This window comes from Cololabis saira, chromosome 14 (genome assembly GCF_033807715.1).
Source record: "Cololabis saira isolate AMF1-May2022 chromosome 14, fColSai1.1, whole genome shotgun sequence".
In the NCBI taxonomy this organism is placed as follows: domain Eukaryota; kingdom Metazoa; phylum Chordata; class Actinopteri; order Beloniformes; family Belonidae; genus Cololabis; species Cololabis saira.
Genome location: NC_084600.1, coordinates 40,633,030 through 40,684,586, shown reverse-complemented (window position 1 = coordinate 40,684,586; position 51,557 = coordinate 40,633,030). Strand labels below are relative to the sequence as shown.

General features: G+C 37.3%; 2 protein-coding genes and 1 non-coding gene across 3 annotated transcripts; all 3 read left to right on the top strand.

The window, feature by feature from the left end:
• Positions 1–297: 297 nt before the first annotated feature.
• LOC133459320 (T-complex protein 1 subunit theta) lies at positions 298–16,709 on the top strand. The gene is made up of 15 exons (XM_061739206.1): positions 298–429; positions 2,945–3,035; positions 4,893–4,972; positions 5,067–5,216; positions 7,700–7,880; positions 7,973–8,034; positions 9,282–9,419; positions 10,504–10,682; positions 10,819–10,885; positions 12,073–12,160; positions 12,255–12,370; positions 12,510–12,581; positions 13,905–14,069; positions 14,170–14,289; positions 16,437–16,709. Exons 1-15 carry the CDS (start codon positions 370–372, stop codon positions 16,506–16,508), a joined length of 1,641 nt encoding a protein of 546 aa, XP_061595190.1. The 5' UTR covers positions 298–369; the 3' UTR covers positions 16,509–16,709.
• On the top strand, positions 5,847–6,031 carry LOC133460354 (small nucleolar RNA SNORA53). The gene has a single exon (XR_009784108.1). It is a non-coding gene; the product is annotated as a small nucleolar RNA SNORA53 (small nucleolar RNA).
• Positions 16,710–18,510: 1,801 nt separating the features above from the next.
• On the top strand, positions 18,511–43,543 carry rskrb (ribosomal protein S6 kinase related b). The gene is made up of 13 exons (XM_061739205.1): positions 18,511–18,628; positions 28,491–28,781; positions 31,287–31,370; positions 32,695–32,763; positions 34,758–34,827; positions 36,973–37,080; positions 38,816–38,856; positions 39,062–39,089; positions 39,358–39,447; positions 39,592–39,680; positions 41,004–41,114; positions 41,195–41,308; positions 43,188–43,543. The coding sequence occupies exons 1-13, from the start codon at positions 18,599–18,601 to the stop codon at positions 43,410–43,412; spliced, it is 1,350 nt and encodes a 449-aa protein (XP_061595189.1). The 5' UTR covers positions 18,511–18,598; the 3' UTR covers positions 43,413–43,543.
• The last annotated feature ends 8,014 nt before the right edge of the window (positions 43,544–51,557 follow it).

Sequence of the window (51,557 nt, the reverse complement as noted above, 5' to 3'; positions counted from 1 at the left end):
TATATATATATATATATATATATATATATATATATATATATATAAAGATAGAGAGAGAGATATATGTATATGTGTATATATAAAGATAGAGAGAGATATATGTATATGTGTATATATATGGATATGTTTATCATTGTTTCTTCAAACTATATTAAAAAAACCCTCAGTATTGTCAGCATTACCACTAAAAGCGTGGACAACAGCGCCCCCGTGTGGTGGAGTCTGGCCGGTGCATGTGAAACGCGCAGCGTTGCCGTTTGTCCCTCTGCGGCCGCCGTCGCCCCGCCTGTCTCTCCTGCTTTGTGCGCAGCTGCTGAAACACGCTGCTGCTGCTTCCCTCTCCGGCTTCTGGAGCTTTCTACAGCACTCATGGCTTTCCACGTACCCAAAGCGCCGGGCTTCGCCCAAATGTTGAAGGATGGCACCAAGGTGAGGCTGAAACGAGCAGGTTTGGGGAGGTTTTAGGGCGGTTTTGGGGCTCTGCGGAGCCGGTTGTGGGGATCCTGCAGGCGGCCGCATGTTCACGCCGAGTCACGGCTGATTTATGGTTCCGCGTAGCCTACGCCATAGGCTCTGCGTGGGTGTAACGCGGGACCATGAATCAGGCTCACGAGGTTGTGAAGCCGCCCAGGCCGCTGGAGGCTGAGACTTGGCTGATGCTCCGGGGTTTAAACTCTTCTTTTTGACACATGTTTCACACATTACCCCCTATAATCTGCCAGGAAGCTGTTTTTTTTATTAAGCTTGAAGTTATCCAAGCCAAAGAAGTTGCAGCTAGCAGATAATGATGCGTTCAGGATCCAGTGCAAGCACTTTATTATTATTAATTTTAATAAAATTTATTATTATTAATATTATTTATTATTATTATTGTTAATTATGTCCCCACCTTCCAAGCTCTGCTGAGGAATTTTATGTTTAAATTCATGTGTCGACTCCATGAGTCAGAAAATTGCCTAATAACTGCACCCACTAACATCAAATGGAGTAATACAAGCAGTACTCGAGTTGTAAAAAAAACAAATCAGGGGGGATGGTGGATTTTATCATATGGGGACAGATAATTTGTGCTGATTACAAATAATATAATATATTACAAATAATAGCACTGACCAAAACACCTGCAGAAATACTGCAGGAATGACATAGCAGCAGTTAAATGCAGCCTTCTGTAAGCTTTAAATATCCACTGGGCATACATCAAATACATCAAAACACAACAATAAAAAACACTTTTCTGAACTTATCAATATGACTCTGTCCTTCACAGGATAAGTAAAATGGATCACTGCAAAAACTCAAAATCTTAACAAGAATATTTGTATTATTTCTAGTTAAAATGTCTCATTTTAGTAAAAAAAATCTCATTACACTTAAACCAAGACTCGTCACTGGAAAAAACAACAATTTTCACCTGTTTCAAGTAGATTTTCACTTGAAATAAGTAGAAAAATCTGCCAGTGGAACAAGATTTTTTTGCTTGTAATGAGAAGATAAATCTTGTTCCACTGGCAGATTTTTCTACTTATTTCAAGTGAGAATTTACTTGAAACAGGTGAAAATTGTCAAATAAGTTATTTTTCTGGTGTTATTTTTCTGGTGATGACTCTAAATGTTGAAATAGCAGTAAAACCACATTCATTGATGAAATGACATAAGGGATGGAAAGGAGGGATGGCAGTTTTACAGGGGGGGGGGGGGGGGGGTGATTTGGACCGTTTTTATTTCAGGGGGGGATGCCGTCCCCCCTCATCCCCCCTCATCTCCAGTACTGGATACAAGATACAAATGTGGACTATGGAAACATTGGAACAGATGTTTGCATGTATTTTAATGTGTGACCTGTAATTTTTAGGTGTTTTATATGGAACCTTTTGAGTCTGTAATAAAGTATTCATATCATTCACATCATTATCCCCCAGGAACTGGTGTCAGATGCTTCCTCTCATCTAAATCTCTGACTTCACGTCTCCTTCCATGTTAAACATTCATAATTACTGCATTTCTGTGAATCAGTAGTTAAACTAGGAAGAATGTATATCTATATACAGATAATGGATCTGAATGAGGTGACATCACCTGTCCTTGAAGGCCCCATGTGTAGTTATTATTTAAATAAGGCTTAAAAACATTACTGTTTACTGAGGCGTACTCCTAAATTAAATACTTACATGCTGTACTCTACTTCCCTTAGTTTTCAGCAACTTGTGCATTTTATTATTTTTACCTTCTTTTCTCATAATTTTATTTCATTTTATTTGTTATTGACTGTCTAATTATGTCTTGCCGCCTTTTTTTTTTTTTTTTTTTTTTTTTTTTTCAATATTTTTATCCCGGTTTTTTCCCATTTTTACCACCCCGTGCTCCCTACCTACTGACAGTCCTGGGCATTGCCATCCTCTACCAACCCCGGGAGGGCCCTGCACTGAGCTCAGGTCTCCTCCTTAACCTGAGGAGTGAGCAGGCCGCATCTTTTCACCAGACAGGGTGGGGCTTCTCCGGCCGGACGTAGCGCGTGGAAGGATCACGTTATTCCCACCGGATCCTCCCCACCCCATCTGGCGCCCCGGTTGGCCAGAGGGGGCATGTGTAGCCCAGGACTGTGTGCATGTTTTTGTGAGGGTAGCTCCCATTAGCTACCAAGGGAACACGGGGAGAACATGCAAACTCCACACAGAAAGATCCTTTCGCCAACCCCACCCATGGTGTGGGCACTGAAGTCATGGGGGAACTAACACGCACTTCAGCACCCACAGCGTCCCCCGGCGGGAATCGAACCCAGGACCTTCTTGCTGTGAGACCGCTGCACTACCAGCTGCGCCACCGTGCCCCCATCTTGCCGCCTTTAATGTTGATGTAAAGCACTTTGAATTACCTTGTGTTGAATTGTGCTTTATAGATAAACTTGCCTTGCCTTATTATGGTGTTTTATTTCCCCATTCAGCACTATTCAGGACTTGAAGAAGCCGTGTTTCGTAACATCAGAGCCTGTAAGGAGCTTTCCCAGACCACACGAACCGCCTACGGACCCAATGGTAAGAACCCCCCCCCCCACACTTAACATACAACACTAACATGACACAGCAGCTGGGTTTAAACACCTGAATCAGTCCACGCCCTGCAGGACCAACCGGTAGAAAACTGCTGCCGTGATGATGGTTTCATCAAATTAGTTAGGTACAATTGCACATTTACATCAAAAAAATCAAATAAGTGCACGGCTAAAACTACTAAAATTGCCTCAAAAGCTGTTTAGATCATCAGTAAAACCTGCAAAGTTGGTGGTCAACCGTCTTAAATGTAGTTTATTCTTTATTTTTTGGACTGGTTGTCGTTGGAGATGGAAATACACAGATACTAAACTCCTGGTAATGTTTAATAATTGGAATAAGAGTGTTTCCACTCAATTTCCAAAGATAACTAAAGGTAGAAGTACATTTTTAGGTTCTAGCAGTAAATCCAATACGGGTCACATCAGACTCAAACGTTGATGCTGATTGATTACCGGAATGACAGCAGATGTCAATCAAACACATTCCAACCATAACCCTTCTTGATTTATCCTGATCAGAATAGAGCCGTGTTATTTTTAACTGATGTGAACAGTTAATGTCGGTTTTGATCTTTTTCTGCAGTTTTTATTGCACATATTTAATTTTAAAAGAACATAAGGAATCAGTCCTGGTTCAGGACGTGTAGATCAGATCAGAAAGGTGTATCGGTGTGTACAGTAATCCCTCGTTATAACGCGGTTCACCTTTCACCGTCTCGCTGCTTCACGGATTTGCATCGTGTTCTGCATTCTGATTGGCTAGACCGTCTCCCCGCTACAGCTCTCAAATATAATCCATGGTGGCATGTCGGTTTATAAGAATCTTTTTGCCCTGAAGAAAAAAGAACGACAACAACGACCCATAACTATGTTCTTCTCTCGAAAAAACACTCCTGCACGGCAGGCTTTAGAGGAAAAAGACGCTACAGAGAGAGTCAGGATGCAGCAGTGAAATACACGCAAGTCACAATTTGTCCTACTGTATTTATTGCATTTTTTTTCCATAATCATTTTTCATTTTCTCCCGTTCAAATCCAATCACTCCGGTCGCGGTGGGGCGGGGCTGATCTCCGCAATTTAAAGCCTTGTATAAGAATTGTAAAAAAATAAAATAAAGGTTGCTACTTCTCGGATTTCATCTGTCACAGGTTTTTTTTAGGAACATAACCCGAGGGATTACTGTATATAGACGGTTTTAGAGAGTAAAGCTTATCAGAATAACACCACAGTGAATGGTTGCTGCTAGGGATGGGCGGTATGGACTAAAAAATGTATCACAATAATTTCTGGCATTTATCCCGATAATGATAAAAATTACGATAAAAAAAAATACCAATTAAACTCCACCTTTTTAACTATAAATCTATCACCACATTCAGTCTTTGGAGCCCCCAAAACACTGTTCTAAAAGATACTAAATACTACTAAACTACACCAATTAAATTGAATTGATAAAATCTTTCTTTCTGGCTCATTTCTTTCCTTCCTTCCTTTCTTCCCTTCCTCCCTCCCTCTCTCACACGTACGTTGTGCGTCGATTTAACGCAGAACCATAATTCAGCTTTACACAAAAACGTCACCAACGGGAATTTATCGTTTTTACCGCGAGATGACAAATTCTTACCGTGGGGAATTTTTTTGACGGTTTATCGTGAACGGTAAAATATCACCCATTTCTAGTTGCTGCAATAAGTTAGTAAGTTAAAGAGGTTCCAACAAAAATTAGAGAAGGTTTTTAACCCTATTATTGTTGTTTTTATAAGAGCTTTGACTTCTTACACTGATAAAGCAAAACAGCAGAAGTTAAACTATAATTGTTGTTATAATTGTTTCCCTTCAGGCATGAACAAGATGGTCATCAACCACCTGGAGAAGCTGTTCGTCACCAACGACGCTGCAACGATCCTCAGAGAGCTCGAGGTGAGCAAATCTTTTAATTTTACACCTTTTTAAAGGAACACGTTGAATATTTAACGATAAGTTTAATTGAATTTAAATGTCTTTTGTTCTGCAGGTGCAACATCCAGCAGCCAAGATGATCGTCATGGCTTCACACATGCAGGAACAGGAGGTCGGAGACGGCACCAACTTTGTGCTGGTGTTTGCCGGCGCGCTGCTGGAGCAGGCGGAGGAGCTGCTGAGGATGGGCCTGTCCGTGTCCGAGGTGACGCTCGTCTCACGCTGTTGAGTCTGCTCCAATTAATAAAGTCAATTAGTGACCATTTTTAATTGGTATCACCCACAATCTCCGTATACAGGACTGTCTCAGAAAATTAGAATATTGTGATTTTCTGTAATGCAATTACAAAAACAAAAATGTCAAACATTCTGGATTCATTACAAATTAACTGAAATATTGCAAGCCTTTTATTATTTTAATATTACTGATCATGGCTTACAGCTTAAGAAAACTCAAATATCCTATCTCAAAAAATTAGAATATTCAGGGAATCTTAATCTTAAACTGTAAGCCATGATCAGCAATATTAAAATAATAAAAGGCTTGCAATATTTCAGTTGATTTGTAATGAATCCAGAATGTATGACATTTTTGTTTTTTTAATTGCATTACAGAAAATAAAGAACTTTATCACAATATTCTAATTTTCTGAGACAGTCCTGTATCTATCTGATGACCAGGCTGGCATGAAGTTGTTCATTTATTTCTAAACAATTTAATCTCATATGGACAAGAAAAAAAACTAAATTGTCAGATTGTGTCTGCCGAAAAAAGGAATCATTTGGAGATGAAACCTGAATTTTAAATATTAAAGATTGAAATGACATTATTTCCTGCACGCTCCTTAGATCCACCTCTGGAGGAGCCCGGCTCCTCGGCAGCTTCCTGCTGTACAGTTGGAGGTGCTTGAGTCATTGGCGTGCCAGAGCAGTCCACCTGTCCCCCAGACCCCCGTGGTACCGGCTACCCCGTCACCTGACGGGGAACTCCCAGTACCGCCAGTCTGGGGGACGGACAACCCTTAGGATAGGAGAAATGTTTGAAAATGAACTTTAATGTCCTCCATGTCTCTGAACTTCAACACACCTGATTCAGACAAGTGTCATCAGCATAAGACTGGTGATTCATGTGTGGGGGGGGGGTGGGGGCGGCCTGGGGGAGAGGGGTTAAAGTGGATGTTGACTAGTTAATAGAAAAGAAAAAAGAAATTACATTATTTACCATTATAGTAATCAGATTACTAGGGCTGCAACGATTCGTCGACGTTGTCGACAAAAATCGATAATCAAAATTGTCGACAATGAATTCCATTGTCGACAATTGTCGCCAGACGTGTTTTTCCAACGGAGTGAGGCGTCTCACTTCAATAGAATCTCTGCCGAGAGTCGCACATGCACGATAGCGTCTCAGCAGCTGCGGGGAATAAAAGTTCAAAAGGTTGGGAGCATTTTAGCCTCGATACGGTGAATAAAAAGATACTTGCAAGGTTTGCAAAGCCAACCTTGCTTTTCATCGGAGCACGTCGGTAATGCGTTTGAAGAGAAAGCACGTTGGAGTGTTGAACGAAACGGACTCGCCTTGGTAAAATATTAAGCCTATTTTGGCTTTAAAAGAGAGCTTTAACGTTATGCCTGACAAAGTATTGAATTAAGTCAGATATTTGGACACTGCGTTTAGTGTCTGTGGCGCATCTTAAGAGAGACGCACGGGACCGCAGTCGGTCAGCATTCTCTCCCTCCACAGCAATGTAATGGGCAAGCGATTCATTTGTTAAATTAATTTGTTTCATTCTAAACTTTGTTTACTTTATGTTATTTATTAGTGTTATTTGAGCCACTCACAGCTACTCTCGTTGCTATAACCTCAATCACATAATTGATGCAGCGCGAAAGGCTTTAGGCTTGTGCGCTGATGACAATGATGGATTTGCATCTAACTTTCTGTCAGGTGTCTATGAACTCTCAATTATCCATCAAACTCCACAATGATCATGTTAACATTAAATCAGATAGATTTGTCTGGACTTTTCTCTTAGGGGACGGGAGAAGACACTAAATCAATGCATCTCTATTATTGTGCGCCGTGCGGGCATGAATTCTCAGTTTTGCGGGAGGGGCGGGAGAAGGATAAAGAAAACAGTCCCGCTATATCAGGGCTCTAGTGCCATCTTTCTTGTGTTTATTATCATTTACCACATAATTAAAGCAACCTCATACTAAATAAAAAAAAAAAAAGTTAGTCGACTAATCGTTTAAATAGTCGGTGACTACTCGACTATTAAAATAGTCATTAGTTGCAGACCTACAGATTACACCGTATATCAGCATCACTGAAATGGACCAGATGCTTAATCAATCGCAACAATGTGCAAATATTATTATATAGTTATAAACACAATTAACTAATGTAATAAAATACAGACACATGCAGATGCACCAAAACATTAAATCAAATGCAAAATACAAATAGTTTACAAAACTGTACATTAATGAGAGGAAGAACTGCTGATTCCAGATTCTGTCACCTTGGTGTGAAACGGCATCTCAGTTATCCAAGACTGAGACCTGGAGAGACCCGAGACAGGAACAAAACCACAAAAAAGTGGTCTGGAGAACTACAAGTCTAGCTAACTTTATCCTGTAAAGGTTTATCTCCTGGAAAGAAGCACAAACATCCTCTTGTTGCAGGTGATCGAAGGCTACGAGATGGCATGTAAGAAAGCCCTGGAGATCCTGCCCGACAGCTCCTGCTCCTCGGCCAAGAACCTCCACGACCTGAAGGAGGCCACGTCTCTGATCCGCACGGCCGTCATGAGCAAACAGTACGGCAACGAGGATTTCCTGGCTGAGCTGATCGCCCAGGCCTGCGGTGAGTCGGGGATCCGGGAAGCTTTCGACCGCAGACGCACGTCCTGGTTGTGATGCTAACGTTTCCCTCGTCCTTCCCTTCTCTCGCTGCAGTTTCCATCTTCCCCGAGTCCGGAAACTTCAACGTGGACAATGTCCGAGTCTGCAAGATCCTGGTGAGCATCGCGGCCGAGGGTTGGTGTGTCATGGAGAGACTCAGGGCTGCAGAGAACGTTGATGTTTTTAAAAAGAGGCTAAAAAGAGACCCAACTTTTTATTTTTTGTTTCAATATTTTTATTAGGGGATGTACACAGTAGAACAGGAATAAAAAAACGATATACAGTCTACCTCCTAGGATTTTTTATTTTTTTTTTATTTAAGAACAGAACATTAAACAATTCAACGAAAATAATGATAAAAAAAAACAGAAGATTTTAAGTAAGACCCATCTTTTTAATCATGCTTTCAACTGACAACTGACTTTCAAATTTTCTATGCTCACCTCTATTTTTATTGGATCTTACGATTCTGTCTTATATTTTTTAGTTTATCCACTTTTATTAGCTCATTGTTTTATCTCAATGTTATATTCAAATGTTTTAGTCGTTATTTATGGTCTATTTTATACATCCTATTGTTTTATTCTCTCATTTCTTATTTCTTGCTTTCTAGACCTACTCTTAGGATTTTACGTTATACTTTTATACTCTTTTTTTTTTTTTTATTTTAACCTCATAGCCTACGATTGTCTCAGAAAATTAGAATATTGTGATAAAGTTCTTTATTTTCTGTAATGCAATTTAAAAAAAAACAAAAATGTCATACATTCTGGATTCATTACAAATCAACTGAAATATTGCAAGCCTTTTATTATTTTAATATTGCTGATTATGGTTTGCAGTTTAAGATTAAGATTCCCAGAATATTCTAATTTTTTAAATAGGATATTTGAGTTTTCTTACGCTGTAAGCCATGATCAGCGATATTAAAATAATAAAAGGCTTGCAATATTTCAGTTGATTTGTAATGAATCCAGAATGTATGACATTTTTGTTTTTGTAATTGCATTGCAGAAAATCACAATATTCTAATTTTCTGAGACAGTCCTGTATATTTAAATGTTTTAGTCGTTATTTATGGTCTATTTTATACATTCTATTGTTTTATTCTCTCAGTTCTAATTTCTTGCTTTCTAGACCTACTCTTAAGATTTTATGTTATACTTTTATATTCTTTTAGTGTGTATTTTAACCTCATAGCCTATTTTTTCCTGCTTGCTTTTAGCTCCAGTGTTTTCCTCCATGCTGGTCATTCCATTAAGTTTTATGTTTGTGTATTGTTTTTATGTAAAGCACTTTGTGCTGCATTTCTTATGCATGAAAGGTGCTCTATAAATAAAGTTCTGTTGGTCTGTGATGTCAGGGTTGTGGAGTGACGGCGTCGTCGGTTCTTCACGGGATGGTTTTCAAGAAGGAGGCGGAAGGAGACGTCACATCGGTTAAAGACGGCAAAATCGCCGTCTTCTCCTGCCCGTTCGACTGCATGGTGACAGAAACCAAGGTAACGACTGCTTATTACCAGTTGTTTTAAGTTTGATCTTCAACATTACAATCTTTTTCTTCTGTTCTCTTTATGAGACTGATTTTAATTACTTTATGATTAAAACAGTAAAAAAGATAAACAGATAAAAACAGTATTTTCTTGTTGCAGGAGAATATGTTTACATGCATCTTTGAGCTTCCAGGCTGTGAAGCTACTAGCTGGTACCAACTAATCAGTGTATAATTAGTTTTTCAAAATAACCCCCCCCCCTCCAAAATGGAAAAAACAAATTTTCTCAGTATTCGTTTCTTGACTAAAATTAAAAAAAACAACTCGTGTTTTTTTCAATTTCATGCTCTAATGAATGATGGAAAAAACGGACAACGACCGTTTCCCGTTTTATTTATTTTTGATCTGAAGCGAGTTCAGTGATCCGGAAGTGACTGTGACCGAGTTAACAGAGACGCCCAGAACACTGTTCTCATTTATAGGATCACATTTGTACACACACATATTTATAGCCAGTTAAGAAGTTATGTGAGGTCATAATCAGTTTTTTTAAATTGCATCATCACAATTATAAATGCCTTTTTGATTTCTTTACATTTTCAGATTCTTCTAAGAGGTTATTCACCTAAATAATCTGCAAAACAAAATACAAATCTTTGGAATTAAATAATTATTAGAAAATCAACATAGAAAAAATTGGTAGCAATCAGTAAAGTGGGGGATTTTTTTTTATTTTATTCATTTGTAAATTTGTATTTTTTGTTCATTTTCTAGTGTGCGATATTTTATATAATAATAATTTAAAAAAAATACAAAAATAAATAAAGAACCCTTATTTTCTCAGTGGTCGTGTCGTCCCTCCATTTTCCAGCTTTGCTAAATAATCTTCTGGTAAAGTTAGATTTTATGCTCAGCAACTTCCGGCTCACTGAAGTTGCTTCAGATAAAAGAAACAGTTGTTATCCGTTTTTTTTTTTTCATTTTAGTTAATGAATAGTGAGAAAATAAGTTGTTTTTTCATTTTCTTACTTTTGGTTTTATTTTGAAAACCGAATGAAACACGGATTCCAACAGTCGTCTCGTCTCTCCGCAGGGCACCGTGTTGATAAATAACGCTCAGGAGCTGATGAACTTCAGTAAGGGGGAGGAGGACCTGATGGAGGCGCAGGTGAAGGCGATCAAGGAGGCCGGAGCCAACGTGGTGGTGACGGGGGGGAAGGTGGCCGACATGGCGCTGCACTACGCCAACAAGTACCAGCTCATGGTGGTCAGGTGAGACCCTGCTGGTCGCCTCGCAGGCTGTTATCTGCAGCGTTGGCGGAACCTTTTTACGTATTTTATCGTCCCAAATCATCAATAATTAAACTGATTGACTGAAGAATCTTTATACCTTTTTAACCTCCTTCAGACTAAACACCAAGTGGGACCTGAGGAGGTTGTGCAAGACCGTGGGAGCCGTGGCTCTGCCCAGGATCGTGAGTTCTGCCTTTTATGGATCAGTTTAGGGCTGCAACTAACGATTATTTTAATAATCGATTAATCTGTCAATTATTTTTTCGATGAATCGATAAAAAAAAAACATAAAAGCATTAAATTCCAACCATTTATTCGAAAACAGAACTGACTGAATTCACAGTGCAGATAATCTTCAGAAAGTTCACAAACAGATTCCTCATTGAACATCCCTGAGCTTTTAAAGTATTGATTAAAAAAAAAAAGTAAATGGACTAACACAGAAAACATACACATGTATTCTTTACATCTGCCAAATATATAAAAAAGTGCACAAAAGAGGTATACTTTGTTTAAAAGGGACCTGAGCTGTCAGAACAATAAATACATTATAAAAAATAAAGAAAAATACTAATCAGAAACAGGATTTGTTTGAACATTACAATTTGTTCTCTCACTGCCTTCACTCAAATAACTAAGGATCTTACCAAGAAATGTTCTTATTTCTAACCTAAAAATGCCATTACACCTGATAACACGCATAACTTAAAAGGTTAGGTGTTTTCTCACGTGTTTTAAATTGAACTTTCATGTGTGTCAAGCAAATTTAAAGTCCTAGTTAAGTTTTAAGTTAAAGTCTTTATAAGATTTTGAGTTTTGGCAGTGTTCAAAATAAAATGATGAGACCTGCTGTATTGGAGCACATTTTCTTTTAGTTACGGTAAAACTGTAGCTGGAACAGAGGTTTAGAGGAACCTATGTATGTACCGGGTTAGAGGGGGAACATATAGGAGAACGGACCACAAGAATATAGAGTGGATTAAAAATAAAAGTTAAGCACTGAGCTACATGTGTCTCCCGTCTGGGCCATTGCAGACTGAGCACGGTATGTTACTAAAACCAAACAAATCCGCGCCCTCTTTCTTCTTCTTTTACATGCGCGGCGTCAGCGCTCGGTGCCGCATTAAACGTAGTCTGGGCCAAATACCTGCTTTGAGCTGCAAAGCACAAGCTCCTCTACTTCCGCTCCGCAACTTAGTGAATGAAGTAATAATCGCGCGACACAACGAATCGATAATGGAATTCGTTGCCAACGCTTTTAATAATCGATTTTTATCGATTTATGATTTGTTGTTGCAGCCCTAGATCAGTTATTGGTAATGTAATTAAACGGGACGTTTAAATAATGTTAAATGTCTCTCCTCCTCAGACGGCGCCGACCCCGGAGGAGATGGGTCACTGCGACAGCGTGTACCTGACGGAGGTGGGAGACACTCAGGTGGTCGTCTTCAAACACGGCAAGTGTCCGCTCCGCTCTGCTCCGTTCGTCATTTTAAAACTGTTCTCGCTCCGTCTTCGCTTTAGATTTAACTTTATTTGATTTCTAAACAGAAAAAGAAGACGGCGCCATCTCCACGGTGGTGATCAGAGGCTCCACAGACAACCTGATGGACGACATCGAGAGAGCGGTGGACGACGGCGTCAACACCTTCAAGGTTCTGGTCCGGGTGAGTCAATGAAAATAGGCCGTGATAGCTTCTGTTTTAAAATACGGCTTAATTTACAGGAATGATGAATTAATACCACCTTTGTAGAGTTGTTGTTTGGTCTGGGCGGCAGCTACATCTCTGTGTTCCCCGTCTGCAGGACAAGCGTCTGGTGCCGGGAGCCGGAGCCACCGAGATCGAGCTGGCCAAGCAGATCACCTCGTACGGAGAGGTGCGTATTTATCTATATATGTATATAAATGTAGCGTGCACATCTTCAGGTTCCTCTTTCCCCATGGATCACACTTTGGGAAGCCTTCTTTATATTTTGGCGTTATTTCTGGGTAGATGAGTGAGTTTGATGCTCCTTAACAAGGTACTGACACACCGGGTCGTGGTTAAACTGTGTTTTGTGATTAATAAACACGTTTTTATTTATAATTTAGCATTGGATTGATGTAGCAAATAAAATTAAGACCATCCAGCTCCTCAACCATCAGTTAGGGGTTTCACATGAGCAGAGTTCAGATAAAAACGTTTAGTTCAGATAAAAAACGTTTAGTTCAGATAAAAACGTTTAGTTCAGATAAAAACGTTTAGTTCAGATAAAAACGTTTAGTTCAGATAAAAACGTTTAGTTTAGGTAAAAACGTTTAGTTGAGGTAGAAAAGTTTAGTTCAGGTAAAAAAAATTAAGCCTGAATTAAGGTTCTGCGTCAAATTGACGCTGTGCACACGCCGTCACCGTGACGCCGTCGTGAACCCTTCGGACTTCTCCGTCACTCCTTTTCGTCGCGGTGCAGTACCCCCCGTGACCGCTAATTCACAATCTTTTCCTGAATGGTTTATCCGACCTTTTCCGGTCACAGTGAATCAAAGAGATAAGGATAACTATTGTGCAAAAAAACAAAACAAAAAAAAATCACACACACACGAAGAAAGAGCCCTGAAAGTTCACGACTGCTTCAAACCGGAAACCGGAAATGCGTTGCTACCAAGTGAATCAATCACAGCCCTCTCGGTCTGCGTCGCCTCGACGCGTAGTTACAATTTTCGGGAGGTGCACGTCAGTGACGGCATGTGGTCTGCGTCGACGCGTACCACACACCGTCGTTTTGACGCAGAACCATAACTCAAGCTTTAGTTCAGGTAGAAACGTTTAATTCAGGAAGAAACGTCTAGTTCAGGTAAAAACGTTTAGTTCAGGTAAAAACGGCAGTCAAAGCAAAAATGTCAGTTTTCAAGAAAAAATAATTCATTCCTGATCAAATAAGTTTGTTAATGCAACTATGCTCATGTACGCATCTGAATTGAGTGTAAGTTTGTACACAAAAGTACAATCTGCATTGAGGCTTCTTGCTTTGGGAATCCCGGTCTGTGATTGGACGCTGCCTCGGCGTCGCCGCTGCTCATTTACATAAAGTTCAGATTCTCACCGCCGACGCGTCTCAACGAGTTTTCATAGAAACGACTGGCAGCCTGACGGCCGTGATGCCATTGGTGTGAATCCCCGGTTCCGGCCCACAGACTAACCCGTCCCCCGTGTCCTCCTGCAGTCCTGTCCCGGGCTGGAGCAGTACTCCATCAAGAAGTTCGCCGAGGCCTTCGAGACGTTCCCTCGCGCCCTGGCGGAGAACTCGGGCGTGAAGGGCAGCGAGCTCATCTCCAAGCTGTACGCCGCGCACCACGAGGGCAACAAGACCGTGGGCTTCGACATCGAGGTGAGGACGCGTTTCTGGTGCAGCCTGTGGTTTCATCCTGGGCCCTGGTGACCTCTGATTACCCCGGTGACCTCTGACCCCGGTTAACTCTGTTCTGCAGGGAGAAGGCCCCGCCGTGAAGGACATGCTGGAGGCCGGCGTCCTGGAGCCGCTTCTGGTCAAACACTGGGGCATCAAAATGGCCACGACCGCCGCCATCACGGTGCTGCGGGTGGATCAGGTGAGAAAAACACTCACCACACGGGAAACAAGGAGCGTTTTACACCATGGGGTTTATCTTTATTGCAACATGCCGACCGGCAACAACTGTGGCACGGAGGACAGACGCTGGATCAGTTGTGGATTTTAACACATTTTATTTCTTTATGTAAAGGAAAGATGGAGCTTTTTCTTTCTTTTTTTTATTTATACGAGGTTCTGCGTCCTGCCAGCGTCGGAGCTGCGGCAGCAGACGACCTCCAAAAGTCATCCTTATTTTAAAGAATTTAAAGACCGACTTTAATGTCTGAACGATCTGATCATCAGTTAAGCGGAGCTTAGATTCACTAAAACTGAACTATTTCTGATTTCAGTGTAGGGCTGCAGTTATCGAATATTTTGGTGATCGATTATTCTATTAAATATTCCATCGATTAATCGGATAAAACTTACTTTTGCTTTATTAAAGCCCAATTGTAAATATACAATAGAAAACAAGACAGATCACATGATTAAAAACAACCAATTTGTTTCTTTTATGAGAATAATTGACATTTATTTACATATTATGCAAACTAGTAAATTGTTTGTTAAACATTTCCCGAGACATTAAAAAAGAATTTATTTTTTTCTCAAAAGTATCAAAAGTAAAAAATATTCTTAAACACTTTTTTTAATTGTAATCCCATATCTTCGACATCTTCTGTCTCTTCCTCTTATTACTTTCACTTTGCTGCGTTTTCTCATTGTTGCTGTTAGCTAAACTGTTCACATGTTAGGAAAAGCGCGATGCTGCCTTCTTCCGCTTTATAAAGGACACATGCGTGTTGCACGTTGTGTCACATTAAAATGAACCCGTGCAAAACGTGAAGTTTGAATGTATTTTTTATTTAAACGAGGCTTCAAGGCCGAGGAAATTCATCCGTCATTTTTTGTAATCGAGTTACTCGATTGTCCTCGAGGAATCATTGCAGCCCTATTTCAGTGTACCACATAAAACTGGTTGGAGGTCAGTAAGCACAACATTCATACATAAGGCGCCTCGGATTAAAGGGATGCACTGCCGGTTTTTGAGGAAATGTAAGGATTTTATGTGCTCCTAATAGTGCGGAAAGTACTGTTCTCTTTGCAGCCGGTGGAGTAAATGTGAATGTTTAGCCCAGATGAGTTGACGTCAGTGTGTGTGTACGTATCCAGATCATCATGGCTAAGGCTGCAGGGGGACCCAGAACTCCCAAGCAGAGAGGCCACTGGGACAAGGACGCTTGGGACGACGAGCCCGATCAGTTTGACACTCACCATTAGAGGGTTTAACAAACACACGTCAGTAGGTCCCAGGATGTGTGTGCACCGTTACTTCAGAGGACTGCAGAGAAACTCACTCACTCACTCACAGAACACGTTTGGACTTTCACCACTAACCGAGTCGCGCAGAGAAAAACCTGGAGGTTGAACTTCACGGTTGCCCCTAACAACACTGGATGTTGCACTGTGTGAACTAGAAACGGTGTTATGGTGTGATCGCATGTTGCATGGATTCTGTCGTTGCAGCAGAATTAAACAATCTTGCATTTAAGACCATTTACAGGACTGTCAGAAAATTAGAATATTGTGCTAAAGTTCTTTATTTTCTGTAATGCAATTAAAAAAAAATTAAAATGTCATACATTCTGGATTCATTACAAATCAACTGAAATATTGCAAGCCTTTTATTATTTTAATATTGCTGATTATGGTTTACAGTTTAAGATTAAGATTCCCAGAATATTCAAATTTTTTGAGATAGGATATTTGAGTTTTCTTAAGCTGTAAGCCATGATCAGCAATATTAAAATAATAAAAGGCTTGTAATATTTCAGTTGATTTGTAATGAATCCAGAATGTATGACATTTTTGCATTACAGAAAATAAAGGACTTTATCACAATATTCTAATTTTCTGAGACAGTCCTGTACATGTTTCTGATATATTATATTAAATTATATTAAGTAATGTGCATTTAATATGATAGTGTTTAAGCCCTGTGTTGGCGGTTTATTTGTGTTTATTTCCCCTAACAAGACTGCTGTTTTCTAAAAAGTATGGGGGTTATTTTCCGCCCTCGGCTGCATGGATCTTACTGTTCTCATCGCCGAACGGAAACATGACATTTTTGTTGCTTCCTTTCAGATCATCATGGCTAAACCTGCAGGCGGACCCAAACCCCCCCAGGGCAAGAAGGACTTTGACGAGGATGACTGAGCCCGACTGTCCAGCTGATGCCCGGCACGCTTCCACACCGATTCACAAACCTTTTCTACTTGTTTATTTAACGCTCCTCTGGTTCATTTTGTAGGAATGACCAAGCTTTGGTCAGCAAAGTTACGTGTTAAAGTCAAAAGTACATATGGCTGTTGCGCTTTTTATGTTCCTTGTCCCAAATAAAAGGCACTTGCGCTGTCAGGATGTGTCTGGATTTGCTTTCTCCACCCATCGGTAATCTGTGACTTTAATATTTAGCATTTTAAGTCCTGTTTTGGAATTTTTGTGGGTTATTCAGAGATGTTGGTGCAAAAATGCACTACATGTCTCCAAGTATTATGCAACAAAATAAGATTTTAATTACACTAATCTGGATTTTCTCCCATGAAGCTGAAACAATAGAAAGGTTTGTGTATAAATGAGTGATTTAAAGATGCTTCCCTGAGAATGCTTTTATTCTTTTGCTGATTTATGCATGTTAGTCTTGAGTACTTTTTTTTTGTTTTTTATTTATTGAAATATACAAAACAGGTATACAGTAAGAAACAGCACATTGTTGACAGTACAGAACAGTATATAAATTACATCAGGGGTAGTTATATATATATATATATATATATATATATATATATATATATATATATATATATATATTAAATAAAAGTAAGCCATTACAAGAGATGGTTTAAGAAAAAATACTAAATAATACATAAATCGAGAGTACAAAAAATAAATAAATCAAATGGGTTTCAGGAAAAAACTTTTCATAATGGCTCAATAAAGTATTACTTTTTTTGTAATTTAACAAAACCAGAGATGAAAGCAAAGAGTTAAGTTCCAGGAGAAAAGGAGCGATCTTAGGTGGTGGTTTTGCGAACTTTTGTTTGGGAATAAAAAATGTTGCATATAGGATAACAAAGTTTATCAGTTATTCAAGAGCATAATCTTCTGAGTTAACATAATAGCAAATAAGATCTTTAAGGCTAAGAGATAGTCTTGAGTACTATTTATTTTTTTTGACATACACAGAATTCACAGGTCATTTGGAAATATTGTACCGTAGTTGGATCCAGTGCTGGAGTTGAGGGGGGATGGAACCCCCCCTGAAATAAAAACGGTCCAAATCATCCCCCCTGTAAAACTGCCATCCTGCCTTTCCATCCCTTATGTCATTTCATAAATAAATGTGGTTTTACTGCTATTTCAACATTTAGATTCATCACCAGAAACTTATTTGACCATTTTCACTTGTTTCAAGTAAATTTTCACTTGAAATAAGTAGGAAAATCTGCCAGTGGAACAAGATTTATCTTCTCATTAGAAGCAAAACAATCTTGTTCCACTGGCAGATTTTTCTACTTATTTCAAGTGAAAATCTACTTGAAACAGGTCAAAATTGTTGTTTTTTCCAGAGATGAGTCTTGTTTTAAGTGCAGTAAGATTTTTATACTAAAATGAGACATTTTAACCAGAAATAAGACAAATATTCTTATTTTGAGTTTTTGCAGTGATCAAATGATGCAGTGAGTATTGGTTACATCTGAGTAGAAAATTTAGTCCTAATAAGTCTTGAGTACCATTAAAACCATATATATGTATGTATGTATGTATATATATATATATATATATATATGTATGTATATATATATATATATATGTATATATATATATATATATATATATATATATATATATATATATATATATATATATAAAGGCTTTATATATATATCTATGCCATTAAACGGGGTAAAGAGTGCTGCAGTAACGTCACCGTCCAGCAGGGGGAGCTGAACTCGAGTTCTCATTGGTCGGCCATACTCGGGATTAAAGGCTGATTCATGGTTCCGCGTTACACCGACGCAGAGCCTACGGCGTAACCCTATGCCGTAGTTCTGCGTCGATTTAACGCGGAACCATAATTTATTCAGGCTTAACTTGTCTTTTATCTCATCACGTGTCTCATTCTGCATCGCCTGGTCGGCTGGGCTGCAGGTTCTGCTGAAAAAGCATCACTTTGCGCGGTGGACGGGGCGGTTTGGAGCGGGTTTGGAGCGGATGCGGGACCGCAGGAACCCGCTGATCCACCGATGGGGGCCGACGGCAGCAGAAACAGCCAGGTGAGCAAATATCGGCTCAGGTAGAGGAGGGGAGCTGACTGGAAGGATGCTGGACGGAAACAACGTTTTAGTTCCCCCCCTTAAGCATTATACTAAGATAAAAGTTATTTAAAACGCTTTAATTATATCATTCATCACTAAATGTTATTCTTTTTCCACATTAACTACAACTTGCGCTTTTATTTTGAAGGCGAATAGATTTTTCGTTTCCGGATTTGAACTTGTTTCCTACTAAACATTAAATATTAGACTCCCTTTCCCTCATTTCTAAGCAGGTGTTGGTTGGAGGTCTCGGCAATGGCAGGTATTTCACCTGAGGAACTGTAGTTATGTCCCCTGAAGTGATTTAAAGGACATCATGCAATTGCACTTTTATTCTGAAGGCCAATTCATGAATGAATGAATTAATTAATTTCTATTTCGAACATGTATATAAAATGAAAGTAAAAATAATAATAAAAAGATAAACATTTACATCTTCATATAAACATGTGTTCGAAAAAAAGGAGTAGGAAGAAGTGTACACGTTTTCCTAGTTCCTACCCCTTTATAACACTATGGATTTACATTATTGCTATTATTATATCTACACAATATCCATATAAATATAATCTATATAAATACTCTGTAAACATGCCTATTATTACATAATTATCCATATAAGTATATAGAAAATATAAATATTACATAAATGTTATATCAATATCTAGAAAATACAACTATTATATACATCTATATAAATATACACTATATAAACTACATAAATATCCCTATAAATATATATGTGCTACATACCCAATAAATATATAACATACATTACATAATTTCAACTATCCTTCTCAACAGATAATATATACTACATAAATATCTAAACATATCTTAAGCAAGTATAATATACCATTTTTCCCCACATTATTTGTTTCTCACACTCCCCGTCAACCCATTTCCTCTTCCATATACCTGTTTATAAATAATTTTTTGTATTTCTTTTTAAACAGATTTATGTTAGTACTTTGTTTCATTTCCTGCTCCATTCCTCGTTTCCGGTATTGACGCGTTGAACTGGTTTCCTACTAAACATAATAGAATAGAATAGAAAGCCTTATCATTATAATGGTACAATGAGCTCCATAAAGTGCACACATGCAAAGACTATGTAAATAAAGACTGTGTAAATAACAAAATAAGAAACAGGAAACATAAATATATATACACTATGAAAATGAATGAATGAGAGAATAATGCACAAGAATGAGTGAAGAATATTGTACCTAATGGATGAGGAATATTGCACAGTATGAGGTAGCTTATTGGTTCAATATACTAGATATACTAGATTATATAAATAACATTGAATATAATTGAATAAATTCCCTTCCTTTCATTTCTGACTGTGGTCAAGCCAGAGCCATCATTAATACTTACATTAATACTAATATTACTACATTTCATGTGCGCTCATATTTCAGTGTTTTTACTGCAAATTAATGAATGCGGCTCAAAAACAGCGGTTTTCAAAATAAAGCTACTGAGTTTGCGGTAATGCAGATATTTATTTATTTTCATATATATTTCATATAATTCCACCGTAATATTTACACACTTTTACTATAAAAGAAAATAATGAAACACTTTTTTCTTTTTTTTTTACTTCAGGTTCTGTGTTGCAGAGACTGTAAAAATGTGTTTCCCCATAATTTCACCTAATAACTCAGATATCTCTTTAGAATTACGATCACTACAAGCACACCCAATTTCAAACTCTTTTACTGTACAAAAGTAGAAATAATAAGGTGTAAACTATTACAAAGGTCACTCGCATTTTTTGCTTTAGGTTCTGTGTTGCAGAGACTGTACAAATGATTTCTTCCATAATGTCACCTAATACCTCACATACCTCTCTTCAGGACTACAATCAATACGAATATGCTCAATTTCAAACAAATTTACTGTACAAAAGTGGAAATATTAAGGTGTAAACATTAAACATTTTACTTTTCTAGGTAAGGTCAATCGCCTTTTTTGCTTGAGCAGGTGTTGGTTGCAGGTCTCGTCCATGGCAGGTATTTAACTTGGGGAAGTGTAGCTGCGTGCCCTGATGTGGTTTAAAGGACATCCTGCAAGCTTCACCGGGCACATCTCTTTAACCCGCATGAGACGTGTGGTAACTGAAGCTGATGAGGTCCACATTTAAAGGACATCCTGCAAGCTTCACTGAGCACATCTCTGCGTCAGAGATCTGTCGTGCAGCACGAGGCCCGGAGTCTCATTGCTGCTTATAATAATCAAACACACCAAAAAAATCGGGGGCTTTGCATCCCGTCATATACAGGACTGTCTCAGAAAATTAGAAATTAGATAAAATCCTTTATTTTCTGTAATGCAATTTAAAAAAAACAAAAATGTCATACATTCTGGATTCATTACAAATCAACTGATATTGCAAGCCTTATATAATTTTAATATTGCTGATTATGGTTTACAGTTTAAGATTAAGATTCCCATAATATTCTAATTTTTTGAGATAGGATATTTGAGTTTTCTTAAACTGTAAGCCATGATCAGCAATATTAAAATAATAAAAGGCTTGCAATATTTCAGTTGATTTGTAATGAATCCAGAATGTATGACATTTTTGTTTTTGTAATTGCATTACAGAAAATCACAATATTCTAATTTTCTGAGACAGTCCTGTATTTTTATTGGCTCTTACTACTCTGTCTTATATTTTTTAGTTTTATTATCTCATTGTTTTATCTCAATGTTATATTTAAAGTTCTGGATCTAAAGCTTAACTTTAGTGCGTCTGCATCCATGTTTGTAATACTTAGCTAAAATAATAAAGTTATCAATCAGAAGTTATTATCTCTCACAAAGGAGCAGTCTATTGGTTGCATGTGGATATTTATTAAATATTTTATGTTATGGCCAGCTAAGACACCCGAACCCCATTGTTTCTGTCATCTCTAAGCAACGTGCACAAGGACTGTTTTCCCAGTTTAATTTTTGATGTAAGAAGTGGTTAGATGGGAATATTCAGATGTTTTCTGAGATAGTCTGTGACAGCAGATCCCTGAGTTCATGACAGAAAAACCAGCTATTATGGTGTTGGTTCTTAGCCTGATAGATAGATGGGACCCACATCTAGAAAGATGTACCTGCAAAGCCAGATTTCCAGGCTTGTTCCCCTTTTTGCTACAAATATAAGGATATTCTGCAGAGCTGGTAGCAGGCGATGAGCAGGATCCTTCTGAGCATCATGGGGTGTTTGTGCGTTGCTTCCACTGAGCCTTCAGATACCACTAGGTTTAAAGCAGGGGTGTCAAACTTATTTACTTGGCGGGCCGGATTTGACCAATTTTTTTCTCGCGGGCCGCACGCTCAAAATAACAAAAACGGTGCGAAATTTATTTTTTTTTATTCTTTTTTTTTTACTATTGTTATCTAATCCAATATCAGTTGAGTTCATTTTAAAAGAAATATGCACTTTGTTTACACTCTAATTATGTAAAATATATTTCTTCAGGATCTTTTCTTGAAATTTCTTGTTTTTTTCAAATTATGTAAGATACTTTTAATATAATTTTACAAAGATAAACAGAAACAAGTATGTCCTTCAAATATTTCGCTTTTTTATAGGAAATTTAATTAAAAGCAAAATCTTTCTTATTACATCCGAGAGTGTTTCTTTGTGATTTAGAGATTTTTCCAGTACAATTAAGTGTATTTATTTTTAAAAATTGGCACGGATATTTACGCCAGTGTCCCGAAAAAGTCAGCACTTCTTTTTTAACTGTTTTACTTTGTCACTATCCTCGTATTCAAAACTGAAATTCTCAGAATAAATATCTTCTATCATCTTTTTTAGCAGTGATATTTTTCCTGCGAAAATATATAATAGTAGTCAGTTAATAAAAATAAACGATTGTCTACAAAGAAATAAAATCGGCAAATGCATTCTAGAAAACTAAAAAAATGTAGAAAACTGCTCTATTTGTGGAATAACGATGGATTTGTAGAAGAAATATATTATCGGATATGCTGCGATTCATGGCAATTATTTATGCCTTCCTTTTTAGTAAATTAACATTTTGTTTTTTTGCGTGGGAAACTTCTCGCGGGCCACATGAAAACCTCTCTCGGGCCGCACATTTGACACCCCTGGTTTAAAGGGTTCGGGTCCATATAAACCCATCAAACCTTCCTGTGAATGATCTCTGCAGGGCCCACCGGCCTCCTGCCGGGGGAGGATGCTGCTGGTCATGTGACTGGTCTGTAGCAACGTTTATGTGGGTGCAGGTCAGCAGGTTAAGAAGTAGGATCTATTTGAATGCCAACATGCAGCTTTTCTAGGAAGAACAAGATTAATCCCTTTATCTGTCGTTTATACGTCGCTGTTCGCTCTATGGTCATGAAATATTCAAGGTTTAGTTATATTTTCTCCCTAAAGTTCAGATTAAGATTTAATTGGAGGATATTCTCTCAATAAAACCTCTTTAACCCTTGTGTTTTCTTTGGGTCAAGGGAGGGTGAAGGGAGAAAAGAAAGAAAGAAGGAAGGAAGGAAGGAAGGAAGGAAGGGAGAAAAGATGGAAGGGAGGAAAGAAGGAAGTAAGGAGGAAAGAAGGAAAGAAGGAAGGAAGTAGGAAAGGGAGTAAGGAAGGGAGAAAAGATGGAAGTGAGGAAAGAAGGAAGTAAGGAGGAAAGAAGGAAGGAAGTAGGAAAGGGAGTAAGGAAGGGAGAAAAGATGGAAGGGAGGAAAGAAGGAAGTAAGGAGGAAAGAAGGAAAGAAGGAAGGAAGTAGGAAAGGGAGTAAGGAAGGGAGAAAAGATGGAAGGAAGGGAGAAAAGAAGGGAGAAAAGGAAAGAAAGAGGGGAGGGAAGAAGGAAGAAATGGAAAAAATAAGGAAAGAGGGAAGGAAAAGCAAAGAAAGTAATAAAGGAACGAATGATGGAAGGGAGGTAGGAAGAAAAAAGAGTAAAGGAGGGTAAAAAAGGAGGAAAAGAGGAAAGGAAGAAGGAAAGACAGAGCATTGCAGGAGGAAAGAAGGATAGAAGAATTGGGTCATTTTGACCCAAAGACAGAACAAGGGTTAATATGCATAAATCTGTGCTTTTATTTCTTGCACATATTTTGGGTATTTTTCATGATTTCCTGAATAAAGCAGCTTAACAGTCTGGAGCTGATGCTAAGTGGGGCCTTTGAAGGCCAGCGCTGTGAATAGAAGTTCCCAGCACAATGAAAGCAGGCCGTTGGCTGCAAAAGCAACAAAAATCCTCCAGAAAGATAGCAGGGACCTCAGAAGTGAACAAATCAACATCTTTGGTGCATACTAATGAGACAGAGGGAAAACACTCGGCAGCTTTTGCAACATAGAACCGTGATGGACGACCACAGGGTTGTTTCCATGGTGACGCCGACCCCCTTTCAGGACACACAGGCAAGTCAACAACACCCTGGAGAGAGGGTTATATCTGTATCTAAAGATCTACCAGGGTCCACCACGGTAGAGAAACAATGTACAGACCCTGAGAAAAGTAAGGAAGGAATGAATGAATCAATCATTGAATTAATTTATTTCAATTACCACAAAAGTGATTAATAAACAGTATTTACAAAAGAACAATTTCCAAAAAAACTTGAACATATTTATTTATTTATGTATTACGGATCCCCATTAGTCCTCACCGCAGTGAAGACTATTCTTCCTGGGGTCCAACATTTACATTGCACACATAAAACTATAAAATACAATCCTTACAATTAAAACATAACTAAATCTAAACAGAAATTATCTGATATGTAATGGAATTCAACCCCTTAAATTCTTGAAACCAGCCAGAACCAAACAACAAAAAATATTCAATTTTACACACTCAGAATTTCAGAATAAATCAATAATTTCAGAATAAAACCAAGAATTTCAGAATATATATTCACCAGTATTCATCATTTGCGATTGCTTATCGTCGCAATATACAGGACTGTCTCAAAAAATTAGAATATTGTGATAAAGTTCTTTATTTTCTGTAATGCAATTAAAAAAACAAAAAATGTCATACATTCTGGATTCATTACAAAACAACTGAAATATTGCAAGCCTTTTATTATTTTAATATTGCTGATTATGGTTTACAGTTTAAGATTAATATTCCCAGAATATTCTATTTTTTTTAGATAGGATATTTGAGTTTTCTTAAGCTGTAAGCCATGATCAGCAATATTAAAATAATAAAAGGCTTGCAATATTTCAGTTGATTTGTAATGAATCCAGAATTTATGACATTTTTGTTTTTGTAATTGCATTACAGAAAATCACAATATGCAAATTTTCTGAGACAGTCCTGTATATTTCATAAACACATTTTTACATAAGAAAAAACTAATATAAACAACATTTCCAATTGAATAACCTTGTAAGTATGTATACCTTCAGATATTACATTGATTAATGCAAATTGTCTGAAAAGAGGTATGAAGTAAGGAAAGATTAGACTTTGGAAACCAGGACGGGCCTGCTCTGGGAGAGAGTTTAGGTTAGGATTCATCTCACGTTACCTCACACTGTTGCAAGAAAAACAAAAGTATAGTCTTGGAGCAACTATAAAAGAGATAATCCATCTCACCAGGCTCTAGGTTATACATTTACGGTGGGATTTAAGTGTAAATACTCCTGCAGCTGACAGCTGGACTTGTCACAACATGAAAGTACGGGGGTCTATGATTTTATACACAGCTCAGCTCCTTTTAATGTCCCAATAAACCATGACACATGACTAACATTCAACTCAATTCTATTCAATTTGATTTATATAGCATCTATTACAACAGAAGTGGTTTCTAGGATGTTTCCAGAGACCAGAACACGACCCCAGAGCAATTATTACATTAACATAAAACAGTGGCAGGTAAAAACTCTGGTGGGAGAAAACCTTAAACCAAACAGTGGCAACATGAACAACAGCAAGACCTTTGACCAAAAGGAATGAGTCTGTTCACTGCAAGAAAAGCCAGTAGAAATTACCGTAAAAAAAACGCTGAAGGACCATAAATGTTACAGATGAAAATCTTTGTTGACATTGTGTCAGAGTTTGTCTGTCTAACTGGTAATAACTCATTTAATGAAGACATTACTCAAAGAATTCTATGATAGTATGTAAATGTTTATTTCACAGCAAAACACAGCTATTAATACTACAAAATATATTACACAACACACAATCTTTTAATAAAATAAGCGGAAAAATTCAGTCAAATTATAATGAGGCTTTTACCGATTAATAATGCCTCTATTTTGATGTTTTCCAGTGAAATTTAATGGGATTAGATGTAAAATAAGCAATGGCTGCACGTACATTGTACAGGAGAAAATAGCTTTAATGAAGGTATAGTCATACTAATTTGGCTGAAAATGGATGTTGAATTGACCAGTTTTGTACGTAAATTGTATAATGTTATTTTGTAAAGGATTACAGTTTGAAATTGTAAAATTCCCAGGTTGTTCTGTAATGTGTTTTACAATCCGCTGTATCTTTTACAATATTATTCTGGCAACCACAGCTGTCGGTTTTTTTCTGTAAAAACAAAGTTTTTTTTCTTACAGTGTGGAAAGTGTCATTGATTTGATAAAAGTTAAACGGTTCATCCAGTAATGTGCTAAATCTGTTTTATAAATGTATCAGCCGTTTCTATAGTTCATAAGGACTTTGTGGTGTCGCTGCAGACACAACACTGAGGAGGAGACCCAACCTGTTGTGATGTTTTTACATCTCAGGGAGGCAAATGATTCTCCACAAAATGTCAAAAATAAACCTTTTATTTTGTTTTGTTTTTCAGTCTGAGTCATACTTGATTCCCCCAAACTTGGTTCTTTAAATATGTGCAATAAAGGTCACATGTTTCACTGAACAGATGAATTAAAAAGCTTTAATATTCCTAAGTGCTACTAAAACGTAATCCCTCTGCAGAAGAGCTGCGTTTGCACCGAGCTGCTCCGCCGTGCACCGATGTGAAGCCATGTGAATTAAAAACTAGAGAGATGGTCTTAGATCCAAGATTGATGGGGGATCACAGTACTGTTGTCCTACATGATGCATTGAGCAGGTCAATTCTTAAGAATATCTTGGAGTTCATCTAGAAAGTCGACAAACTAATAACAATACCATCTATATAACTTAAAGACAAGAGTATCTCCCAATGTTTCAAACCAAAATCAAAATAAAACTGGATTAAACTGGACAGGAACATGTTTGCTTCCATGAAATCGAGCTCTCAAGTGAATGACAGCTTCTTGCAAGTTGTGAAGTTTCTGGTTAATTCAGAAAAACAGAGCAGATTTTTTTTTTCATTTAAACTTTTCTCGGTACGACGGAGTATTAGGGCCAAACTAAAACAAAAAAAAAGGAAATTACAAGAGTAAAGTCATAATAATATGAGAATAAAGTCGTAATATTACGAGAATAAAGTCGTAATATTTTGAGAATAAAGTCGCAATATTACGAGAATAAAGTCGTAATATTAAATATATTATAAATATATAAATATAACTTTACGGCTTTATTCTCGTAATGTTACGACTTTATTCTCATAATGTTACGACTTTATTCTCGTAATGTTACGACTTTATTCTCGTAATATTATGACTTTATTCTATTACGACTTTATTCTCGTAATGTTACGACTTTATTTCTCGTAATGTTACGACTTTATTCTCGTAATGTTACGACTTTATTCTATTACGACTTTATTCTCGTAATTTTACGACTTTATTCTCGTAATATTATGACTTTATTCTCGTAATTTCCATTTTTATTATCTCCGTCGTATCTCGGAATTCTGAGATAATTATCTCGTTAATTCAGAAAAACAGAGCAGATTTTTTTTTTTCAAGTGAATGCAATACGCTTCCGTATAAAATGAATAAAGGTATCTTTCTGCAGAAAGTTTTACCCTCTTGTCTATAAACTCCCGAAAGGTCGAGCAGAAACAGAGCAGCGCTCGTAATCATCAGAGTCCTTATTGAGGCCAGAACAGACATAGACGGTTTCTGGTTCTGTACGTGATTAAAACCTGGTGCTTGTGTGTGCTGGGATCAGAGGTGGGTAGTAACGAGTTACATTTACTCCGTTACATTTACTTGAGTAAGTTTTGGGAAATTTTGTACTTTTAGAAGTAGTTTTGAATCACTATACTTTTTACTTTTACTTGAGTAGATTTGTGAAGAAGAAACTGTTCCTCTTACTCCGCTACATTAGGCTACGTTGAACTGTTACTTTTCTTTTATCCCTTTTATCCGCGTACGCGTCAATCTCATGACATCACTGGGTGATTCTTTGGGAAAAATGTTTGTTTTTGCATGTTTTGTCACATTTACACAGACTCAAACACACACAGAGTTTCTATGAGTTCATGGGCTTGTTCTAGTTCTGCCTGGTTAAAAACGAAAAGTACAAAGGCTTGACATTTTGTGCTACTTGTGCTTAATTTATTTTTTTATTCTGTTATTTTATTTATTTAATTATTTATTACAGTACTTGAATTTACTTTAAGATTATTTTAATCTAAACTATTTTTTATTTTTCATTCATTTTAATTTCTTTTATTATTTTATTGATTTAATTTGCCTGAAGATGATTATTTTGTACTTTTGTCTGTTTGAATGGTTGTGTTAAAAAAATAAATCAGACGTTACTCAACAGTTACTCAGTACTTGAGTAGTTTTTTCACCAAGTACTTTTTTACTTTTACTCAAGTAATTATTTGGATCACTACTTTTTACTTCTACCTCTATTTTTTTTACAAATTTTTGGCTCCTCTACCCAGCTCTGGCTGGGATCCACTGACCGGCTCTTCTCCCCCAACAGAAGCCCTCTGACGGCCAGGACGATGAGCGCGTGGCCTCCGGGTGGCGGGGCTTCCTGTCCAGCATGGGTCTGTCCCTCCCGGCGGGCCTGTGCCGCCTGGCGCCGCCCGCCCTGCGTCTGGGTCAGCGCCGGATGCTGCAGGGCAAGACGGCCGAGGTGCCGGAGCACGTCCTGAGGCTGGCGGGCGTCGGGCCGGGCCGCTGGAGGGCGGAGTGGACCCTGCCGGCGTTCATCACCATGTTCCTGCCCGAGTTCCCTCAGAGGAGCGTGCCGGGCCACGAGCACTTCCAGGTAAGTAACTAGTTACCATTACTAGTTAATTCATTAAAAAGTAACTCAGTTAGTTAGTAATCTGTTACTTAGACCAAAAAGTTATGCGTTACTATGAAAAGTAACTTTTTAGTTACTGTATTTTCTGGACTATAAGACGCACCTGCTATACAGGACTGTCTAAGAAAATTAGAATATTGTGATTAAGTCCTTTATTTTCTGTAATGCAAAAATGTCATACATTCTAGATTCATTACAAATCAACTGAAATATTGCAAGCCTTTTATTATTTTAATATTGCTGATCATGGCTTACACCTTAAGAAAACTCAAATATCCTATCTCAAAAAATTAGAATATTCTGGGAATCTTAATCTTAAACTGTAAGCCATAACCAGCAATATTAAAATAATAAAAGGCTTGCAATATTTCAGTTTATTTGTAATGAATCCAGAATGTATGACATTTGTTTTTTTAAATTGCATTACAGAAAATAAAGAACTGCATCACAATATTCAAATTATCTGAGACAGTCCTGTAAGCCGCACCCGCTCTATTTTTAAAAAAATAATAAAGAAAAGATATACAAGCCGCAGATATTTATGTTGTTAGATTAGATATTTACTACATGTACAGAACGATTTTGAACTGTAAATAATGTACATGTACCTAAATAGATCCTTTCTTTTAACACGGCAGCAACTTTGCTGTTTAAAGCAGGACAGAACCAAGAGAAAATAACCGGTATTTATTTATCTATTTATCTGTTTAAAATCTGCTTCTACCTACTTGTATCTGCTAAAGAAGAAGTAGCGTATTCTTCTTTGCATTTATTTTGTCTTAGTTTTGATTCTAATTCCGGTTAGAGCGGTGGAAGAAAAATCCACAGAGTAGACGCACCTTTGTATAAGCTGCATGCTGCAAAAAAGTAGCAGCTTATAGTCCACAAAAAAACATTATGTTAAATGCTTCCATTTAATGCTCCTCTAGCCTTCATTTCAGCATGCTACTGTATGGATTTATATTGTGCATCGTGTTCTGCATCCTAAACCCGCTTCTTCACTTCCTGTGTCAATAATGTTGGTTGCTTAGCAACAAGCTGAGAACGGCCAATGAGCTTCAGCAGCAGCTGAAGAACAGGACCGTTCATTACAGTCTCAGATATAATCCATGGTGGCAAGTCGGTTTATAAGAATCTTTTTGCCCAGAAGAAAAAAGAGGGATAACAAGGACCCATAACTATTTTCTTCTCTCGAAAAAACCCACCTGCACCGCGGCTTTAGGAGAAAAAGACGCTACAGAGTTGAGATGCAGCGGCATCAGAAGAGCAGGAATACGTGCGAGGCGGTGCTGATCTCTGCAATTTGAAGCCTTCTATAATAATTGTAAAAAGAATTTCACTTATCACGGCTTCTTTTTGGAACGTAACCCCTGCGAAAAACCAAGGATTACTGTAATGACAATATCTCCACGTTGCGAAACTGGCCTTCTCTTGGCTCATGACTGTCATGTTTTTGAAAGCACACACACTACGTTTCCTCCGGTCTCCGCGTGTGGGGGAAAAAAGCTTCACTGTAGCCAGAAATAACGGAGTAACGCACCGTTTGGTAACGGTAATTGCGATACTGAATTTAAAAAGTAATGCGTTAGAGTATTAGTTACCGCAAAACTAACAGCGTTACTATAACCAGTACTGGAGTTGAGGGGGGATGAGGGGGGACGGCATCCCCCCCTGAAATAAAAACGGTCCAAATCATCCCCCCTGTAAAACTGCCATCCCCCCTTTCCATCCCTTATGTCATTTCATCAATGAATGTGGTTTTACTGCTATTTCAACATTTAGAGTCATCACCAGAACTTATTTGACAATTTTCACCTGTTTCAAGTAAATTTTCACTTGAAATAAGTAGAAAAATCTGCCAGTGGGACAAGATTTATCTTCTTATTACAAGCAAAAAAATCTTGTTCCACTGGCAGATTTTTCTATTTATTTCAAGTGAAAATCTACTTGAAACAGGTGAAAATTGTTGTTTTTTCCAGTGATGAGTCTTGTTTTAAATGTAATTTTTTTTTACTAAAATGAGACATTTTAACTAGAAATAAGACAAATATTCTGGTTAAGATTTTGAGTTTTTGCAGTGATCCATTTAACTTATCCTGTGAAGGACAGAATCATATTGATAAGTTCGGAAAACTGTTTTTTATTCTTGTGTTTTGATGTATTTGATGTAAGCCCAGTGGATATTTAAAGCTTACAGAAGGCTGCATTTAACTGCTGCTATGTCATTCCTGCAGTATTTCTGCAGGTGTTTTGGTCACTGCTATTATTTGTAATATATTATATTATTTGTAATCAGCACAAATTATCTGTCCCCATATGATCAAATCCACCATCCCCCCTGATTTTTTTTTTACAACTCGAGTACTGACTATAACGCGTTACTAAATAACGCGTTAGTCCCAACACTGGCCGTAGTAACCCGGCTGCCTTCACGCCTCTGCATCTCATCTCTCGCTGCTTCTTCAGGTGCTGGGATACATCGCCAAAGGTTCCTTTGGACCGATTCTGAAGGTGAGGGACAAGGCCGGACAGAGAACCTACGCTGTTAAGGTGAGTCCTACATTTTACATAGATTTATTTGACTAAAAGCCGTGAAAGAAATGCCATATTTTATATTAAAAATAAACTATCACATGTTTGTGAAGCAGAATTCCGACCAAGCTCAACAATTCCCTAAATAATAAAAAAGATGCTAAAGCATAGTAAACAAAGCAGTAGTACAATATAGTTGAGATCACTTTTGGATAAATTTGATAAACAATGAAAACCACTATCTTGACCTTTACCACTTAGATTTAGATTAGATTACATTTATTTGAGTAAGAGCCATGAACAAATTGCCATCTTTTATATTAAATAAAGTATCACATGAAAATAAATGAATATAATAACAATAATAGATAATATTATTATAAAATAATTTATAATAATAAAAGTCGGATATTCCTTGTGTGTGTATACTGTTAAAAGCTTCTCAAATTAAAGCCTGAACAGTGATCTCTGGCATTCAAATAAGATGTAACATAGTGCACCTCTAGTGGGACAAAGCGGTATTACAAGACATAACTCATGAGCACTTTCAGTGTTGCAGATCTCTAAACCTCCATGTTGTCAGAAGTGCTATTATCACATAGAGTGACTTTAAAATAACCAAAGAAACATAAATTAAAGTGTAAAAGTCCCATTTATCATCAACATAAAAAGTTCATGCTCACCTACTTCTTTATTATTTTAATATACAGGACTGTCAAAATTAGAATATTGTGATTTTCTGTAATGCAATTACAAAAAAATGTCATACATTCTGGATTCATTACAAATCAACTGAAATATTGCAAGCCTTTTATTATTTTAATATTGCTGATCATGGCTTACAGTTTAAGAAAACTCAAATATCCTATCTAAAAAAATTAGAATATTCTGGGAATCTTAATCTTAAACTGTAAACCATAATCAGCAATATTAAAATAATAAAAGGCTTGCAATATTTCAGTTGATTTGTAATGAATCCAGAATGTATGACATTTTTCTGTTTTTAATTGCATTACTGAAAATAAAGAACTTTATCACAATATTCTAATTTTTTGAGACAGTCCTGTATATTTATTTTCTTGAGTATGTTCTCATACTTTAATGTTGACAAACCACCATATTTTTCACACGATATACATCATACACTGCTTTGGCCAAAAGTCTTTATTGTAGCTTCTGTATGTTTTTGAGGGGTCAACATTCTCTTAACTTTCGCTTTACTTTGGGAAGCTTTTAACAGTATTTACATATTTATGGGATTGTTGTACAAAAACTGTACTTCATCTGGAAGGTTTGTTGTTCTTGTGATCTTATTTCATCGCAGTATTTGTGTCTGCAACAGGTTATACCCAAGTCCGAGATACTAAGACTTGGGGTTTTGGAGCAGTCAAAAGAAGAAGTCATTGTCCAGGTACACGTATGCAGATGATACGCTATTATATACACACTCTTGTGGTGAATCAGCACTATAGAAATAAAGTGAACTGAAGTAATATGAAAAGAAAGTACCCCCTCTTTCAATCATTAGGTTTTAAATATCATAACATATATTTTAAAAATCATCTTATCCTTAGCGGGTCTTAAAATTATGTAAATACCAACTAAACACACGATTAATCACGTTCTGACATTTATTTAATGAGGTTAAAGCGAAAATGCTTCCACTGTAATTTAGAGGTTAATTAGAAAAGAGATGATGTTAATCAAAAGTGCTTGAATAACTGATCATCAGCAGGAGTGAGAGCCTCTCTAAAAACACAAGGTTTAGCAGTTTGTACCATTCTAACACTGCCAAAGAGGAACAACATAAGTAATGATCTGGAAGAAACTATTCCTGACAATCAGGCTGGAAAGTGTTATAAAGCTAGATTATTTTCTCTTTATTAATTAATGGATTTAAGATAAAGCCAGATTTTAAATGCACAAGTGGGATCCAGTCATGATGGTTGCCAGTCGTCCCAGGAAAGGACATCCCAGCAAGCCTCGTTGCCTTGACACTTTTGCAAGAAAATGAAGGCAACGGATGATTGTTCAAATGATTATTCACAGGAAACATCGTTATGTAATGTTTAATGATTGAAAAGCATTACAGCACAACTATATCGTATTAATGAGGCCAAAAACAGCTGGAAACTAGATTTTGAGTGGTTTGGAGAAATGTTTAGATTTTCCAGGGGAAGTCCTTCTGTAGGAAGACTTTGGCAGAAGAGCTTAGGCCCACAAAAATACCACATCATTTCTGGAGCAATTTCATTTGGATAAATGAGATTAAAGTGGAGATGTTTGGCCATAATGGAGAAAACTAAACACAGCTTATCCATACAACCTCATGCCTCATATCCTGCAACCTCATGTGGCAGAAGTGTGACAATAAACAGCCTGTTTTGGACCTAAGCAAACTGGGCTTCTTGCAGTGGTTGAACCGACAACCTCTTTTGCATTGTGGTGTGTTCAGGTGTCAGAAGTGAGGCCATTTGACTGGAAAGTGAAATGTGGATGAAACTGGTTCATGCCTCAGCCAGAAATCCTCCACCGACACATCTACGGCAGGATATTAGTTGGTTTTAGGGGGTTTTTGCCTCTGGACATAAGTTATATACTGATGGTTATCTGATGTTGTATTTGCCTCATAAGTAAAGCTTTCTTTTGTTTGTTTACAAATGATTACTGATTTGGTACGGAGGAGTTTAGCGCCATGCAGGAGAAAAAATATTTGAAAGGGGGATTTTTTTTTTATTGTGCACTTTGAGAAAAAAGTCGAAATGTCGAGCAAAAAGTCGAAATATTGAGAATAATGTTGAAATACAATTTCAAGAATAAAGTCGAAATTTCACCTTTTTTCTCAACATTTCAACTTTATTCACAGAATTTTGACTTTTTTCTCAACATTTCGACTTATTTCTCGAAATTGTACTTCAACATTATTCAACATTATTCTTGATTGGAGAAAAAAGTCGAAATGTCGAGAAAAATTTTGAAATGTCAAGATTAATGTTGAAATACAATTTCAAGAATAAAGTTGAAATTTCACCTTTTTTCTCAACATTTCAACATTATTCACAAAATTTTGACTTTTTTCTCAACATTTCGACTTATTTCTCAAAATTGTACTTCAACATTAATATCAACATTCCAACTTTTTTCTCGACATTTCAACTTTTTTCTCAAAGTGCATAATGAAAAAAAAATCTTCCTCCTCTAAAATATTATTTTTATTTTTCTCCTGCCTGGCCCTAATACTCTTCCGTAGATTGGTGATATTTAGAAAGAGCTTAAAGAAATGATAAATTAAGTAATCTGGGAAGAATGAATGCTAGTAAGGGAGGAAGGACCCACGGCCGTCTCCTTGACTGACGGTCAGAATCGAGCTCTTCCAGCTTTCCAACCTTTGACCTTTGCCCGCAGCGTCAGGTCCGCCACCCATTTGTCCACGACCTCCAGGACTGCTGGCAGACGCAGCGCCACCTCTACATTAGTGAGTCGGCAGCTGCCGGTGACCCACAACCCGAACCCCCCACTCCCCGTGTAACCTCACCGGTATCTGCTCAACGACCCCGACTCGGCTCCCAGAACACCACAAGTTAAAGATGCTGAGCTGAATATCAGTCCTTTGACTAGTGCAGGGGTTAGCAACCCGCGGCTCTAGAGCCGCATGCAGCTCTTTAACGCCGCCCTGCTGGCTCATGGGGCTTTTTCAAAAATGTTTGACCTTTTTTTTCCCCTTTTTTTTTCTTCTTTTTTTTCTCTTTTTTTCTTTTTTTTTATTTTTTTCTTCTTTTTTTCCTTTTTCTTGTTTTTTCGTTTTTTTCTCTTTTTTTCTTCCTTTTTCCTTTTCTTTTTAATCGCGACATTTTGACTTTTTTCTCAAAATCTTGACTTTTTTCTCGACATTTCGACTTTTTTCTCGATATTTCGACTTTTTTCTCGACATTTCGACTTTTTTCTCGACATTTCAACTTTTTTCTCGAGATTGTACTTCAACATTAATCTCGACATTTCATCTTTTTTCTCGACTTTTCGACTTTTTTCTCGACATTTCAACTTTTCTCGAAGTGCATAATGAAAAAAAAATCTCCCCCCAGTTCTAACTAATATAGAAACATGCAGCATGTGTTGCCTTCATTCTAAGGCTTATACAAGACTTTTCATTTTTTGCGGCTCCAGACATATTTGTTTTTTGTGTTTTTGGTCCAATATGGCTCTTTCAACATTTTGGGTTGCCGACCCCTGGACTAGTGGATGTTCATGCCTGCCTAGAAACACCGACTTCACCCCCACAACCCTCAGTCAGTTGCATCCCCGTCCTTCCCTCTCCCTCCAGAGCGTTTACCCTTTTATCCAAATGAGTCACTGACTCAGAACGCGTGACCTACATTGTTCGCACCCCCGAGAGCACAGTAGCCACCGAACCAGATGTTGAACTTTTTATGCAGCACATCACTGAATCACACCGTTTAAACCATAAATAAATACAGAGAATATGGAAATGAAAATGAAAATGTAGACTTGAAGCTTTGCAGCATCATACTTTTCTGAAACCTCAGCGATGAAGAAGTTTATTAGATAGAAGATATCTGAAGTGCTGCTGAACATCTGCTCCTTTTTTCTCTTTTTTTTTTAAATTCTTTATTTAGGTATGGCAGTACATATCACAAAGTAAAAGCAGTAATATTCTTATCCGCCATCCAGTTTTTTTTCCAGTTCTAAACATATAAGAGATAAGAAAAGGGAAAGAAAGAAAAAACAAAAACTACAAAAAACTCTATACAATCTGGGAGAGACAGACTGAAAAACAAAACAAGTTTTATCTATTCAATACCTCCACAAATTCTGGGCATAAAGGCTTCACATATACAACCCATTTTCGTCCACAATTTTACAAACATTTTTCTGCAGACAGAGGCAAAATGTAATCTTTTCCATCATATACAGGACTGTCTCAGAAAATTAGAATATTGTGATTTTCTGTAATGCAATTAGAAAAATAAAAATGTCATACATTCTGGATTCATTACAAATCAACTGAAATATTGCAAGCCTTTTATTATTTTAATATTGCTGATCATGGCTTACAGTTTAAGAAAACTCAAATATCCTATCTCAAACAATTTGAATATTCTGGGAATCTTAATCTTAAACTGTAAACCATAATCAGCAATATTAAAATCATAAAAGGCTTGCAATATTTCAGTTGATTTGTAATGAATCCAGAATGTATGACATTTTTGTTTTTTTAATTGCATTACAGAAAATAAAGAACTTTATTACAATATTCAAATTTTCTGAGACAGTCCTATCATTAACTAAGTTTATCCACTCCTGTATTGTGGCCTCAGGGAGCAACCAATGTCTCATGAGCGCTTTTTTAGCAGCAGTTATCAAAATCCCAAATAGGCTCCTTTTTTATCTCATGTTAGAATGAAAAATATCATTAAAATGCTGTGAATGGCTTCTGTTTGTTTGGTTATTTTATTGGAAGATGTTTTTATTCAGTTCCCTTCAGGATCACGCTTTTCCTTCCTGATTCTGTTCACCAGTGTTTGCTCCTCCGCCCTTCCCCTCCCCTGAATCTGTCGCTGCGCCACAGAAACATGTTTTAATACGTTATCTTCTCTCACAGTGTGTGACTACTGCAGTACAGGAGATCTGTACACCTACTGGCAGATGATCGGACAGTTTTCAGAGGACACGGTGCGAGTGTTTGCAGCAGAGTTGGGATGTGCTCTCGGTATGTAGCTACATAATACATTACAGATAAGATATTCAGATGCAGTATACTAATTTATGCTTGAGTACAGGTGCACAGCAAAAGAAAGTTCATAATTTTGATTATTAATTGCTAATCTATTTAATCTAATTTAATGATAAAGTTAAAACAGAACAGTTGCTTTGTATTGGGGCAGATTTGAATCTTACGGGTGTTATATCTGACAGCATTCAGTCACAGTAAATATTTCTTCGTATACATAATTTAAAAAAAAAGATTTAGACAAAATAAATGATTTCTTCTTGCTTTTTTTGATGTTTTGCATCAAAATCGTCATTTTTCATCATCATCCATCCCAAACTTTTTGAAGGAGGGTGGTATTTATGGTACAAACCTTAAAGAATCATTATTATTTGATGGAAAGGGGTGCAAACATTTACTGGGGACTAAAAATGACAATTTTAAGTTAGAGCAAAATATAAGTTTGCAACAAAAAGTGGTTTTAACTTCAATGTGTGCAAGAGTGTATAAGACGGACAGTTTTTACACACATGTCCATCTAACTACTGTCAGTAGATGCAAAAGGAGGAGAGTTGGTTCCTCTGCTTCTGATATTTGTCCAGTTTGATGTAAATATTTAAGTCCTGATCCAGCAACCAGACCGAGATGCAAAAACAGTCCTTTTTGTACAGTTTTTGTACAATACAATACAAACTGATAATGACTTTTGTGTGTATCTTTACGAGCCTGTTGACGGCATCACTGAATTGGAGCGACATGTTTTAGTCTCGTCAGACGCTTGAAGATGCTTGTTGTTTTTAATCCGCCTCATTGGCCCCTGTGCTGCTAACATTTATTGCGAACACACTTTTAACTCAAAGCAGGCTGGATTCATTTTGTTGGTGAGGAGTATAAACGTAGGATCTAGAAACACGCGGCAGGTCACCATAAGTGTTTTAGTTGTTACTTAGTAAAAGGGTGAGCCCTCCAGGAGCATCCACTAACCCGAGCAGCACCAGGATTCATCCATGTCCTTATAGACTTCACTGACTACGTTTACATGCAGTCAAAATTTGGGTTATTGCTAATATTCCGGTTACTGAAACATTCAGAATATTCCGTTTATGGTAATTAATCATTTGGGATATCTGGATCAAACCAGCGACGCATGGAGAACGTGATGATGCAATTCCCGTCATTTCTGCTTCTTCTTCCTGTATCCAAATTCCAAACAAATGCTGCTTCGCGCAACTTTTCTCTCACCTTCTTCTAGATCTGGCTATCCCGGTACTTTCTACCGTCTACAAATGCAGAAATGTTCATATCCTTCATTACATTTATGAAGTGATTAGTCTCCTCCTGGTCTTGCGTTTCTCCGTGTTTATAAGAACTTCCTGGACTCAAAAGACCAGGATTCCTTGTGAACAGAACATGTGCAGAAAACAGATTCATGTTCCGTTTAATCGGGATATTCCGTTTGGCGTTTACATGACCCAATATTCAGGTTTTAAAAGGAGTAACCCAGGGGTCATATTGGGGTTTTTAAAAACCGGAATATGAGCAAATTCGGGTTATTCAAAGGGGTTATTGGTGTTTACATGGCCGTGCAAATTCGGGTTATTGCTAATATTCGGGTTTTAAAAGGGTTATTGATGCATGGAAACGTAGTCACCGTCAACCCTGTTATTAAAGCAGCTGAGTTTCATGTTCTGTTTTGTGTGTTTCTTTACTTCCTGTCCTCCTCACCCCCATGCAGGCTTCCTACATGATTTTGGGATCATCCACAGAGATGTGAAGGTAAATTATATTATATTCCTTGAAATGATTGATTTCTTATTTTCAGACATGTGTGCATTATTTTGTTGACTGCATGACATTTGAAAAGCAGCAGGTAGAAATGTTGTTGTTATATAATAAAGTGCAGTTTTAATATGACATGATAGTGATGTTACCCACTGATGAAAACTAGGTCCCTTTGCTGTGTTTTATTTCTCCTCCCCAGATGGAAAACATCCTGCTGACGGACCACGGTAGGTGAAAGCTCGTCCCAGCAGAGAGCAGCAGAGCTCCGGTCTGCACGAGAGGCTCAGAATCTTCCAGAAAACCTCTGGACGTGCACAGCTGTCTAATAACACACATTAACCCCAAAAAAGGGCATCTGTTTGCTCTGACGGAGGGAGTGAGCGCATTATTATGGGCCTGTGTTTACATTTCATGTTTCATTATCTGTCATGACTGCGTTTGTGGTGAGAATGTGCTTTTAGAGGCTTGATAATGGAGAGAAATGGCCTTTTCCAGGCCACCTCCGCCTGGCTGACTTTGGTCTGTCCCGTCGCCTGGAGAGAGGAGGCAGAGCCTTCACCATCTGTGGAACCATCCAGTACATGGGTGAGGAGAACGGCCCCCGACACGAACACATGCTGGACTGTTTATGCATCATGCATTTTCATCTCTACGGTGTTAGAAAGTGAAAAAATGAAGGTGCAAATATGAAATATATCTGGTGCTGAAACGGCTCTGTTTCCTCTGCAGCCCCTGAGGTGCTGAGTGGGGGACCCTACAACCACGCTGCTGATTGGTGGTCGCTGGGAATCCTGCTGTTCTCATTGGTTACTGGAAAGGTATATATAGATACATATAGATGTATAGATTTATAGTAATTTTATGGATATAATTAGAGGTAAATATATGAACTAGTGTATATATAGCATATCTACTCTTATATGGTTATTCAAGTATATTGTTATACCATTGCTGTCTATTGTTCTCTATTATATTGTAGTATTATAGTAAAGTAATGATTGATGTTTGTTTTGTTTTCTTTTGTTTGCCTTGGTTTGTTTTGATTTTGACTATATTTATATATACATATAATTGAGTATTATATCACTGTATAGAACAGTTATTAAAGTAGGTATGTGTGTTTTATAAGTAAGCTTATTGAAACTCGTCTTACTATGTAAGAATGTATGTAAGATCAGAGCTGGGTAGAGTAGCCAAAAATTGTACTCAAGTAAAAGTACTGTTACTTCAGAGTAATATGACTCAAGTACAAGTAAAAAGTAGTCATCCAAATAATTACTTGAGTAAAAGTAATAAAGTACTTGGTGAAAAAACTACTTAAGTACTGAGTAACTGTTGAGTAACGTCTGATTTATTCTTTTAACACAACCATTCAAACAGACAAAAGTACAAAATAATCATCTTCAGGTAAATTAAATCAATAAAATAATAAAATTAATTAAAATGAATAAAAATAAGTACTTTACTAAATAATAAAATAAATAAAATAATAACAGAATAAAAAAATAAATTAAGCACAAGTAGCACCAAATTTCAAGCCTTTGTATTTTTCTTTTTTAACCAGGCAGAACTAGAACAAACATGAACTCATAGAAACTCTGTGTGTGTTTGAGTCTGTGTAAATGTGACAAAACATGCAAAAACAAACATTTTTCCCAAAGAATCACCCAGTGATGTCATGAGATTGACGCGTACGCGGATAAAAGTGATAAAAGAAAAGTAACAGCTCAACGTAGCCTAATGTAGCGGAGTAAGAGGAACAGTTTCTTCTTCACAAATCTACTCAAGTAAAAGTAAAAAGTATAGTGATTCAAAACTACTCCTAAAAGTACAAAATTTCACAAAACTTACTCAAGTAAATGTAACGGAGTAAATGTAACTCGTTACTACCCACCTCTGTGTAAGATTCAGGGGTAGGACTCGATAAGTGTTTACTTCAATCCTATATATATATATATATATATATATATATATATATATATATATATATATATGTGTATATATATATTTCAGTTTTTTTACTTTTTTACATGTTCAAAATAAAATCATCAAATCAAATCAAGGTGAGCGCCATGACAAGTAGCCCCAACAATGATTAAATTTAGTTTTTAATTGAAAATCCCCCTAATGTGTGTCTGCAGTTCCCCGTGTCTCCAGAACCGGACCACTGCAGAATGCTGAGGAAAGTGAGGACCTTTCCCTACGAGATTCCCCTCAGCTTCAGCTCCCAGCTGGCCCTGCTGATAACCGAGGTATTCACACACCGTTAAACCTGCTGCTGTGGAGGTTCGGATCATTTAATATTGTGACCTAAACTCCATGGTGTGTGCAGCTTTTATGTAAGACTCCCACCCGCCGCCTGAGAACTCTGGACCGCTTCAAACGGCAAACATTCTTCCACGGGACGACGTTTGACCTGGACCTGCTGCAGCGGCGGCCCGTGGAGGTACATGTAGTTCACACACCTCAGATACTTGAAACAAGGTTTTCCTTACTGGCAGGTTCATTTATTTATTATTTAATAAAATAACAATTTAATATAAACACAGATGTTCCTAAATTCTGAATGAAAGGGATCAGAAAGAAGAATAATCTGATTTAATCTGCCACATTTACCCCAAGAAATCCATTCACAAATAACGTAAATTCAAAAACAATAACAAAATAAAATAAAATAGCTGCCGGACGACAAAGACAGTCACGTGGCTTTTTAGTTCCCAAGTTACAATTAAGGTAAATCCATTCAAACCAACAAACAATGTTTATACGTTTCATGACGATGGGGATGTCAATCCAACGTAACTAACATATTTCATTATATCTCCTAAACATACTGGCTTTTATTGTTCTTTTGAATGCACTGTTTGTTTTGAATCCGTTCATTCGGTTTTCAAAATAAAACCAAAAGTAAGAAAAAGAAAAATCAACTAATTTTCTCAGTATTCGTTTCCTAACTAAAATGAAAACACGGATAACGACCGTTTCCCGTTTAATCCATTTTTGATACACTTTTTTGATACACGGATTGATTTGGATTCTTTGGTTTCTTTGTTCAGATAAAACATAAACCGATTCCTTTCACACAAACACAACGTTCCATCAGTTTACTCCTGAATCTTGCTTTTTTAAAGATCTCTGTTCCTTTTAAGTTATACTTGCTTTTCTCTTTTTTCAAATCTTTTCTGAATGTTGATTGGTAAAGTTGTTCCATCAGCTTTAAACATAATTTGCAGAATCTACTAATACATTGGACTAATGGATTTGTTGGATTTCTACATCGTTTTCTACTGATTATTCTTATGTCTCTTTTTTGCAAAATGAAAATGGACTGAATAAATGTTTTACAGCCATTTCCCCAAACCTCGACACAGTAGGTCTGATATGGAACAATCATAGTGTTATATAGTCTGCATATATAGAGTATAGAGTCTGCATTGACGTCACTTCTCCACTTACGCCCCCTTACTCACTGAGTGGCAAAACATCGGAAAAAACAGCTGCAACTAGTGGAGAAGACGGGATAACAAACGATTATCGGCTTAAATTAGCGTCAGTTGGACTTGACAGAGACCCGTACAGTTACCAAGAACCAGTGGTCCATGGACATTAATATTTGGTACAGTTACCAAGAACCAGTGGTTCATGGACATTAATATTTGGTACAGTTACCAAGAACCAGTGGTCCATGGACATTCATATTTGGACACCAATCCAGTTTCCTGATATTTATATGGACTTAATTTCTACGCCGGGGAAATACACGAAGCAAAGCTTGAAGGAATACAAAAGTCTTGACGCTTGGTCCGACTTCAAGGCAGGATTTGTTGTAGAAATTAAAGTGATGAGGACACAGAACTTTATGATTTGACCGTTTAACGTTAGCTACCCAAAAATCCAACATTACCTGATACAAAATGAGAACCACAAATCCACGTTTCGGTGCCTGGAATCCAGTTGTTTCTGTGAATTGCAGCGATCCATTTGTCTCTCTTAAGCTTATTTTTTGGCAGTCTGTAAAAAGATAACTCCAATGTCTTGCTAAATCTATGAGTACAGTCGATCGCACAACAGCTCTTTCCCATTTTAGATGTTTTCCAGTTGCTCAAACTGAAAGTTTACGCTGCCACTCAGTCTTTCTGACACTCAGTCTTTCTGACACTCAGTCTTTCTGACACTCAGTCTTTCTGACACTCAGTCTTTCTGACACTCAGTGGGCGTAACCCGCTGTGACGTCATGCGCATTCCCTCTATAAAATGTACAATGCTTTGTTCAATGAATCCTTTACTTTGTGTAACAGAGCAGTTGTGTTTGATATCTGATCCAGGTGATCCTGGAGCTGAGGGAACGACCCGACCGAGCCGCCAAGGCTCGGCGAGGCCTCACGTTGTCCCTGCAGCCTCTGAAGGGCTTCGACTACGACTCGCTCCTCAGCCCTCCGGCCACGCCGGACACCCAGCTGGATTCAGACGCTCACGCTCGCGCAGCTGCCGCCCTGCCGGGCCCGGCGCTGCAGGACGCTCAGGAAACACGCAGGGAAATCTTCGTGTGACGGACTTCATGTTTACGACGCACTGACTTTAAAGGCCACGCGTTGCTCACACTGTTTCACCCTTCACACCTGCGTGAAGATGTCTTATTCTGAAGAAATTAAATACAGGACTGTCTCAGAAAATTAGAATATTGTGATTTTCTGTAATGCAATTACAGAAACAAAACTGTCATACATTCTGGATTCATTACAAATCAACTGGAATTTTTTTTATTATTTTAATATTGCTGATCATGGCTTACAGCTTAAGAAAACTACTTAAAAAAAATATCCTATCTCAAAAAATTAGAATATGATATTATATTATATTATATATTGTATTATATTAGAATATTATATATATAATAATTTTTATCTTAAACTGTAAACCATAATCAGCAATATTAAAATAATAAAAGGCTTGCAATATTTCAGTTGATTTGTAATTAATCCAGAATGTATGACATTTTTGTTTTTTTTAATTGCATTACAGAAAATACTACAATTTATCACAATATTCTAATTTTCTGAGACAGTCCTGTATAATGCATATTCGGATCTCATTTTACGCCCAAAGCAGCTGCATTTAACATCATATTCATAAAAAATGCTAGAAAGTTTCATGCTTTTTTACGATGGACTGACCAGTTTTTTTATTTGTTTGCCTTTTTTTCACGACGACCACTTCAAGCCTCTCTGCTCGACTGTTGTGCAACAGATCAGTTTTCCAGCGTGTTATCAGGCTGCCCCGTTAAAACGTGGTGTTTGGACGCTATCAGCTTCACGAAGTTTATTTAACGCATTTTTTAATCTTTCGTTTCTAACTAATCCATTCAGACCTCATGTGAAGTGAATGGATTTGTGAACTTCTGCCCTTTTTTGTCACGTTGCTTCACCACGAAACCTTTTTTGTAGCACTAGTGGACTAAATAAACCCCTCATAGACTCATATCTTTACTTTAGACTCCACTTGACTCTTTTCTCCTGTAAATCTTTCAAGTAAACAGTTGCAACAGCACATTTATCGTCATCATTTAAAGTCTGTGACTCAGGGGAGCCTCGTTGTTTTCCCTGTTTATCTGGGAATGGACGTTAAGCAATAATACTATTCTCACTGTTTAGTCCGGGTAACGTTTTATATATCTGCAGGGGTTGTTTTGTATTGTTAACGGCTGCTATATCCACCATCACTAAACTCACGTTCAGGATGATTTTATTACGTATGACCTGATGTTTACCCAGACTGCCTCCCATATGAAATGCTTGTGCATATATTTGTTGATATATATAAATATATTCCTCTTGGTGAAGTTTACATTAAAGATTTGGAGGTGATTTGATGTTGTGGTGTATTTTTGTATTTTATTACGTCGCACTGATGAAATATTAAACTGATCTCTGCTGATGTGTGACAACATGATGGTTTGAAGAAAGAGACACGAGCTGCTTTGAAACGGACGTTGAAGCACAAAGACGCACAAGAGATCTCTTCTTCATCATGCCTCCACCCAGTACTCGAGTTGTAAAAAAAAAAACCGGGGGGGATGGTGGATTTTATCATATGGGGACAGATAATTTGTGCTGATTACAAATAATATAATATATTACAAATAATAGCAGTGACCAAAACACCTGCAGAAATACTGCAGGAATGACATAGCAGCAGTTAAATGCAGCCTTCTGTAAGCTTTAAATATCCACTGGGCTTACATCAAATACATCAAAACACAACGATAAAAAACAGTTTTCTGAACTTATCAATATGACTCTGTCCTTCACAGGATAAGTAAAATGGATCACTGCAAAAACTCACAATCTTAACAAGAATATTTGTCTTATTTCTAGTTAAAATGTCTCATTTTAGTAAAAAAATCTCATTACACTTAAAACAAGACTCATCACTGGAAAAAACAACAATTTTCACCTGTTTCAAGTAGATTTTCACTTAAAATTATTTTTTTGCTTGTAATAAGAAGATACATCTTGTCCCACTGGCAGATTTTTCTACTTATTTCAAGTGAAAATTTACTTGAAACAGGTGAAAATTGTCAAATAAGTTATTTTTCTGGTGTTATTTTTCTGGTGATGACTCTAAATGTTGAAATAGCAGTAAAACCACATTCATTGTTGAAATGACATGAGGGATGGCAGTTTTACAGGGGGGATGATTTGGACCGTTTTTAATTCAGGGGGGAAGCCATCCCCCCTCAACTCCAGTACTGCCTCCACCCCCCCAAATGTGCATGTTCATTAAGCACTACAGTCTCCAATCTGAATAACGCTGCAGTCAACTATCAGCAACAAAGCCGTAATGCATCTGGCTGGTTTTGGGTTCATGTGTGTTCCTGTTTTATTTTGAAAGTCTGTAGTTATAAGTTTGACTTCCCCAGTTCATCTGTCCTGAGTGTTTGCACCCGTCTCATCAGCGCTTGTGTGTGTATATACAGAACTCGAGTTGAGGGGGGATGAGGGGGGATGGCATCCCCCCCTGAAATAAAAACAGTAAAAATCATCCCCCCCTGTAAAACTGCCATCCCCCCTTTCCATCCCTTATGTCATTTCATCAATGAATGTGGTTTTACTGCTATTTCAACATTTAGAGTCATCACCAGAAAAATAACACCAGAAAAATAACTTATTTGACAATTTTCACCTGTTTCAAGTAAATTTTCACTTGAAATAAGTAGAAAAATCAAAAAAGCAAAAAAAAATTCACGTTTCCACTGGCAGATTTTTGTACTAATTTTAAGTGAAAATCTACTTGAAACAGGTGGAAATTGTTGTTTTTTCCAGTGATGAGTCTTGTTTTAAGTGTAATGAGATTTTTTTTACTAAAATGAGACATTTTAACTAGAAATAAGACAAATATTCTTGTTAAGATTTTGAGTTTTTGCAGTGATCCATTTTACTTATCCTGTGAAGGACAGAATCATATTGATAAGTTCAGAAAAGTGTTTTTTATTGTTGTGTTTTGATGTATTTGATGTAAGCCCAGTGGATATTTAAAGCTTACAGAAGGCTGCATTTAACTGCTGCTATGTCATTCCTGCAGTATTTCTGCAGGTGTTTTGGTCACTGCTATTATTTGTAATATATTATATTATTTGTAATCAGCACAAATTATCTGTCCCCATATGATAAAATCCACCATCCCCCCTGATTATTTTTTACAACTCGAGTACTGTGTATATACTGTCTTGTCGTTAGTTTCCTCCCTGCTGGTCTGTACTGTTTGGTTCTTGGTCCCTTGGGGTCTCTGTGTTCAGTCCTCCTCGTGGGTTTTTGATTTATTCCCGGGTCTGAGTCTAGTTTCCTTATGGTCTCCCTGCATTGCAGCTTTTATTTTAAATAAATCACTTTTCCCTTCTACTCCTGACGCCTCCTCTTCTACATTTGGGTCATTGAGTGTCAAAGTTTGCAAATTTGGCAAGTGCAGCCAGTCCCTGCCTCTCCAACCACCGAGATAAAAAAAACCTGGTTGTTTTTTTTTCCTAGTGCATCTTTAGCACTAATAAATTAGGCATTTTGACAGCCGGTCTGAACCTCAGACTGTTCCTTTGCTGCACTTAGTTCCTCCTCTACTGCAGACATTCTCTCACCCCCATCTTGCCTTTCCACAACGCCATTTCACCCCGTGGCGACTCTTCTGGTCCCATTCACACAGCCAGGTTGTTCGGCCACTGTGGCGCCGATTCAGACCTGCTGACGTCTGAAAGGGCATGGGGGGGCGGGATGAATGATAAACGAGTGCACGGCCAGACGACCTTGGGAGTGACAGGACTGTAAGGGAGTGCATGAGTGCTGTGTGGATGACGATGCAGAAAAGGGAAGCGGGTGCAGGGACGTCTCTAAACTCAGATGTCAGACAGCAGTGTTGAAGCGAGGAGAAAAAAAACATCTGTCTGACAGCTGCATTCAGTAAAAATAGATAAATCGAACTAAAAGGTGAGGCACAATGAAGAAAAAACCACCAGGTTTTGACCTACAGGTAGGAGGAGCAACTTAGGTAACAGCTGCCTGCTTTGAAAAAAACTGCAGTAACCTGCTGAAGCCAGTTTCAAATGTTTAAAGGTACATAATGAGAGTTTACCAGCTAGATTAGGAACATCCTCTCCCAGACTGATGCTGAAACACTAATTCACACGTTTGTATCTTCTAGACCAGATTACCAGAGGTGTCAAAAGTATTCACATTCATTACTCAGGTAGAAGTATAGATACTAGAGTTTAAAAATACTCCTGTAGAAGTTGAAGTATCAACTCAAGTTTTTTACTCAAGTAAAAGTATAAAAGTACTGGTTTCAAAACTACTTAAAGTACAAAAGTAAAAGTAATGTAAGGGGGAAAAAGCCATTAAGGACAAAAGCCATTGAAAATGAATGCATCTTAGTATAATGCAAATATATTAAAGAACCATATATGTGTACTATTGAGCATTAACATGTGTTTCAGAGAGCAGGAGATATGATGACTAGTTGCCTATAAGTATTGTAATGGTGCAAAAAGTCAAACTTCATGTTCATGTTATCATTTATCCTAACCTTTATTGGAATGTACATCCAAGTTTAGTTGCAGGAATCTGAGGGAACGGATGTAAGAACAAAACTGGACAAGAACATCTGAAACAACCACAACCAAATTCACTCTATCCGGACGGAGCAATTTAACTGGATAGTTTTTATTTAAAGGCCGAAATGAAATAGAGTAACGAGGCTGTTTTTAAAATGTAAGGAGTAAAAAGTACAGATAATTGCGTGAAAATGTAAGGAGTAAAAGTAAAAAGTCGTCTGAAAAATAATTACTCCAGTGAAGTATAGATAACCAAAATTTCTACTTAAGTAAGGTAAGGAAGTATTTGTACTTCGTTACTTGACACCTCTGGTAGAGCACCAGCTAACCAGGTATCAGTCATATGTACATAAAACTCTTGGTTCTCCTGCTCATGGATAGTTAATACTAATATATCTTGTCTTTTGTACCTTTGGCAGTGTGTCTGTGTCTCTGCTTTCTCTGTTCTTCATCCTCTCTGTCTGTTTTCTCTTATCCTGCTCTGCCCAACTGGCCTTAAGCAGGTCCTGCTCCAGGTTTCTTCCCTCCTAAAGGGGAGTTTTTCCATGCCAGTGTTTATGTTTATGTAATAATTGCTCAGGGCTCATCTGGGTCTCTGGAAAGATCCTAGAGGCAACTTGTATTTGTAATAGTGACTATATGAAAATAATTTAATTGTAGCGTGGTTTTACACAAAATTAAATCCATCATACAGTTAAATAGATTCCTTTAAGTAAAAATGTAAGGGTCAGTAGAAGCATTTTTCTTCTGCCACTTACATCAACTCAAGGAAGAATGTATTCTAGCTCAAATTCCTTAAATATATAATTCCTGAAAAGGTTATCTTGAAATTACTTGAGAAATCAGTTTGTTTATTTGCAGCTTGAACAATCTTACGTGACCCAGTATTTTTCTCTTTTATTCCTGTATCCAAAGCAAAAGTTGTTAGTCTGCTTTTTCCCCCCAAAGCCCAGATGATTGTTTACTAAAAACATGTCTATGATAGCAGAGGATCCCTTCATCCTGCACACCCCAACACCTTATCTCTAAGGAAACAAAGAGAACATTAGTTTAACCTTTTGTCTAGGCTAGACTATTGCTTCTACTTTTAAGAATACTAGAAACATATACAGTTTGACCAGACTTAGAAATATAAGGTTATTTTTCTAGAGGGGCGGTTTTTGCGGTGCACTAGCTTCAGATGTTTGTCTCCAAAACATCTTGGTTGTGTAGAAGCAAAACACTGAGGATGAGCCTCTTATTCTGCAGAGGAATGAGCTGACAGCCACAATACAGGCATGTGGGCACTAAACGAACCAGTCCTTATGAGCATTTCATTCAGTGACAGAACTGTGGCTCATTAAATCACATGACAACAATGCAACACATCTGTTAGCTCAGAAAAACACTCCGTTTTGTCTGTTATGTTCATGTTAGATTTATAATTATAGATTTATTTTAACTCCTGATTTATATGATGTCAGTCAAGCCATCTCCTTCAGAATCTCAATTCTCATAAACCTTCTCCTCTTCAATACAAAGACTCTGATATTGAAAGATCTGCGTGTGTTTGAGTTCCTGAAGGACATGTGACAAGAAAACATGTTTGTTAAAAGGAAATCAGGAGGCCATCACATAAAATGTGACAATATATTTCAATACAATCCATTACCTTTAATATTTTGATTTCTTTTCCAAGCAGAGATTGTGATTTTGCAAATTTTTTCTTGTTAATACACTTCACTGCAACTTCCAAGTCACGTTTCTTCTTCTTAAGAGAGAGAGAGAGAGAGAGAAAAAAACAGATATAAATACTGGTGCAGCACAAGAAAACCAGTGAACAGAATAAAATATTAATACAAGCTTTATTATATCATGCACAATATCTTCCAGCCGGACGTAGGAGAGGAATGCACACGGTGGTCATTGATCCAGTCGTATTTATTCTAAAAAAGGGAGGTGTTATACGTGAAAGACACCTAAACGTCATATTTCAGCCTCATATTTCTGTTGATTGTTTCTTATTTGAGGTGACCACCTCAAGTAAGATCTTTTCAACCCAGAAAAGATCAAAGATAACTAAAACTTTAAGAAAAACAGGATGGGACCCATCAGTTTTAAAACATCTGTTTCTCTTCGTTGTCTTCACGTAAAGAAGAGAAAACAGCTAAACAGTTTTAACAGTCTAGTCATAAAAACAGGAGGTGATCCTGCCCTGAGAGACACCACCAGGGTAGAATCTTAAAGAAAAACCCCTAAAACCTTTAAACAATTTCATAAAAGCCTCACAATATCCCTGAGACAGTATCAACAGACAAAGAAGAGAGGTTTAGAGAAGTAATCTCACATACCCACCGTTTGCAACATCACCACTAACATTTCAAATACTTCACTTCCATCTTAGGAGCCGTGGTTGGGCGCACTTCTCTTCAGCATCTAAAGGTCACGCATTTTGTAAACAACATTGATAAAACCACTGGCTCCAGAAGTGGCATTGCTTAGTTTTACCACATTTTTTACAAATGCACCTTCATCTGAGGCAATGGAGACTTTCAGCATAAAACTACACACACTTCAAACATATTTGACTATACATCTGTTTAAATGCCATCAATTTAAAGTAAAACGAAGGATTCAAATAAAAACTATGTCCATGCATTAGTGTAACCAACTATTCTTGACCTTAAGATGAAAGAGGGGGAAATAGCTCTGTTTTTATGGCACCCAGTTAGCAACAGGCACACGTGTTGGTGAGTGACAGTGAGTCAGATCCAGGATGTGCAGAGCGTCACGTCGCAGCTCTGTGAGAGGAAACTTCCCTCCAGGGTGTTAGAGGAAAAGATGATGCAACTCACTAGTAACCGTCCTCTTTGCACACCTTTTATAAAATCTTAGCTGTGATATTTCTAAGAAAAAACCACAAGTGTAAATCCTTGATAACCATGTCTGCCTCACTCTGCTGCACCCCTCACTTTGTATTTATTTGTAAAATATTTTTGTATTTTTTTGTAAAATTGTCTTGTAAAATTGTAAATAGGTTATTTTTATTTTCATTTTATTTTTTATTTTTATACAGAACTGTCCCTTTTCTTTTCTTTTCTTTCTCTACCTCAAACTGCTGCACCTTAAATGTTTATTCTGTTTATTCTGTATCATAGAAATTCCACATTTTTTATTGTATATTTTACTACCAAAGAGCGAAATTACCGGAGTCAAATTCCTTGTTGGACAATGTTCGAACCTGGCCAATAAAGCTGATTCTGATTCTGATTCTGATTCTGTGTAGATGTCTACTTTATGATGTGACACGTTTTTCAGAGATTGGGTTATATTTATGACTACATTAGTTTGTTAGAAATTGATTATGATCCATTTGGGTATATTTTAGCTGGATCTCTTTCAAAAGGAAAAACGATTGAACCGATAAGAAATTAAAATCCTGTTCTAAAAATTGAAGGAGTGTCTATTTTTCGTGAAACTTGACACTTGGAAACAGATTTATTTCTTGTTTTCTTTATGAAGATTATTCCTCTAATATGCATGTCAGTATATCCTTGCTGAAGTGGCCTCGAGCAAGCAGAAACAAACTTTACCCTAACAAGATTAGAGATCCTCTCAG

Bases quoted from the DNA above. Each gene is read 5' to 3' on its own strand.
- LOC133459320 (XM_061739206.1), top strand. From the start codon at position 370: ATGGCTTTCCACGTACCCAAAGCGCCGGGCTTCGCCCAAATGTTGAAG. The intron at 9,420-10,503 runs GTAACGACTGCT...GTCTCTCCGCAG, and splicing joins GCATGGTGACAGAAACCAAG to GGCACCGTGTTGATAAATAA. The intron at 12,161-12,254 runs GCAAGTGTCCGC...ATTTCTAAACAG, and splicing joins GGTGGTCGTCTTCAAACACG to AAAAAGAAGACGGCGCCATC.
- rskrb (XM_061739205.1), top strand. From the start codon at position 18,599: ATGGGGGCCGACGGCAGCAGAAACAGCCAG. The intron at 34,828-36,972 runs GTGAGTCGGCAG...CTTCTCTCACAG, and splicing joins GCAGCGCCACCTCTACATTA to TGTGTGACTACTGCAGTACA. The intron at 39,681-41,003 runs GTATATATAGAT...GTGTGTCTGCAG, and splicing joins TCTCATTGGTTACTGGAAAG to TTCCCCGTGTCTCCAGAACC.